Source organism: Argentina silus (genome assembly GCF_951799395.1).
Source record: "Argentina silus genome assembly, chromosome: 13".
NCBI classification, from domain to species: domain Eukaryota; kingdom Metazoa; phylum Chordata; class Actinopteri; order Argentiniformes; family Argentinidae; genus Argentina; species Argentina silus.
Genome location: NC_139667.1, coordinates 15,911,894 through 15,973,689, shown reverse-complemented (window position 1 = coordinate 15,973,689; position 61,796 = coordinate 15,911,894). Strand labels below are relative to the sequence as shown.

At 45.3% G+C, this 61,796-nt stretch overlaps 1 protein-coding gene across 1 annotated transcript; it reads left to right on the top strand.

Annotated features, from left to right (window-relative positions):
• The first annotated feature begins 1,191 nt into the window (after nucleotides 1–1,191).
• stxbp6 (syntaxin binding protein 6 (amisyn)) lies at nucleotides 1,192–56,199 on the top strand. Its single transcript, XM_083683194.1, has 6 exons — nucleotides 1,192–1,403; nucleotides 8,354–8,566; nucleotides 40,874–41,004; nucleotides 41,272–41,440; nucleotides 50,986–51,143; nucleotides 53,705–56,199. The coding sequence occupies exons 2-6, from the start codon at nucleotides 8,413–8,415 to the stop codon at nucleotides 53,726–53,728; spliced, it is 636 nt and encodes a 211-aa protein (XP_083539320.1). The 5' UTR covers nucleotides 1,192–1,403; nucleotides 8,354–8,412; the 3' UTR covers nucleotides 53,729–56,199.
• Nucleotides 56,200–61,796: the final 5,597 nt, after the last annotated feature.

Here is a 61,796-nt window from a genome sequence, read left to right as displayed (position 1 = left end):
TTGCTATCAACAGAGTCACACATACATGTGGAGATCAAAAGCGGTCGATAGTGGTCTAACCCCTATGGTCATCCCCATGGCTACTGATCAGCGGTCACAGACGAGGATGAAAAAGAGACGAGGAGGGGGAGAGGCTGTTGTCTGCAGCAACTCAACTTCAGCTGCTGCTCTGTCTACAGCGAGTACAAGAAACTGTCGGGAGTCAGGACGGGTATTAGTGCTCTCTAAGGAACCAGGATGACTCACATTCAGCCAAGCAGAACACCGACAGACAGACAGACACGCGCACGCCCGCACGCCCGCACGCACAGAATTTCTATGAAACAGCATGCTGTTGGCATGGCTATGGAAATGAATGGACCCACTGGCAACAGCTGTTATTTAGGAGAACGGGCTTAGGAGTCAGATGGACATGAGGGGGGACAGATTTTGCTAGGGGGCCCATGGGAAGATTTAAATAAATAAATAAATCATTAAAACAGCTTTTAAATGCTCATTGCTAGTGACTTATGAGAAAAGGATACAGACAAAACTTACAATTGAAGAAAAGTACAAGGCTAAGGGGGGCCTTGCAGAGGGGCACTTACTCTGGTACAGTCCAATCAGTCTTCGGGCCATTCAGACTGTACTGAATACCATTGTTTGTCTTACAACAGGTGTCGCCATTCTAGCGTGACCCGGGTCACCTGAACTACCTGTCTTGCGAGACGTGAGACAGATCAGTCGCCCAACTCCTCTGCCCTTGTTTAGGACAGAGGGCAAAGCCAGCAGTGTGTGTGCTCACTGAATTAACACCAATATTGCCAAGTAAATGATTTCGCTGTTTTGAGGTTAGTGAAAAGTGGCTACAGAAAGTAAACTGATCAACACAGTAATCTTTAAATAAACAAGATGACCTAAGTGATATTTAATTATAATCGACGATGGTGGACGATTATGATTTACAGTAGAGACTATTGAACAGATTTAGACAATTTAGAAAATGCAAACAAGCCAAAAGCTTAATTTGTATAAAACTTAATTATACAAATTATTTTGAGTATGAGGTTTTTTTTTGTTGAGAGCATGCCTGTGGAGAGTCCAATAAAATCCAGATTTCTTTGCGTTCATTCCACGTCACTGGACTTGGAATACAGTACTTGCTGGAACCTGCTCCAGCTTTCCCATCGAGACAGCAGTTGTGAGCACCTCCGCAAGACACACACAGCAAGCGCTCTGTCCCGCTTTGAAACTCTCTAACTACTCTGCGACATTACTGCGATGTCAAAAGCGAAATGCTACCAATTAATTTGAATAGATAACAGTAACGACAGGACAGTTGAAAGTGGATGGACTGACGGCGACAACATTTACCGAGTCTTGGCACTTGAGTCACACGTGGAACAGACGCCAGTCGAGACGTGGTGAGTTAGCTAATTCGTTATTATTCTCGACTTTGGAGTGTAGTTTACTTACTGCTAGTAGCAAAGCCTACTGTTGCGACAAGTTACGTTTTTATTTTACTTTCTTGTCCAACTATTGACAGATGCTGTGCTTCAACGTGTTTCAGCTACTTGGCTACGCGTGTCGCCCTGTCGCAGCACAACACTAGAAGATGTTTGCTGCCTAGAAATAAAGCCAATTTAATCATCAACTGCTTTTTTAAACTAAATATATGCAGAACATATATGCAGAATAAATCTACTTGCTAAGTATCTGGTGTTGACATTATGTATGCTTGAATTTCAAAGCCACAAAATGTCATTTTCTTTGTCAACATCTGTCCAAGTTCGACACCAAAACACGCACTGCAAAGACGTGGCTCACTGCGCACACGCCTCCGAATTTCAGTGTCTCCTGTTCCCAGACTCTCAAATGAGAAGGGCTGTGGTGTTTTCAACACAAGCTAAAAGATATCATTGTTCAAACTTCAAAAAGCTTCTGATTTGAATCAGTGCAACAGAGAGGCTTTGTCACAGAATTACATTGCAAATATTTCAGCTATGTGTTATTAATACAGGTAGGCTATGCTCCTCCACCTGTAGGTTTGCCATGGACTGACTCAGAGATTGATGATTTTATCTACTGTAGGCCTATGTCTTATATGTCATACCTACTGTATTTGCATGCAAATAATTCCAAGGTATGCTTGCATGACAGTGGTATACAGTCTCCTACATATCTACAGTAGTAATTAAACTGTTATATTAATTTACATAATTACCTAATGATTGGCCTACACTTTTATGTATTTGGGATTAACATTAAGCACAAATATGCTAGTTAGTTACACATTGTTTTCATTTAACAATTTGTATTATTTGATGTCATAGTTAGTACTAAAAATAGAAAACAGGTCTTGAATAACTGGATATGGAAATTGATATTATACATCAGAGTCTGGCCATTGAGAAACCCATTAATATAAGTGGTATATAGCCTATTATGTGTAACTGTGGGTCAGTATCACACTCAACAAAAAGGGAAAGTCATCTGAGTTTCATTGATCCCATGTTTGTATTTGGCTTTGCTCTTGACAAAAAAAGCAGGATGTCCTGGATGTCCATACTGTATGAAACCCTTGTGTTGAAAGCAGAATTGAGAGGCGGTTTTCTTTTCCTTGGGAGGGGGGAGAAACATAACATGTACAGAGGGAGCTGATACGATTGTGTAGGTGTAACAATGAAACTCTCATACAGCTGAATTGACAATGAGCCAATGTGGTGTCCTTGCCTTGTCGTCTGAGCCTTAACCTTTGAGCTGAGCTTGAGCTTGTGTTGGAAGTCAAAGGTGGGGAAATAAAACTACATTTGGGTAATGTATTGTGTTAGAGATTCATCTGAAATGAGCAATAACCTCCTACCTCTTTACTGTAGGATCTTTCTGACATGTTGGGACCAGGTGGTTGGTGCTTCATTCAGTTCAGCTATTAGCTGAATTCTCCATAATCCTACTGTGCGTCTCATCGCTGTTCACCTACTTAATTAACTCTATTCAACAACAGGTTTTTCTTCCTTATTTCATCACTCTCTTTTGTCCCAGCACCAGTAGATAGCCTTAGGTGTGAAGGCTGTTCATATGTTTTTTTAATTGCTAATGCAGCAATATGACTCCCTCCTAAGAAGTGGTTCATATAGATTTGTTTGTTCCCGTCCTTCCACAAAAGATGTCCTCCACACACTGTCCAATTATGCATAGCGTGACCTTAAACAAGTGTTGAGTGTTGATTTTCACTGTCATGTTAACTTGCTAGAAGAGAGACAGAGTTAGACTACTCCTTGTTCTAATTGAGAGGAGGATTGCAGACATACTGTAGCAAGCCCTGTTTCCTGTCCTCAGTGGCTCGTATAATGGAAAGAGGAACAAAAACAATGGCAAGTTTCTGATGAAACATCACAAATCTTGAACATAGATTCCTATCTCACTGGCTGTAGGAAGCGTATTACATCAATAAGGAAGTGTATAGTGTAGTTTGGCCAAACAGCTCTCACACACACTTTACTAAGAATCGGACTAAGCAGAAACAACACAGCGATGACCTTAAAATGACCCATTGTTTGAATAACAGGTTTATTTTTTCCATACCACAGCTTGTTATTATATACGGTTCACAGGATCTAAGTGTTGCTATGTAAACTACTCCTGTAAACACAGGACCTCATAATGCTCCTAGCGACTGTAGGCTATACGCTAACAAGCAAAGTGAACGGCAACTAAACAGTCTCTTCTACAGAAGACTGTTGGTCTTTTTTTTTCTGTGTGTCCACCCAGGCCTTGCCCACACTGCTGTTCCCTCCCTGATGTTTTATTGTCACACGGCGCCAGGCTGTAAAGAGTGAGCTCATTATGGCCTTGTTGATTCACGGTTGGCCCATTCATGCCTGACTGGTCTGGGACCAGCAGCCCCTCACCTGGCTGCAGCTAAGTCACACAGTAAAATGGATGGATCCTCCTCCTGTTCTCCTTCCATTGCAGGGAGAGGAGTGAGACCAGCTCTGTGTACTGTGTCAGATATAAGACAGGATGAGGTGTTGAATGAGTGATTGATTGATGTTGATTGTCCTATATTCTCCTCCACAAGCATCTATCTATTGAGTGCCTTTTTTCCACAGTGTGTCTTCTTCACAGGCCGTGGTTGTCTGTTAACGATGTTGAAATACAGTATCGGCCTCATCAGTACATGGGTGTCCTGACTCCTGTTTAAGCGGATAGGAGGTGTTTTCCTCTGTGATCCTGGCGTCTTGTGTCTTGACGAAGCTCCCCAGAGGTAGCGCTGGATGCTGATGCGTCATTTGCTGGCACTGACAGCAGCAGACCAGCAGGGTGGACAATGTGGTCACTTTATCATTTTATGAGGGGTAACAAGCAACATCTGTGTTTGTGTTGGTCTGTAGATCACTACTCTATAAGTCTTGATGTTGTGTTCAGTTTCTCTTGACTTTAAGATGCCGAAGCTTAAGAGTACTCTGAGGAGGTTCGGTCATCGAGGCTGTGTGGAGTTGTGATGCAAGCTCACATAAAATGAGATGTTCATTGATGTGAAATGCAGCGTTTTGTTTGCAACATCGACCGTAGCGGAGAAACATGATGTACTGTACCTTGGAAAGAGAACAGAAACCATTGAATATCTGGAACATTCGTCTCCTGGAGGGAGGGAGGGAGGGGAGGGAGGTCAAGGTTAGTCAAATGTGGGTAGAGGAGTGATCTGGGAGGTTAAGTTGCTGCCAGAAGAGGACCTATATTATTGCTACACTGTGTGAGGACTGCCAGTGTTATCTCCCCTGCTTATACTGAAAGTCTCAAACACTTGTACAGACAGTCGCTCTTCAAACAGTGCTTTGAATAGGCTCCATGCACCTGTGCAATTGATGATTCTCATTCTAGCATGAACCTGTTTCTGAGCCGACTGCCTCTCTACTGATCATTTCTGCTTTCGGCTCCACTTTTAGAAGTGTACACACACACACACACACTCTCACAGAGCTGAGGAGTAGCGAGCTGTAATTCCCGCTGAGTGCAGAATGCTCTCTAAGGAATGTGAATGAAAGATAAGCCCCGGGAATGTGATTTTCCCCAGCTTATCGATGTCTTGCTCGCTCCATCTCACACACACACACACACACACACACACACACACACTGCCATTTCACACAACTCTAGACAAGGAGGACGAGGACGAGGACGAGGACACGGCACAGCGAGAGATAAACCCAACACCTCACTGTCCTGCCAGGCAGAGCGTTCCTACTGTGGATTCACTCACTCCCAGCTGCACATTTACATCTAGATTAGAACTCCTGTCTTTGTGGAGGATTCTCAAACCTCCCTCTGTCAATGAAGCTACTGTGCTCTCCCAGTGGGGAACAAGCCACATGTCAGACAGGCTGCAAATCCTCCACCGGCTGGTCATTGTGAAGGCCTCTCAGTCCACTATGGACCTCTACGGAGGAGCATGCAGGAGGGTGGGGGTGGTGGTGTGTGCTGAAAGTGCTGGCCATGCTGCTAATGTGAAGCCCCCTTTTTAAAGAGGCCCCGGGAGAGCTGTGAGCTCCGGCTGAACAGATTTCACATTAACACACTGGGCGAGAGGAGAGAGAGGAATGGACGGCTGCTCCTTTCCCCGCTTGGCGAGCTACAGCAGATGAAGTGTTTCTGAAAGGAGGGCTGCTGGGGAAGGGGGTGACGGGCAGGACTATGATGCCGTTTTCACCGAAGGTGTCGTTTTCACCACTGGCTGGGACGTGAGCCGTGTGACGCTGACTGTTCAAACTCTAACCACCAGCCAGAGTCATTATATTACAGTTCCATCCATCAGTCCCCCTTTCTCTCCTTTCATCTCTCTACCTCATCCCTCCTTCCCCTCACGCTTCAGCCGGCCACATGAGGAGGCGATATGGACTCCCCTTGGCCTGGCGACAGCTTGCAAAGAGACGGGGGAGTCTGCTCTCTCTGCTGGAGGACGGTAGTGGAGAGGATAATAACCACCAGGGAGAGCCTTTACTGCTGGGAAGCCCTGATGCTCAGCTCTCCCCAGCTCCCTCTCCTTCTAGCCCTCCTAGAGAGGAGACCTTTCACAGATCCTATCTAGTGTCCCCACAGTTCAATGAAGTACGGAAAGTTTTCTAAGTACTAATGCTGTACTTAGAAAATCATGTGTAAAGCCTTCCTGTATACCAATGTGAGCGCACCCCTTTGTGCCGATACAAGACGTGGCCCATTCTATACAGTAAGACGACTCTGTACCAGTGGAATACATGCTCTCTGAGTGACTTATTTGAAATGGCTGTGGAACATGCCCTGACTTAGTAGAGATTGCCGTAGAAGAGCACGCCTTCTGAGCGACTTAGCTAAGATGGCTGTTGAACAAAGCCTTTCCTGCCTTTAACAGGAAGCCGAGCTGCGAGAGCAGCTGTCCGCTCGCTCCTCACAGGGCGTGGATGTCTCCGGCGTAGTTTCAGAGCCTGGATGTTTTGAAACATTCCACGCAAGGCATTCCACGACATATTTTACAAGCTAATTACTCTCGAAGAAATCTTGGCGTCCTGTTCTGTTTACGCTTGGATGCTCTGGACACTTTCTTTCATTGGGTGCTGTTGATCGCTGCAGTGCAATTAGCTCTAGTTGACGAGGTGCTGTATAATGTATGACCAAAACATTGTTTTTCTCCTGAAACAGCCTGTGTCTCAAATGAAACCCTATTTCTCATATAGTGCTCTACTTTTTGACCAGAGCCACATAGAACAGGGAAGCTGTGGGGGATCTGCCAAACCTATAGGGCAGGGGTGTCAAACTCATTTTCACCCCGGGCCACATCAGCATCATGGTTGCCCTCAAAGGGCCGGTTGTAACTGTAAGACTGTATACATGTTACTTCTCCTTAACATATTGTAACAAATAACTGTCTGCATTTGATTATTATCTATTCAAGTGTACAAATATTGTACATGCATTTACATAAATGTAAAAATATATGTACGCACATTGCACTGTTATTATAACATAAATCCCTTTAATTTATCAGGTTAAGAAACCCACATTACTCCATCAATCAAAGATCAAACTTTTCAAGTGAATAACAACGACAAATATGATTAAACAAGTTATTACAAATCAACTTTTTTTTAAACTTTTTTTGAGAAGGGCAGAACTATGGTAGAACAAATAATTGTGAGCTGCTAAAACATGTGGGACATGTGTGGCATTTAACAAAAACAAATAGCTGCAGACAGCCTTACAGAGGGCATACATCCAACTAATGAGTGTACTCCTTCAGCTTTATCAAATTTGCTTCATCAGATTTGAAAGACAATGGGCTTCATGTGTACTTTTTGGTTAGGCTTCTTGGGTAGGCTTCTGCTGGTGATGTATCTGTGTTGAATGCCGAAACGTATCTGCTTCTCCTCAACTGACTCAACTCAAGCACTCCTTTGAAGCTCGACACACTGTAAAAAAAATACAAAAAACACACACCTTTTTTAGGCCTGCTTGTTAGAAATCTGAATAATGAGGGTGTTTTTCAGTGTGTGTGGGTTGCTATGCTTCATCACAAAGTAATTCATCTCATGTCTGACGCTGACAGTTAGATTGGTCCATCAGCCTGGTGGTCTGTGTGGCTCAGACAATGATTAAACTCCATAGTCCTCTGGAGAGCATTTGGACCCAATTAACCGCCATTGTTACGACCACATCCAGCTTTTAAACACTCAGTGTCAGGGAAAGCAGTGCTATCAGCCAGCACATTGTGTACAAGACTTAAGTGTTATGGTTCTATTCACTGTGAAACTTTGTAAGTTGTTACGGGGGGAGAGAAGTTCAGTTGTGAAAGATGTTTGCAATAATGGAAATATAATGACTGTTCAATGTGAATGAGATTCTTTTTTTTTCTCTCCAGAGTTTTCAGAACAAAGTCATTTCAATTTGGCGGCAGATCGTGAAGGGAAGGGAACATTGGCTTGGTGCTAAGAGAGATGTAGTGCAGATATTTGCTCCACCCCGCAGAGACGAGCATGCGACGTCTCTCCGCCATATTGGAGCCAGTCGCTCACTCTTTCATTACACTTTTTTTATGGTGCCATTTGCTGTGAGCAGTGGAAAGTTTCTGAAATGAGATTCGAGTGGTGTGTGTGGTGTGTGTGTGTGTGTGTGTGCGTGCGTGCGTGTGTGACGCAGGGGACCACCAAGGCTCTGAGCAGAAGGAAGCAGGAGGGGAAAAAAAAAAAAAAAAAAGAGGCAACTTTACTATCAGTTCCTCTGGGACTGATCTCTCACTGCTTGTTCAGTGTGATTCCTAGGCACCTCTCTTACCACCCTGTGTGATCTGTTTCTTATTCCCTTTAAACAACGAGGTGTTGTCTTGTCTTTCGTCTCCCTCCAGAGCAGAGCTGATAACCTCCCCTCCACCCCAGCCTCCTCTCTCCACTATTCGCCCTCGCCATGAGTGTCAAGTCGGCCATCAACAAGGAGGTGTTCACGCCGCACGATGAAAAGATGCTGGTGGCCGTGTCGGTGAAGAGGAGGACCAGGAAGAAGATTCCGTTCCTGGCCACCGGAGGACAGGGAGACTACACGACTTTCATCTGCCTTTCAGGTAACGGAACCCCCCCCCACCCCCACCCCCCTCTCGTTTTTCTCTCCTCTCTTCTATCTATCTGTCTCTTTTCATTTTTATTCTCCTCTTCTCTCTTCTCCCCCCCCCCCCCCCTCCTTAGTGTTTCCTCTGATAGCCATCACTCGGCTGTTTGCCCCCCCCCGGCTCCCCACGGACAGTCTGTGACGTCGGTAGCTTGTGGCACAAACTGTCCCCACGAGTGACAGCTGTGTGTTATTTCCACAGGGCACTGGTGTGTTTGTTTGTTTGTTTGTTTGTTTGTAGGCTCGTATGTGGGTGTGTGTGCATGCGTGTGTGTGTCTGTGTGGATGTGTGTGCTCGTGTGTGTGCTTTTTCATCGGTGGCCCTGTAGGAGAGGAGGCTGCTGTGCTTCATGTGATCTAGCGCCTGCCTTTGGTGATTATCCTCACTGTCAGTATTATCAGCCTGGAATGGAGAAACATGCTGTAGAGAGCCCGGTCACATCTCAACACGCGTCTCCTTCAATCAGCCTCTTGATGCTCACACCGAAGAACGGGTTTACTGTGTGTGCGCCAACGTAGCGACACGCTAAACCGATTTACAGCTTGGTTTAGCGTCAAACCTTTTTAAATAGATTACGTTTAGTTTGGAGTTTGAACGGTTGTTTGAGTGAAATTTTGTTTTTATTTTTTTCTCAGAGTAGAACTGAAGTATTGCTGGCTTATTTAATCAGTCATGCGTGTTCATTTGAGAGACTGAGACTAATGTGTAAAAAGTGGCAGTTGGTCTCTGAGGTTCTGAGACTACATTTCTTAAACCCTTCATGCTGTAATATTAAACAGTCCTTTGGCTACTGCAAATCATGACCCCCTCAAGGTTCTATCTCATTTAATATGGACAGTGGGGAAATGTATGTTTCAGTTCAATGCAACTCGATACCTTGAAGGCCAGCACCACCTTCCTGATTGCAGTCTCTCAGTAACTAATTGCCATGGACACAATTATGGTGCCGTGTTTTACTGTAGTTTTCACCCTGGTGTGTTAGCTGACGTATATAGCATCATAAAACCAACCTCTGAAGAGCTTGTCACAGCGTGGTTATGGATTGAGTCATTAAGACATTATAAAAAAGAAAAGAAAAAGGCTTTTTGATTAGGTCGTCTTCCACTGCTGCACACAGGAATTCATCTAAAAATTGTATTAGTAGTTATGAGTCCCACATTCCCACTATCCATCACCTCTCTAACCTATCAGTGTTGAGCTGCCCTTAAGTCTGGAAGAGATTTGTATATCTTTGTAGTACTAGACGTGCCAACAGCTCATTCTACAGTACCTGACATAATTGAAATCCATAAATCATCAGATTGCATTTTGCTTCAGCGTAAGACTCTCATCAACCCGGGAGTTGTTGTGGGCTCTATCTCCATGGCAACCAGGGGGATGGCTGCCGGGGACAAAAGGGGTTTTGTTTGTGTTTTGTGTATACGGCTTATCGCAGGAGGATCTGGTTAAGTGTATCAGTTTGTGGAAGTCTCAGGCATCGATCTATCCAATGGTCTCTGAGAGTATTGACGGTGTGTGTGGCGTGTGGCGTGTGGCGTGTAGCGTGTGTGGCGGCGGTGAGAGTGTGTGGCGTGTGTGTGGGCGCGGAGGATCGATCGTTCTCACTGTCATTCACTGTCCCAACCTGTGTGTAAGGAGCCTAAAGCCAATCAATGCCACTGTGCTGACGAGCTGTAGCCAAGATTGGTTATTTGAGACCATCTACTAACGTATGCCAGAGAGAGGAACACAAGCTGAGTTTCAGGTAAAAAGAAAAAAAGGATTTGTCTTCCTTTTTGTCCCACTGAATGTCCACCTAAATGTGAATGGATGTTACTGTTGTGTCATGTGCAATGACATTCTGAATGCATGTAGGTCTACTCCGGTACTCCATCTCATCAGTGTTGTGTTTTGTGGACCGTCACAGATCCTGTCCTTCTATATGGCTCATTAGCCTGTAAGAGTCATGGCAATGCAGATTCACTACTACAAGCTACTGTATAACCCTGTTCTGCCTAGTAACAGACCCCTCATTGAGTAGCCTTTGACTGGGGTTGTTTTGTGTTGCGTGGGGGGAGTTGTTGTTGTTGTAGTGAAGGCATGTAGCTTAGCAAGTCATGTGAGCTTGTGGGGCCCATAGTGCAAGCCAAGTATTGCAAGCCCATTGTCCCACTTGCCTCGGAGTGGCAGGCGTGTGTGTGTGTGTGTGTGTGTGTGTTTGTGTGTGTCTGTGTGGGAGAAGAGCCCAAGATCTCCAATGATGACCAGCTCTGCTGTACTTGTCTGCCCTACAGCTCTGCCCTACTTGTCTCAGAGTAGTGTGTGTGTGTGTGTGTGGGAGTGTATGTGTGTGTGTGTGTGTGGGGGAGTAACCCAAGGACACGTTAACAATCCCATGACTGCTGCTGCAGAAGCTAGGCCCGGAGCCATACAGAGACAGAGTTATGTAATAACGGCATGGTGAGAAGCCCACGCTACTGTGGTGGCATCTCAGTGTAGTACAGCAGCTGACCCAGGCTCGGCCCGGAGCACTCCGCTTCACTCACTGGGCACTGAACTGTGTGTCTGTCAACCACAGGCAAGATGGCCATGGTTCAGCCCAGGCAGTTCATTACTGCTCTACTGCCCTTCACCCACACAGATGTCTGTGTGATTTATTGTCCCGTCTTGGGTTTTTGTTCTATGTCGTATGGTTGATTTAGTCGTGTCTACCTTGTGTCTGAGTGCTTTCTATGTGTTACTGGCCATGTGCCGCTGTGTCCATTGTGTGTTCTTGTTTGCTATGATTGTTTTTCTCGTCTGCATAGAGTTGTATAGTTTGTTAAACTTTGCTATCAAGGGTGTTTGTTTGGCCTTCATTTGAAAGGTAATAGCCTGAGTCTCGGGCAGCATTCCATTACCGTGGAATGGTCCTGAAACCAACTGTTGTTTGTTTTAGACTTAGGCCATTTAGAAACTAGAAAGCGTACAATTTTACCACATTTTTTTTCTGTTTGTTGAGTGAGAGTAGAATTGGTTGTTGTGTTGTACTGTGGGCTCTGTGTGTGCAGTTCATTTATCACTGAAACAAACCGTTGTGGACAGTTGCTGCTGTGAGTGCACTTCTGCTTGTTTAGCTGTAGCTCTCCCTGTCCCTCCGTCTGGTCAGGGGCACAGGAGTGCTCGCTCACAAGACAAACTGTTTGGCCAGGAGGAGAATAACTCGGAAATGAGTCAGAGATCATCAAGAGGAATATTTTTCCTTAATGCCCTGAGGTGGAGTTATTTTACCGTAGAGGACGAGGCATTCTTCACCCCCCTCCCCCCCTGAAATCAATGTGCTGTGTCTGAAGATTTACCTGGTGTATAACACGTAATGGGGTATTATATTCAACAGGGCATAATGCAAATTGGCCTACAGTTTACTACCAAGTCTTGGTAAAAGACATCCACCTTAAAGACAGGACAGAAAACATATTTGCCTGGTGTAACAGTTCTGCTGCTTAGTGTTCCCTCTCAAACAGAGCTGTGCTCTCTGTAAGATGATGATATTGCCTTTTGAAATTACTTTCTTTTGAGTGTTCAAAACACTTCCATGAAACCTTTCATACCAGACCTCTACACCCTTGGGCTGGGAGCTCAGGTGCCTTTGATCTCTCACACACACACACACACACACACACACACCTACGTGTAGGGCTGTGCAGCAGGGGTCTGTACAACTGAGAAGCAGAGTGCTGGAGTAGTGCCAGGAACCCAGCCATTGCCAAGTCAGTCAGTGTGTTTTCTCTTTGATCCCCGGGCTCCATGCAGAGGCTCTACTGTATACGACTGGGTCTGAGAGCTTTTACACTGGGTCAGAACAGCTGCTACCGAGGCTCCGACACACTCCGATGCTTCTACTGTTGCTACTGCCCAATATTGCTGCTATCCACTTTGCCACCTTTATGTCAGGTAGGAGAAAAGACCATGAGAACAGCAGCATAATGGTGCAGTGCAGTGTTTTTTATTTTTTTTATCATTCTCAAATTAGCATAAGGTAAATACTTTTTTGACGTTACATTTGTCATCCCGTGCACTTCACTTCATTTTAGAGGTTGGAGCAGGAAATGAGTAGCAGACTGTCTGGCCTCGGCCGAGCCATCTTGGGCAATACCAGCCTCTGAAATTCCACTACCTCAGTCCAATCAATGAAACGCAACACTCTACCCCCAAAGCTTCGCAAACGTGTGTGTGTGTGTGTGTGTGTGTCTGTGTGTGTGGTTTGAAAGCTCATGTTTGTGAGTGGGCATGTTTTGATGTTTGCCTATGCATGTGTGTTGGTGTTTGTGTGGGTTTCTCTGTGTTGCCATACAGTGGCCCATCTGTCCTCATTCCACCAGTCCAAGCCCCCTCTGGATACAAAGGAATCTGGCCCTGAAACATCCACAACTTAGTCCTACCAAGCACAGCAGCCCGGAGAAACGTTGATGCATTGATCTGAATAACTTTAATTGGGGGCCAATCAGCTGTGACTTATGGCTGTGAGGCGGCCTCCAGGAAGGCCAGGCTGCGGTCCGTTACAGGAGCAGTCAAGACAGATCTGGCTCCATAGCTCTCTTCCCCACTCAACAACAACCGCACACTCGGATGACAAAACAAAGCCGGATATTAATGCCGCTGCCGACTGAATTTCCGTTCTATGGTAATCACAGTGTATTGCATTGAGTTCACATGACAAATTCATTTATCCATTCAGCTGCCATTCATCATCAGCAGCTTCATAGATTATCGATCAGCGCGCCTGCACACACACACACACACACACACACACACACACACACACACACACACACACTCATAGGTTAAGCTGCTTAACCATATAGGAAAGTCAAATGGGCTCAGACCAGAATTTTCCATCTTCAAACACTTCTTTGCATGATTCAGTATTCCTATGCAGCAGCGGTGGGCTCCGTCTCACCCTACAGCATCCAGATGGAAAGTCAATGGGATGCATATTTATGTAGATGCAACGCGTTGACACAAGATGAATGACGGTGCGTTTAAAAGGCGGAGATCTTAGCTGAAGGTAATACCAAATGTTTCTCTGTATGAATGTCAAGGACAGTTGAACATGAAGGATGACAAGACCTTGAATTGATGATTTTCTAGTGTTTCTTTTATAGTAAATTCCCAGACAATGTGCAGTGCTCTGTAAGCCTATAGTTCATCTAATTTAAGTTCATTAGTAATTGAGATGTTATACTTGGCTTGACATTCTTTGTAATGATTAAACAATTAAATAGTTCTGTTTAGTATCGAAGTAAATGGAGCACTTGAAAACCTCTCACTGTGTCTATGAACCCTGAACAAACCAGGTTTAGTGGAGGTGAAATGTGGTCTAGTCTGTGTCCATGAACCCTGAACAAACCAGTTTTAGTGGAGGGTAAACCGTGGTCTAATCTGTGTCCATGAACCCTGAACAAACCAGTTTTAGTGGAGGTGAAACGTGGTCTAGTCTGTGTTTTTGAAGAATGTGTCTCCTCCTCCTGTATGCTTCTCTCTCTCAGCAGCAGCCAGCGGCACACTGCAGATTGATGCTGTACTCTGTCTCACTATTTACAGACTGGAGAAAAATACAACCCACTCCCTTAGCCACATCAGCAGGAGGCCAGCAGGATGGCCTCCAAAGCTCTCTCTCTGTGTGTGTGTGTTTCTGTGTGTGTCTGTGTCTGTGCCTGCATACATCTGTCCACCAGTTTTAGTCTATACGTTTTTGTCTACCATTGGGGCCTGTGTGTCAGTGTGTGCGTGTCTATCCATACCAGTAACTGAAGGTCTGTGTATTAGTATGCACCGGCCACTCTCCCCCAGCCGAATCAGCCTGGCTATAGATTATGTAGCTCCTCTGAGGTCCTGAGGTCCTTATGATCCCCCCTTCAAACACGCACACACACACACACACACACACACACACACACACAAACCCCCTCCAGCTCCCATACCTATCACTGTCCTCCCAGCCCTCCTCTCTATCATACCCCCTCTAAATCTCCTCTGAGAGGGAGCCAGGAAGAGTGGCCTCTCAGTCCTGAAAAAGCCTAAACCAGGAGAGGAGAGGAGAGGAGAGGAGAGGAGAGGAGAGGAGAGGAGAGGAGAGAAGAGAAGAGAAGGGTCTGAGTGAGTGGGCGATAGACAGGTAATCCTTTGGAAGCTCAGGGAGGAAGGGAGGAAAGTCCCTCAATAGGCCCTTTAACAACTCTCTACACATGCACACTCACATCCCGGATTTCTCTTCTGTTTTAGCAGGTGTTGGATAGTCACATCTGGCCTATACACACACACACGCACACACACACACACACTCTCTCTCTCTCTCTCTCTCTCTCTCTCTCTCTCTCTCTCTCTCTCTCTCTCTCTCTCTGTGGGTGGAGATGAAAGATGTCAAACCTCCTCCCTAACATCAGACTCTCTTACCAAACTCAACCCCCATAACTCTCTCCTAGCCACAGCACTAGGGAACGTCGCCTCTGTCGCCTATTGGCTGGCCAACATACTGAGGTAACATGTCATTGGCTGCGCATCAGTTTCATGTACTCTGTTCTGAGAAGTGTGTGACATCAGGTGTTGAACCATGCGTAAACTCCTCACCATTTCTTGTAACTCATGCACGGTCACAGCATATTGGGATTCTTACTGTAATCTAGGATCAGGTACTGAGTGTCTGTTACGCAGGGATGAGCAAATCACTATCAATCATTTACTGATCATATTTACATGCCACTAGGTCATGTGACCGCTATTATGTATTATGACGGCTATTGAGTCCTCTTTGTCATGTCCATAACTGTCTAACGTTTATTAGGGAATAAATGGACGGTTCTTTATCCCCGTGTCCTCCAGTTCTTTTTCTCCTCTTCAGTCCCCCTTTATGACACAATTAAGATCGCTTTCGATTCAAATCGGAGATGAGGAGAGGAGGGAGGAGAGGAGGGAGGGAGGGCAGGAAAAGAGAGTTTGTGTTTAATAGCCATTGTATGGATCAAACCGATGATCAACTGGAAATGACAGGACATACCAGTTTTTAGAGTTTTTAGAATTCCTCTCCTTGTTGTCATGTCAGTGTTGGTTTGTTGTTTTCTTCTTTCTAGTTATTATTGTTCGCTACATCTGGGAAGTTTTTCGCGGTTGTGTACCACAGAGTTTTTGTTGTGAATGTGACGCAGGCACGCACGCATGCATGCACGCGACAAGTAAACAAACCCCTCACCCTAAGTGTAGCTCTGAAGTGTACACTTAGCTTTGTAGTATACACTGCAATAAGGCCCTTGTCTGACTTTGAAGGACACTCATAACGCCCTGTGGCCCTCGAGGTCTGCTAACAGAGGTCGGCATGACAACAAGCCGAGGCATACCTCCTCTCTTACCTCCGACGAGAGAGCAAGGGGGAGGGAGAGAGGTAGGGAGAGAGGGTGAGAGAGAGTGTCCTCTGTCAGAATAGTTTGGACAGAGAAGGATGGTTTGGCAGCAGCTTCTCTGCTGAGAGACAGTTGTGATTGATTGAAGTCGCAGATGTTAATGGGGTGCACATGTGTGGAGCTGATGGTGGCAGGGGACCATGGAGCTGCTAGGAAGGGGGCTGGGGGGGGGGGGGGGGGAATACGACACCACAAGACTGAGCTGAGGAAATTAGATAAATAGGCCGACGGTTGGAAAATGTCCTCCACTCATCTGTACAGTAGATAGGGCAAGGGTCGTCTCGCACAAAGTTGTTTGGCCATGTCAGTGGACTGTACCAACTCTCTCTATAGTGACTCTGACGGTAGAATCCTGCGTATACAATGGACAAAGTCATCTTCAGGATGTTTTCATCTATTTCCTGGTGGTAACAGAGCGAGCTGAACCTCCCAACCCCCCCCCCCCCCCACCTCGATGTTGTGTGCAACGAGGTAAGAAATAGACAAGAGGACAAAAGAAAGCGAGGACGGAAGAAAAGAGAGCCTTATGAAAAGACTCGAGCACCTCTCCTGTAAAAGTCAGCCGTGCGTGTAATTGGCCGCCGCGTTTGGTCGCTTGTCAGACGGGAGAGCCTTGATGACTTAACACTTCATAACTGGCCTTATTTACACTTTCATATTGACTTCCAACCACTTTTTTTTTTATTCAGGATATTCATCAATTTTAATACTGTCTGAGACATGTTTGGTAGAAGAACGGTTTGAGAATTACTGTTTGGGGCTAGGCCAAGGACAGAGTTCTGTACTGCCAACATATAATCCCAAGACAGACAAACAACTTGGCAAAGTTGTGTTTCTCAATTATCTATATCAATAGGTAGAGGGTTTGTTTGCCTCTAGCACTTAGAAAGCCTGTGTTCATAGGGCTTACAGCAATCATCTCTCCCTGGTTTCTTACCCCACGGTACAATAAACCTGATTACAAAATGATGGACCATCCAGACAGAGCTAGCTTATAGCCTACACTGCAATATTGTGAAATAACACAACCATAAAATGCATGTCCTTTGTCCAGTCCACTCAAAACAAGCCCGCAAGACCAACTTGTTCTTTAGCTCTGCTGCACCTGATCTGGTCTTCCAACACCACCATGGGAGACAGGACCAGACCACAGACAGACAAGCATGTTGAATACGAGGGCTTGAACGATACCAGGAATTGGGAACCATCCATTTCGCTGCTGGCTGTAGTGACAGTCTCATGGAGTTAACCCCATCCCCAGTGTGATCTACACCCCCCAGAACATTCAATCAACCTGCCACTGTGTCTGCCAGTGTGTCTGTCCATGAACACCTCCTGGAAGGCCATTAAACCCTGCCGCTGCTACTGGGAAGTATTGATGGGAAAGACCGGAGGGCCGTTTACGGTAAATCCAGGCTCATGCAGGATTGGAAAGGAGGAAGACTGGGGAGGGAGGAAAGTAGAGATCTCCAGGGGCTCAGCATCCGATAAAAGGGGGGTGTTGAGATGTGGAAAACACACACACACACACACACACACACACACACACACACGTGTCTCTCCATCTCCCAGAGCAGGCGGTAATATGTGGCGAGGCCTGATTTACAGCCCCTCTGTGGGTCAGAGAGGTGTCTGTCTGAGTCACCCGATACTGCATACATATAACATCTACCGGGGTGGAGGAGAGGAGCTCATCAATTCACCAGCACAGCCTGTCTCTCTCTCTCTCTCTTCGCCATCTTTGGATTGTTATGGTTCTCTCTCTCACACACACCACCAAGGCAGGCATGAGGCTGATAACTGAGTTTACGTGGTTCAAAAGGCCTCAAGAAAAATACCACTCTGTTCTACTTAGGGGAATGTCCCTTCTCCATTCCCCATTTGGCAGTTCTGTTGTTGAGATGGTTGACTAGGCCAGAGGGCTGTTTTCTGAAGCATTTCAGATGAAGTTGTTCTCAGGGTCAGCATCTTCACTCGAGAGATATTGGTTTCCCCATGAGTGGAGTGATAACCTTGGAAGCTGAAGACTTGAGTGAAGTCTGTCCATTGTGTAATAAGATTAACATCCACTAGTTTTTTGAATTTTGTCTTGATGTCATCCTGGCTTTCACAATGATGGTTTTGACCCTTTTCCCAGGCAGACAAAATCAGCTCAGCTATAGTCACTCAGGAGTAAATGTTTGCTTTGTAAGAATATCCAATTTTCGCGGTGAATTATATAAATGAAATGGAAGAACATCTCTGTCTTAACACAAGGTTGCTTACAGGGTAGTTGTCAAGCCAAACCCATTCCTCAGGAGGACAAATGGAGCTTGTTGGCTGGCTGTAAGTTACTGTGGCACTGTCTGAGGAATATCGATCAGCTCTTTTGCAGAACAGTCCACGCAAGTCTCCAGAGCAAATATTTATTTTACTCTCCCACCAGCCCTGAGGTTAGGGAGTAACAAATGCAACGCTCTCTATTTGACACAGCAAACATTTAGCATTCCAAGTATTCTCACGCACACACACACACACACACACTCACACACACACATACATACACACCAACGCTCATAAATAAGGAGCCCAAGTGGAACTGCTGATCCATACATTTACCCTGCTGCAATTCATGGCCCATGTCTCGCCCCGGGGCCGAGATGTATCTGCATCTGATTAGCTTCGCTCCCGTGTCATGAATCAGATTACAAACTGATACATAGGCACTTTCAAGGACACTTCCTATTGGCGGGCATTGTGTCTCATCACTCAGCTCTATTAACATACACCTAGATCATCCCTCTCGCCTGTTCCCAGTTTATCTTTACCGTTTGATCACACACAGACACACACACACACACACACACACACACACACACACACAGAGACACCCCCCGAGCAACTTCTGATTAATTCCATTCCATTCACAATGTTCACAGACAGAGCCCCACCTCCATGTTATTACCCTAACCTGTCAGAGGAGGAGTTTCTCTACCCCCCGATCCCTCAATGTCTCACCCTATGCTCAGGCTGCCTGCCTATACGTTCATGTTATGGCATGGAGGGGGTGTTCTATATGAGTCTACCCCTCCCAGCATATTCATTGAGGATTATTTCTGAAAGGGGATGATTTAAGTGAAGGCGGCATGTTTTATTGCATTCATTTGTTATCGGTGGCAAACGCCGGAATCCATGAATACTCCCCACAGTCACACGGAGGGAGGGGTGGTACAATGTTCCACCGGCAAAAAAACAGGATCCAGCCTTAGGCAGCGCAGGCACGCACGCACGCACGCGTACAACAGTTTCTCATACAACTTACTTTTTACAAAGCGCACGACTTGGAAGAGGAATGCTAACATGAAATTTGAACGGTGGGCTTTGGTTCCTTAATTAGTCAGTGTTTACGCATTGAGAGCGGCGGTGGTAGAAGTCGGAGGACGGGCTCATTGTAATGCACACACGTTTTTGATACCATTCCTCATTCCATTCCATGCATTACAATGAGCCCGTCCTCCGCAGCTGTTGAGTTCAGTGATTTCATTTACTCTGTCAGTGTGGAGAAATGTTAATGTTGATGATTCATTTATTCAGTAGAGCATGAGGCCCGACTCTGTATGACTGTCCCTCTCTCGGACCATTTACCCATCGTATAATATAGGAAATGAACCTGGAACTTTCGTCTGAAAAACATTGGTATTTATTTAACTTGGAACGAGTCACCAGCTGATTTTTTTTCTTCCCCCCCATGTTGGGTGGGTTCAGAAGAACTTGAACTCAGGATCCATGACAGTTGAGCAACATACAGTAAGCCAGACAGTTCCCTTTTATAAGGCATTCTTCCATGCTGCTGAAAGGTCACCGCATTATCCGAGCACATCTTCAGCCCTGTCATCATGTTGACCATAACATGTCACTTGGTCTGCACGATATGCACGACTTGATGACCCAACAACAACTTACTGGCATTTTGTTAGTGTCTGCATATCTTGTTTCCATGTCAGCACTTGATACATTGCTTCTTCACATAATATATGCCATTTAGCTGACGCTTGTATCCAAAGCGACTTACATTGCAATGAGTGCATACATTTTTCAGTATATATGATCCTAGCGGGAATCAAAACCCACAACCTAAATGTTGTTAGCACCCTGCTCTACCAACTGAATCACAGAGGTCCACCTCACATACACAGTACCAGTCAAAAGTTTGGACGCACCTTCTCATTCAATGGTTTTTCTTTATTTTTTTTATTATTTTCTACATTGTAGATTAATATTGAAGACATCAAAACTATGAAGGAACACATATGGACAATAAACAAAAAAAAGTGTTAAACAAACCAGAATATGTTTTATATTTTAGATTCTTCAAAGTAGCCACCTTTTGCTTTGTTGACAGCTTTGCACAGTCTTGGCATTCTCTCAATCAGCTTCATGAGGTAGTCACCTGGAATGGTTTGCCAACAGTCTTGAAGGAGTTCCCAGAGGGAACATCAAAGCAAAAGGTGGCTACTTTGAAGAATCTAAAATATAACACATTCTGGTTTGTTTAACACTTTTTTGAATTACTACATAATTTCATATGTCTTCCTTCATAGTTTTGATGTCTTCAATATTAATCTACAAGAAAATTAGAAGGTGTGTCCAAACTTTTGACTGGAACTGTGTATATATTTATATATATTGTATACATTAGGCTAGTCTAACATTGATGTCCAGTATATCATCAGCAATTTCTGTGTACATTTTCTTTTTCTCCTGCCCAGAAATGTCCACACTTCCTGTTAGCCGTTGTTCTTCCTCTACTGTACATATGGGCTACGGTCGTCCTGCAGCTGTGTGAGAAACCAGGGAGATTTAGAATGACGAGGAGAGAGAGAGGGACTTAGAGGGAGTGCTCTAACAAGCGCCGGCGGTGAACACGATTGATATCATCAGATGTAATGAATTCAGAGCTTATCTGATTCCACAGTGATGTGCCACCTGAGGAATGACGATTCCTATATCATTTTAAAAGCCCGTATTGATTTTGAAGTGCATGGATCTGCTGAGCCAGCGCTTCTGGAGTTAACTCCATCAGTCTTACGAGAGGGATTTTATCTAGCCGAGGAGTTCAGCTTTTATGAGCACATTTGAGTCCAGCCATGCTTGGTACAGTAAGTTAGTGTTGAATTGGAACCGGACTTCACTGCAGGCTGTTTTTTAAGTGCTTGTGCTAATGGAAACGTTTTTGACACCACGGTTGTTTGAATGGCAATAGTACTGCAAAACATGTCTGCGTGGGAATGCTTAGTGTCTATGTCTATTTTGGCCCATTTAAACAACATGGGAAGTTAAGGGTGGAAGGGTTCATTAAACTGATCCTTTACAACCACTTCCACTACCCATCACAAGTTTGGTGCATCCTCTCAAGTTTGGGACGGAAATCAGTGAAGGATTTCTCTTCCCATAGAAACCTGCACTCTAGGCTAAATCTACAGGAGTCTGCAATTATTTATTTTGGTGCTAAACCTGCAGAGTGCTTACGATTGGAGCCTGGCAGGGGTCCAAACAAGTCTCTCGATCCCTGACTGAGTCTCTCACTTTCTAATCCCCCCTCCCTGAGGGAGAGAGGGGGGGAGAGGGGGAGAGAGATGGAGGCTGTAGTACTAGAAGACATGCCCCATGTGTTTGGCCCGAGAGCGAGGAGGATGTGTGGACACTTGTCCTTGATTGGACCTGGCCAGTGTGCTGGTGTCAAGTCTGGCAGCTGGGTTAGAATCACTCTCAGCTGGGTCAGAATCACTCTCAGCTGGGTCAGAATCACTCTCCGCTGCGAGGGTGATACTGGACGCTGAAGGACTGGACCTGTCTTGTGCTGGTCGCATGTGTGGAAACTCCCAGGGGCTGCTCAATTCAACATAGCCTTGTCTTGGAGTGTGTGTGTGTGTGTGTTTCTGTTTCTTCTGGCTCTGTCTGTCCTGAAACAGTGGATCAGCACTGATAGAAACAGACAGCTGTGGATGTCCAGGGCCTGAGTAATTGGACCTTGTGGGGAATCTCAAACCCGTCCAGGAACAGAATACTATTGCATCACATTACTCATTGTTATTGGTTATCAGATAAAAGGGCCGACACTGGCTCGTATCGAGGCTGGAATGAATGGCTTTTTGGGTGAATGTTTTCCTAAGATCTTTGAGAGAGATTTTGTCAATAAGAGATGGCGAGCAGCTTGAAGGTGTAGTCTGGTTCAGATGAAGGGTCTTATTCAGAGAGGGAGAGAGAGAGAGGGAGAGAAATGGGGGAGTATATAGATGCTGCCAGACAGCAATAATGTAACAGGTGGAAGAAGCTTCGTCTGGCCGAAAGTCTGGAATGGAATTTTTCACTCAAATAAAATATTTGACAGAAACATGTTGGCTGCTCTACAGACTTCAGCCAGAACTCACTTCAGATTTCAAAGGGTTGGTCGATGGACCGAGTCTCAAACTAAAAAATGTTAAGGCAATGTTGCTTTTTTTATTGCTATCTTAGGGTCGGGCACTGTAAATTAACGCAACGTAACATTTTGTGGAGCAACGCATCTTGGCTTATTGTCAGTTCAATATGTCAGTGTTTATTACATCTGTCCCCACTCAGAGAATACAAATACATAAATACATTATTTTAGTTTTTTCAGTGCTCTGTTTTCCTGTCCATTTACCTTTTAAAGGCCTTAGTTACAGTGTGATCAGCTTCTCACATGAGACTGATTCCAGCAGCTGCTCTCTGTCTGAATGAGGCGCCTCGCCCAACTCTTCAGTAAGCGAGCATGAGCAACGTGTAATTAGAAACACAAGATTGTCCTAATCATGATCAACATCAAATGTTGGATGGATTAGATGCTTATCCTAAACATTTGTTAGTCTGAGAGCTACAGAACTGTTATGGCTATATGTCATTCTGAGTGTGCGTGTGCGTGTGTGTGTGTGTGTGTGTGTGTGTGTGTGTGTGTGTGTGCGCGTGCGCGTGAGTTATGTTTTGTAAAGGCCTCCTGTTTTTGAACTCTCGCCATCATATGGTGTGTGGTGAGTGTGGAGATGTTTTCAGAGGCCATCTGCGTATTGTCATGCTGTGTTCACATGAAGGTGGCCTCTCTACTATGTAGAGAATGTGGTTAGTAGCTGAGCATAAATCAGTGGAAGATCATCTCCAGTGTATTCAGTCTCACCATCCATCAACTCCCACTGGTACGCAGGTCAGTCTGCAGACCAATGTTTACTGCAGAAAGATCAATTGAATTCCGTCCTAGTAAAGTTATAACTTCCAGACTCCACTTTCAAACCCTTGAGGGGACAAGCTACCGTAGACGTTTTTTTCTCGTCAAACAATTGATAGAAAACTTGATGTCTGCCCCTAACAAATACCATTGGCAATTTTGCTCACCGTGGCTGTACCGATAGATGAGATTGGCTGTTCTAAAGTCGTACATTAGTGCCATGGTAACAATGTCCTGGCTCTGGACGTGGGACTGGACTATTGAATGCTGCTGTGAAGAACATGAGTTGTAATATTGTGCTATTGTTACTGGCTCCTCAGAACTCTGATTTGAGGGCTGTCACAACCAGCAGGACATTGTGTTTATTTGTGTCAGAATTACTGTAATCATCACACCATCATGACAGCCGATGACTCATTTTAATCAGCATAGCTTGTACACTTCTGGCAATTTTGCAATACTCGACAGCACAGCAGAAAGTATTCAAAGTGCTATTTTATGGTAGATATGGCAATCCCTTTACATTGTGTTGCTCTGTTGTTAACATGTAACACAATATAACAACTAACTAACATCTCCATAGAATGTCAACGCATTGTCAAGGAATGATCCTCGCAACTAATTTCCTTGGATTTGCCGAGCTGAAGTGGAATCCACCACCCAGCCCTGCCCTAGTCCCAGCTGCCCCTTGTTCTGGAGCCTTCTGGAATGTTTTAGAGCGTTCTCTGACCTCATTTGTCCTGCTCCGTGACCCTTGACAACCGTGATGAAAGCTAAGAAATAGAAGATTTTCTATTACTGTTCCATGCATACAACCCTCTCCTCTTTTAAGTGAGGCACATGTTGAGTCAGAAGAAATCACTCTTGGTCCTCTTCCTCCTTTTCATCTTCATCTTCCACCTCCCCCCTCCTCAGTGCCAGGCTGCTCTGCAGTGATGAATGGCCAAGGCTGGATGTGATGAAAGCTGAAGAAGATGAATGCTCGTTCCATTATCAGAATCAGAATCCTTTTATTTGGCCAAGTATATTTGCACATACAGCAAATTGACTTGGTGAGGTTGAGAGAGGCAGGGGGGCTTGTGTCTCTGAGGTTAGTGTCTCTGTCCAGGCTAGGAAGGAGAGGTGTGATAGCTGTGGGGGAGGGTTGGTTTTGTGGGTCAGAGTCAGGGCTGCTCCATTGTCTGTCGAATCTACAGTAGAAGTCGTTCAGGAAATGCACCCCTGGACTCCACTTAAGTAGGGTAGGGCTGTGTGTGTGGGTGTGTGATAAGTGGGTGTGAGGGTTATCAAGCAGACAGAGGTGGAGTAGAGTAGCAAAGCATAAGAAACTCCCTCTCTGGCTCCTTGCCTCCGTCTCACCAGTGGGAATCTCTACTATATGACTTTGAGGGAGAGAATTCTATACATTAAAGGATAGGACGCACTTTGAAACAACTCACATGTTTGACCAAAAATACTTAAATGAAAATAGGAATATGATTTACAATGGGGGGAAAAAACCCTCCTGTTTTTCATCAAGGGCATACATCCATATATAACCACTTCAGACCTCTTAATATTACTTGCCTTGTCATTTTGTAATTGCATTTCTCTGGCTACGGGATGAACTCCCTGGGTATAAGACCCGAGCTGTCAACTGCCGTTCCTGCGCCACCCTGTGCTTTAGAAACCAGGGCAGCATTAAGCCTCCACTTAAGACTTTTAAGTGCTCTACTTGTCAGGGAGTCAAGTTCCCGCACAACTTTTGACTCTGCGGACCAGTGCATGTCAATCGAAGTCAGTTAGGTCTAGACATTGTGGAGCAGAATATGAACACGGTCTGTGTAGAGACAGTGCATCATCTGACCTTGGGGTCACACCATTTGAATAATGTACTCGAGCAAATCCATTATCATTAACATAAGCACAGTGTGCAATACCAATCTTTTAACTAACTAGCCGGGCAAAAACCCAGGAGCAGACCCAGACCTGATGTTTGCAATTATAGTCAATGCCTTAATCCTAGATTCATGTTCTCCATGCATATGATTTGAATTGCATTACATGGAAAAGTGTCAAGTCTGCAAACAATGGCCTTTAGTACCATTCTCTGACTGTTCAACATACTATACTGCTGGGTAGATGTAAACAACTTAAGATGTGTTATGCAGATTTACACTTAGTTAGTACCGGATTGGACCCCCTTTTGCCTTCAGAACTGCCTTAATTCTTTGTGGCATAGATTCATCCACCATGTGCCCCTTTTTTTACTCATATCTCTTCTACAGGAGTGTTCTCCTGCTTGAATTGAGGATAATTATGGTGATAAACGACCTTACCAGCCTACATGTAATAACCATCGCCATGCCGTAGTCTAAGCAGCGCTTCAGTGTTACAGCAAGTGTTACGCATGTCTTCCCCATGGTCATGGATCCCATGACCAGCTCTTGCAGATGGATAAACGTTCCTTCATTAGCCGCCCCCGTAATCTCCACGCGTCTGACAGAGGGATCGATGCAGAGCGTGGGATGCCAAACAACCACAACGACCAACGCTCCTCTCTCCTCTCCTCTCTGCTCCTGTCATTACCAATCAAGACCGCTCACCGGCCAATTAGGCTAGCCTGTGTTTCTGTATTTACCTTGGCCCTACCCAGGGACCTGTTTTAGATGCAGATGACACAGTCAAAAGCAGGGGGGGAGTGTTAAACCAGGAGGGAGCCGGAGGGAGGTTGCCCTAATGGTCTCAGTGTAGTTCGCCTTGCTTGGCCTCTGTGTTGTCTAATTGATTAGCCACACGTTAATCTCTAACAAAAGGGACTGAATAAAGTGCTCATTAGCGGTAATGTGATCCAGTGTGTGATTGTTTTCTTTTCTATCTGAGGTCGCTTTAGTTAGGGGTTCCTTACAGAGTGAAGGGTTTTCCCCAAGCCCAGTCTGTGAGGGTCTGTTGGATGGTGTTGACAGATTACTGTTGAGGCAGTTCATGTACATGAACTGTCAGTGGGAAGCATCTATGTGTAATAACCCAGCAACAGCTCTACAAGCTTATGCTTCACTTCTTCCAAGGGCAGGCAGTGGTAGATAAGAGTATTGTCACTGACACTGTCATGGACTGTGGGTAGTCCTGAGAGATGTCCTCTGTGCTTGACTGTGGTCACCTGCTACCTCATATGAACTGCACTCAGATCCATATTCCATGTAATTTCCTAATTACCATTCAACAACATGTTAATGTTATGTTACAGTGTTACTACACAGGTGTAAGGGCGACCTAATATCAAGTTTGTTGTCACCCTTGTTGTGTGAATCCTCTTTAATCAATGCAACATCTTCCTAATCTGTCCAGTCAGCCAGCTCAACTGGATGACAATTTGTCCTCCAGGGGCGATGGGGGCACTGACTAATGCTCTTTTAAACCTGACAGGCGGTTTCTCCTGTCCTGCCTTTGCTGCATCATTTACAGAACACAACAATAATCTTTATTGATTTGTCTATTTATCTATATACGCTCATATGGGCAGGGACATCTCACAGGGCAGCACGGAAAGCCTGTATGCTAAACTGGCCACACAGAGAAATGTTAGTTAGCATTATAAGCATTTTTCCTACGCTGTGTAATTTTAAACCCATATAGGCTACAGTATGTGTCACTTGTTGCACTTAATATGCCAAGCAATGAATCGCCATCATCTTACTTTGTTAGAACACAATTCACCCAATTATCTCTTGCCTTGATTTGCAATCTCTTGTCAGTGAATGATTGATTTTAGAATTTCTACCAGTTATAGCACTGCTCTCCCAGTTCATCCTGCTGTGTCATGCCCATTGCCCAGCCATGGTCTTCCCCTGCTTAGCTAATAGCAACAGTACAGATCATCCCCAGCCCACCCAGCCACTGACTGACACACATGCTAATTGTGTTAATGAAGGTCACCCCAGGGAACAGCTGGACTCCCTCTCTGTCCCCACAACACACCCTGCAGGAGAGATGTGTGTCTCACTAAGAACACAAAAAACACCATATGCTCCCCACCCACCACCTAACACCTCTCCCAGAACTGCCGCTGTCAAGCACCAATCATACGGCTTCTGAGGTTTTAAGAGAAAGTGAGAGGAGTGAAGACTCAGCCCTGTGGTACTCCACAGCTCTGACAGGACACTGCAAGGCGAGATTAGAAGGGTTTTGTTTCTTCTGTTTTGTCATCATCGTAAATGTGCCGCAAGTACTTATAGCCCTTGAACACGGCATTATTCACCTCTCTAAATAGATAGCCTTGTCCTTTTTTCTGTTCCCTGAGTCATCTACAGTCAAACAAGGAGCCTATTCTTGTGCTCTGCTATGAGAACAATCCCAGTCTCAGAGCGTCCATGCAGAGGTGTATCTGGGGCTGTTATGAAACTGCAGGACACACCAGCTCTGTTTTGAGTGGAGGTACAGTGGTGGTGGTGGGGTGTACTGGAATGTGTCGTCCCCCCCCACCATCACCACCACCACTACCATCAGCCCCACCCACACTGTGTGTTGCATTAAAGCAGCCCTGCACCAATCTCCTGCCCTGGGAACCCACTGCATGGTGTGTGCAGGATTTAATTTATACCAATCAGCCCCATTAACATGATACTATTGAATAGTCTATATCAAACAATTTGAACTATTCTAGATAATACACCATGTATCATGCTGTACTGCTATATGTGTGTATGCTTCTAACAGTATTTCTATAACTAGAATAAGTAGCATAATCATCAGTGTATGCCATTTTCACACACTTTTTAATTCAATGTTCAACTTGAGTCAAATTCAATGAATCCTCAGCACCAAAGCTGAACAGCAGACATGTTGAGCACTGGCTGGGTGTTCATGGCAGACACACGTCCTGGTGATGAGTGGGAGGGAGGGGAGGTAAAGGTCAGACAGGATGAGGGTTGGCATCTGGGCATCTCTCTCTCCAGGCAGCTCCGTCTCTGACTAGGCCCGGTGACAGCAGTCTGCAGGACGTCGGCGTTGACACGCAGGGGGTTCCTCTCCCACTCCCTGGGTGTGTTCCGCTGTGGTATTTCCCACTAAGGGCACGGCCTCGAACCCCTTGCGGGCTCTCTGACAGCATAGCCACCCACACGTGTACTGCATGTGTGGCAGCACACATCACTGGCACTTTTCCTCTGATTCATATGTTGAAGTTGAACATGTCAACTGGAAGATGAGATTAGTGCCTTTTAGATAATTTTCTCTGTGAATGAATGTCTCTCTTTTCAACGCGCTGGTAGAAAATGTCACATCTGTTTGTCTTAGAGTACATGCGATTTACTGTAGCCTGGCTACTCAAGATGGACTCCAGGAGGAATTTATATTCTCATCTGTGAGGTTTCGTTCCAATCCCAGGAAGGAAGTATTACCTCATATCATTCCCATGCCCCCCCCCTCTGTTCCTATCCTACAGTACATGGAACATCACTCGCTGGAAAGCCATTCGGAAACTCATCTAGAGGGGAAATAAATTTAACTTTTCCCTCTCTTTCCCTCCCTTTCAATGATCCATCCTATCATGGAAGCCATCTGACCTCTGTTCCAAGGACAGAGGGAGAGAGAGACCCATCAGGGGCATATTAGCTGTCTCTGCTCTGTGCTCTGGGGCTAACTGCTGGCTCTCTCCCCCAAATCATTACACTGTCACTCCATCTGAACCAAAGGAGCTGGGCTGAGCCGGACTGAGCTGAGCTGAGCTGAGCTAAAGTACAGGGGATGTCTGATTTAAAAAAATAGGGCTTGAGTCAGCTGAGTAGATTGCTGGATTGTATGTGTTTCTGTGTCTGCATGTCCGCATGTGTGATTGTCATACTGTTGGTGAGCGTGTGACATTCAGGCTGAATGTGTACTGTATAAGGTGCTTGTTGAATGTTTGTTGGTTTGCTTTTCTCTGACCTTGGTGATGATGAGAACTTCTTGAATGCTTGTAGTTCTTTCTCCCCGCCAGTGTGTTTGTGTGTGATGTGTTGATGGTGGGAGAGAGATGGCTTACACAGACATGGCTGGCCCGAGGGGGGACTATAGAGAAGGATAAATACCCCATGAGTGACTAAAGTCTAATTGGATACTTGAAAGGAGTATTGATTTCGTTTTGAGTTCGTCAGCTTTTGCATGAGTGACCTTTGCCGATATTTCAATGCTCCAGGGCGATTCCTGTCAGAAGCCCTCCGATTCGCCACAGTCCCCCCATCTCTCCTCTATCCTTCCATCCATCCTAGCTACTTATCTGTAATAATCACTCTTTTCACTATCAGTTTAAAAAAACCTTCCCACGCTCAAATAAACATTAAATACTATTTGATTATTAACGTCAAATAACAGTGAAAACATGCAGCTAACAGAACGTAGCTAACAGAAGCTAATCTAGTTGGACACCTCCCTCAGAATTTACAAGGTTTTTAAGTTTTAGTGGTAGCTAGCCACCGGTGCCCCGCTTACGTTCATTCATCAGACAGGTTTGCTGTGGCAGTGGTCATAAAGTGGGAGGAGACAGGTCTGGGTCGTGATGGAGAGCTGCGTGTCACAACCGCTCCCTGGTTTTATATATCACTTCACAAACATGTGTTCCATATAAAATGTTACTTGTTTATGAGTCCATGTCACCCTCTCTCACCGTGTCACAATCCCGGATCCCGTCGGTAATGAGAAACATGAATTATTTACCCGTTCCTCATGAGAAGGACTTGGAGCCCAGCCCCCACCCCCAGCCAGATGTTCCTATGGAGGAGTGGAAGGGATGGATGGCTTAAGAGGGAAAGTTAATAGAAGATGCCCTTTTGGCTTTTTATAGGGTGGCAATGTTGCTTAGAAGACAGCAAACCAAGACACATTACTTTGTTGGCATTAGAGCAAATATTAGGCCTATTGGTTGGTCCACCTATGGAACCTCCAATATGGTTTTCTGTGTTTGAAAACTAAAGGTTCTAGGATGGATTGCACTGTTGTATCATCATCTTATAATATTGCATCATCTATTTTAGTGCTCGTCATTCAATGTATTAACTAGATGCCGTTTTGAATTAGTCTCTAGGAAGCACAGAGGAAGCTGACTTTGATAATGGAGATGATAGAGGAATCCATGAAGGATTCTGAAATGACTGCCCTAGGGCTGCTGTTATAGTCAGCTTTATCGCTGGTGTAGGGGAACCAATCAGAAATGTTGTGATTTCAAAATGCTCTTAACAACTCCTGGGCTCCATTTTGATCCCTTAAGTACATTGGAAGCGGCCTGTTCTGCACAATGGCATATTCAGAGGCATACTTGTCATTTTTGCTTAAGCCTTTTAGACTTAATTGTTAACATGACCTTGATCGTTTTGTGGTTTAGACTGCAGACAGAAGGAGATTCTCACTGTGGTGTCTTGACTGGGTGTGACAGGTGAGGAAGGAAGACTGATGGCTGCTCTTTACCATGCCTCTTTGAAGAGAGACTGCACTCATCATTTAGTCTGTAGGAAGGGAAGAATAGTCGTTTGAGGTGTCGTTAGTTTTTTGCATGGATGACGGGTGACATTTTGATACTAACTTCGACGTCAACCTGATCAGACAGGAGTAATATGATGATGTATTGGATGCAAGATGGCACCTGATTAATAGATTTTCAAAATATAACCCCATCAGGGAAGGCTGTCTGATATTCCACCTGTGAGGCCTTTCTTAAAAGGGCAATCTGGGATTGATGCATTCAATTTGGATATATAACTTATAAATGCTTCATGAGCTTAGTTAAACTGTCTTACCCCATCAGAACCCATAATATAAGCTTGTTTTTACCCCATTGTTTGTAATTGTAAACAAACACGGTATAGCTTTAAAACATGGTTCAAGCTATAATGTTGAGCTCATGGATGGTCAGTCCTTGCACCCATAGCTCCGTCTATAAAGTTGAGAGTGGTTACATTTTTCCATCCCTCAGCTGTGTAGCAAAACCAAAGTAGTGAAGGTGACTGCTTTGTTGTGGTTTGAATCGCCTTTAACGGTAGTTTCCGGTGTCAAACTGTGCTTGTAGGTGTAGAACAAGTTAAAGGTTGACCCGACTGTATCAAGTTCTCCAACATCAATCAAGACTTCATATATGTTTTGTTTTTCTATATGTCTGAGAGTTGTATTTTCCCATCAGAGATGTGTACCTGTGTCTCTGTAATCCTGAGAAAGTCTGTCAGACAAGGCTCTTATCCTGTCTGTACCTGGAAGTGGTGCCGTGACCTGGATAACAATGCCTGCTTAGTGAGCATCAGGGAGGATTAGAATCTGGGAGGCCTCCCCATTCACACTCTACAGGAGATGTGACTGTACTGTAGAACAGCCAAACAGGAGACATTTACCGTCTCAGACAAAAGTCAAGTAATCCTGGTACCCACAATGGAGAAAAAAGCAATCCGCATAGCGGATGCCTATTTTTGCTTATCTTTTTTAAGGGGAGACAGTGTCTCCAGACTTGATAACAGTTGAAACCTTCATAGCATACTAATGAAAGGAGATTGTTCTGCCTTTGTTGTTTGAAAATATGCTTTTCTCAGTTATTTTACTAAGATGTATTTTTTTTTTATTTACCTACAGTATCACAAAGCAATCTTGGCAATTGGATCCAGGTTGTATTCCCTCAGAGACAAACAGTGTTTCTGAGCATCAATGGCCTTGAAAGCTCTGTATTCCAGGAAGTTTGGACTGAGTCGTTTGATCTTATCTCATCTCTTCCAATATTGGATGCAGTCTGTGCTTCGCATACTGCTTTTAAACCTGTTTAAACTTGATCTACAACAGAGCAGATGGTCAAGGACGAATGATATCAGTTGATGAAAATCAAATTGTCTTGGAATGGGATACTATAGCTTTGACTGTCAGTTGATGATTCTTGAACCTCGAAGTCTTGAGCTTTGAATGATCTAATAGCAAGTAGTATGTGTTTTTGCTTTGGGGGGAAGGGCCTGAGTTCTGATGTCCATACACATCAGGTTAGGTCATCTTGAAGAGGTAAGTGGCGAGGAATGTCTTGTTTTTGAGTCTTTGAAATAACTAGCTTGCAGTGTTGCGTGATGTTATACAGAATGGTTTAATATAAAGTATGATACCTCAACACTCGAGTTTTGTTGCTCAGGCTAAATCTTTTTATCACCTTCCACAGTGGGGAATAAAGTTATTGGCTGGAAAACAAGTCAGAACACACATCTTTGTGTGTACACACACACACACACACACACACACATACATACATACATACACAGTTTTTCCCTGGCATTATTAAAAGAAACCCATGGAGCCACAGTGGACCACAACAAGCAGTAGTCTGAGGGAGATGAGTAGCAGAGCAGCTCCATCACTGAGGAGAGGGAGAAGACAACAAGACAGAAGCCCCAGGTCTGTGCCCCAGTTTAATCAAATATTTCTCTGCCTGCCCCAGCCATGGCTCTGGAGGAATGGTGGGTGTGTAGGTGTGTCGGCGTGTGTGTCGGCGTGTGTGTCGGCGTGTGTGTCGGCGTGTGCGTCGGAGTGTGTGTGGCGCTAAGCCCTGAGTGATGGAAGACCTCAGGAACCCCACTGTGGAATCATGGCCTCACTCTTCTCCATTACCCAATGGAATCAGTCCCAGACCTTGTCTGCCAACATCTGGGACATATACTTGTGTGTTGAGTTAGTATGTGTATGTGTGCATGTCTGTGAGTGTTCATGTGTTTGTGTGCAAACATACAATGTTGCAGTTCATTTTCCATGACTTAGCTTCATCTTTTGTTTTGTACACTATTTAATTCCCTTCTTGTGTTTGAGAGAGATTCTGTCTCCAGAACAGTCCTGTTGAACCCCCCCCCCCCCCCCCCCCTCTCCTCTCTATGGCCGACTGCAGTCTGAAATTGAGCAGTCTCACCCTACTCTATGCATACAGATGGAGAATTCACTATTTGATATACCCCTGACCTGAACTTATTTAAAAGGCTAGACTAGTCCAGGCCACTGTCTCTCTCTGTCTCTCTGTCTCACTGCCCTATCTCACTCTGACAGATTCTCTACCACACATGGGAACTTAGATTGACAGGGGGAGTCAGAGTATACTTTGCCTTTTGAATAGAGGCAGTCTAATAGGTCTTTCTTACACTTCTATCAATCTTGAGAAGAAGTTGTCTGAAGTCTAGAACCATACAACCACAAGGTCACAAGAAGCTATTCTAGCGTGTTACCGCTATTAGCTTAAAGTCATTATTGTCACCCTCCTGCCTCTCTAAGTATAGTAAAGTCTAACTGCCTACCATTCTAATTCCAGGCTTACCTGACTCTACAAACTTTGAGACGGTCAGGGAGCTTTCTCCTGTGCTCTCCAGTGATTCCTGTCAGACAAGGAACATTAAGCCTGAATGCCTCCGCAATCTGTCTTGTCGAAGGAAATTGCTTTCTTCTTGTTGTTTTGCAGAAATAATATACATGACAATTTAATAGGGCGATTCTCTCTCTTCTCTCTCTTCTCTTCTCTCTCTCTTTCTTTAGTGTGATTGCAATAACTTCTGCCAAATGTCTCTCATTAGAGCCATTCTGTCTTCTAGAGTGTTCTTCTGGCTGTTCTCATGTCAGCTCGTCACTCAAAGCCCCAGCTCCTGAGATATGTGTTTAGCGAGCACACAGACTCCCAGCCACTTCATATCTCATTAACCACTGATCAGCAGCCTCTCCCTCCCAGTGTTACAACCTGACAACAGGAATCACAATCACTATTCTTACCCTATCGTCTATGGCTATAGTCACTGTGCATAGAAGGTATGTCTGTATGTGTGTGTGTGTGTGTGTGTGTGCGTGTGCACAAACTATGCCTACAGACCATCTTGTTATATTAAGACATCCCACAGCCTCTGCTGAGAGACTCCCCCATTGCCTTTACATGGGTGACACACATGATTTTGCAAGCCTTCTAAATCTCTTTAATGTGCCATCTATGGCTCTCAGTTATAATTGGATGTATTACAGAAGTGACTGGAGGCAAAAGGAGCTGTGTTTAAAAGAAAAAGCTAATTTAGGTTTTAAAACGCTCATTACCACAGCAAGACGGATAAAAGGGCAGCAATGACCTTCAAAATTTCCACAGGGTGTTCTAGTGGACGGAGGATTAGAGGAAACCTCCAGCAGCAAAGTGATCACACACTTTTATTCATTGAGTTATAACTGTGTATAACTTATTTATAAGCAGCCTTTTGTACAGTATTGATCTACTCCCACTACAACAATGACTACTTTTTAACTTCTCATACGATTGTGGTGAACATGTTCCGACAATCAATTCAAATCTGGTGTTGTTGTTGTTGTCAGTGTAATGATCATTAGGGTTACCCCATGCGTATGCTAGGCGTTAACTCACAGACATTAGCATTGATGTTATGCTCGAAGGTAATGAGGTGTTAAATTCAAAATACAGCAGAAACGCAGCTAAAAACCAGGCTAAAAAATACCTGAAAGCCAACTCGAGGGAAACATCATCTCTCTCTCTCTCTCTCTCTCTCTCTCTATCTCTATCTCTGTCTCTGTCTCTCTCTCTGTCTCTCTTTCTCTCTCCATTTTTAACTTTTTTTTTTTTTAACTGACATGAAGAACTTTTCATCAGTGTCCTGTTTCAAAGGGTTTCATACCTGTCCACCCAGACGGTTGGTCTAATCAAATATTGAAACTGAGAATTCCTTTTATCTCTACACCTTGTTCCTGATCTTCATGTAGCCCTGATTTGAATAACAAAGGGAACGTCAGTTGGGAGATGAAAAGGCAATTTTGGTCAGCTCCCGTCAGTTCATCTCCGCATTTTTCCGGATCCGACTGTTGTTCTCCTTCGCAAAGGCTCTTTTGATTTCAAATACCCAGTGGACACATGATTATAGAGAGATTAAACAGATATATAACCATAAAAAAACTCATTTGAATTGGAAGTTATCCTTTTCATTTGGAAGTGAAGGGTGCGAAGTTACTCCTGTAAGACTTGAATGTGCTCCAACTCTGTGGGTACATGCTGTACAGAAGCTTTTCACACTAAAGACTATATCATTGTCTTCAGCATCATAAAGCTGTCACTGTTGCAGAGAAAGCACATTATTATTTTCTGAGGACAAATGAAACAGTGTTTCTCCACCGTCACATGCGGATGGATGGTGTCTGCATTGTGCAGTCTGAGTGAGGGATTTATATGCTCTACCACTGCATTGAAGCAAGCAGGCCTTCCACTCTATAGCCGATGTACCATGCTGTGCCTCCTGTACTCAACCACTTGGTGCCTTACCACGGCACAGCCACCATGCTGTACTCCCTGGGCCTCCACGCTGCAGGCCTTGTGTGTCAGCCCATGAATTAACTGTGGACGAGATTGTTTGGGGCTTTTGTGGATGGCCTCGCCAACACTGGAGTTTGTTACAGTGACAGGCTTTCTCACAGGGTAACAGTGTGTTCCCGCTCCACCAGACTAGGGATGTTTCAAAATAGACCAGTAATAATAGGCCTGGCTCCGGACTGAGAACACTGTTAAAGATGTGCTCCCACAGGACTAATAACCAGCTTTGTACAGAGAAACCTGACTCCAGCCCCTTTAAGACAGAGTGTTAAGCTATCCCTATTGTCTGGACTTCGTGTCATTGGCTGTGTGTGGGGGGGGGGGGAAGCTTTTTAAGTCTAAAGACATGACTTAGCTGTGACTTCTTATTATGTTGTCACTCACAGACATACTGTAAGAGCACTCTATGGTCTCTGTAGGCGTTACCTGGAGGTTACTGGAAGAACAACATGTACAGAAATAGCTTGATCTTTGACATGTTACTCTCTGGTTTTTAGTTACCTCTCTATACTCACCTCCTTGTTTAGGTCTGACACCAAGGTTCCAGGTGGCCTTGGCAGAATGTGAAAAGTCATCCACTTAGCCCTCACAAACCCCCCCCCCCAAAGAGTTTACTCTCTTCTCTCTAAACCGTTCATTTGACCCTGTTATCCCGACACATGCCAACGAGCTTCAGTGTTAAGTGATACAGATGGGATAGGGACCAGAAGAACGCTTCCAAGCTCCGTACATAATTTGGCATGCAGGTCCTAAACCAACTGTATCCTCCCGAGGATCCCTAGGGGTATCAGTGGTTCTAGTGGAGGATGACCTCGGCTTACTGGAGTGGAGCCCTCTTCTGCTTAATATGTGCATACATATGGACAGCCCGTCCTTTGAGTATAGCACTCCTCAACTACTGCTGCTCACCGAGACAGGCCTTCAGCCAAGCGTGAAGACTACAGACACTGTGTGCAGTTCTTCTCCTCTCTGCTCTCTCAGTAAGTTGACCATTAACAGAGTTTCACAGTGTGGGCGATAACGAACGCAGGGGCATATACTGTACTGCAGAGGGTGAGTTGTTCGTTGTGAGCCGACCTGCAGGCCTTTTCATGTGTAAACAAGTTTAGTCCTCTGTCCCTAAATGAACCAGCCCCGGCCAGCCCCCGCTAAGCAGGTGCCTTCTGTGCCGTGCAGAGTTGATTACCATGGTTACTCTCTCTCTTGGTGCTACACTGGAGAACAGATTGACTGCTGGGATTGAAGAGTCTGGTTTTCTCCAGAGAGCCTCAACCCACCTGGCCTAGAGAACGCTTTGAAATGCATCGTACAGACGGGGAGACTGAGAGGGAGAAAGAGCTAAACGGGCCAGGGCAAATCAAAGAGCACTTTCTTCTTTCCCCGAGCCTGACGAACGCTTTATTTTGCCCCTTCACATTTCAGCTTTATAGAGAACCAATTCTCAGGCTCCGAAAATGTGTTCCGAGTTCACATCTAAGGCCTATAATGTGAGATTGAGCTCTGAAGTTACCTCTGATACTGGCAAGTGGGGTAATCATGTTCTTCCACAGCAATTCTTGACTATTTGTTTGTGTGTGGACTGGCAAATCTTTGGAGGGCCTCACCAAGGTGTGTGTGTGTGTGTGTGTGTGTGTGTGTGTGTGTGTGTTTTCCCCCTTAGGACTGATACTGTATAAGCCATCGGTCACTCCAGTAGGCAGTTGTGTCATGTGTAATGAAAAATCCTCTGCCCCCTAATGGACTCAGCAATGCTGTGGTGAGAGTTGTTGAAGGGATGGAGGTCTTTGATCATGGTGGTTGTTGACATGAGGACCGAGCAGAATTATGCAATAGTCATTGTATGCCCAGTCTTGGCCTCATTACCTATTTGGGTGGTCTGTCCAACTCCACGTTCAATAAGCCTTCATTGTGTCACAAGCTGGCTCAAATGTTTGTGCAGTTATTTTTTTATCTTAGTTTGGTTTGGAGTTGATTCCCTTAGATTGTATTTCATGGCATTCATAGTGCTCTATTCATTTTAATGCTATTCATATTGTACTTTTCAGATATACCTCAATACCTGTCTCTTTTTACACTCTCTATTCCCTTGATCGGATATTCAAAGCCGCAAACATGCACACTTCTCACACGATTATGTCTACCTCTTGACAACGATTGTTTTCGCTAGCCTTATTAACCTTGCCTGCGTTGCTATGTTAACAACCACAACTATGATAATGTTTCCATTCGGTTTAGCCTAGTCTGGGAAAGTTCCCTGGGCTGTGTGCGTCTGGTATATGAGTTTTCCCCTGACCGCAGGGGCCCACACAGCCAAGCACAACAAGGCCCTGATACTCAGGAGGAAATGAAAACCGTGTCACCATCGGAGTGTGAGAGAACGGGAACCTCAACGCGGCCTTCCGTTTACATCGACCCCACATGGAAATGTCTTTGTCCGCGTCTCGATCGTAAAAACAAAAAAACCTGGCTTTCTTCCCTTTTGGATTTGGATAATTTCCTCTGTCACTTTCTAGTACCTTATTTTCATCCTAATGTTTTCAGAAGTGTACTGATAAAAGTTAGGAAATGTGAAAAGGAGGTTACTTCAAATTGTCAAGACTCACCCTTCGAGTTTGGGTCAGTGTTGAGTCAACAGGACTCTTACTTGAGTGACATTTTTCTGAAAATAATCCAAGATCCATGTTGATGTTCATCTAGATTTACTGTGTTTATCATTGATGAATATCACAAATATTATTAAAATCCTTGCTTATCTCAAATGTATATTATCTCTTGGAAAGCTAAGAGGTTTTTTTTAAATTATTATTATTTATTTATTACAAATTTTCATTAATAAACCTGATGCTAGATGATAGTCTCCATCTGGGAGGTACTGCACATATAATAACCTTTCTCCCTACTTTTGCTTTGTTGACTCAGACAATAGAGCCAAGGTCTCTGATGACATTCAGTAATTGCTTGATACTCGAGACCCAAACTCAGATGAGGAAAGAGTCAACAGCAGCATATTAAACTAATTGGAGAGGCTCAGAGGTGTCTGTCTGGCAGTTTAATTGAGACCTCAATGTGGTGTGTTGAAAGTACAGCAGAATAGCCTTTAAAGTTCACCACCTGACGGATGCTAATGGTGAGGTGTCGAGACGAAGCCATTCATGTTTCTTCTAAGAGAAATAGGGAAACAAAGCAAGCATATTAATAAATATGTGCTAGGCTAATGTTTTTACTTCACTTCTGCAACGGATCATTTAAGACGCCCGCCTCACAGTTTCCTATGTGTTTCCCCCCGCTGTTTCCTATGTGTTACATAACTGTTATTCCCATCCTGGCATTGATCCGATTGTTTTCAAAGCGAGCTTGCCACAAAGCCTGTGATTTGCCGGAGAACTGCGGGATATGCAAATGAGGGATCTATCAGTCAGGGCTGTTCATTATCATCACACTGTTTTCCCACCATGACTTTGTTCTCTTCATACGTTGTTATTTAGAGGCGATGACATCACATGTCATCAAACCTCGATACGCTCCCACTCCTAAGGACTGACTCAAGTGATTCTCTCCGCTATAGGCATCCAGGAATTGATTCAATAGAGCTCTTACTTTCAGCTCCATGTATTTCTGCCTTTTCATTATTTCTACAGCTATTGTCTTCTGATCTGCAGGCAGTTCACACTTTTCATTTAGCTCAGGGCACCAGTGCCAGAGGTGGTGGGGGGTCATGGTGCTGGAGGCTGAGGGGTGGGCTGGGGGATGATGGCAAATGGCAATATGGCAGTAGTATAGTTATCGCCTCAACAGAGACTAATCTGGTCTCACTGCTCTCTCCCATTCTATGATTGAATCTTTTCTTTAAGTCACCCCCCCCCCCCCCAGTCCCTGACTGCCACACCCAAAGACCAAAGACCTGTACTCTACCTCCACTATTCGCTACAGCTGTATAAATGGATATACACAACATATCCAAACATCCCTTCTCACCAGGAAGCCCGCTATCACAATAAATTGCATGATGCAACATTGAGCCCTACCTATATTATCTAAAAGATAACAGGAGATGGGTTCGGTCCACCGGATTCCACGGGAAAATACCTAAAAAACAACGGAGGTAAAAAGCGATAACAACCACACAGATGGTACTGTTATTGGAAATGGAAAGCAGAACAGGAACAGAAGAGAGTTGACCTAAGCGGGTCTATCCTATCCAAGATGACACACCGGCAGATGGAGAGAGCGGAAACAGGGGGGGGCCGCACACAAGGGCCTGGAAAAACAACGCAGGAGCATGTTGAACCTTCCGAAAGACAGAGAAGAGCGTTCTGTCTCCGTCCAGCCTGCACACATGCACTGCAGCGACTCGGGACAGACACATGACGGAACTCTGAGCAGGATGATCCCTCCGGGTAGAGTCAACTATGGAATGCTGGGAGGTGAGGGAGATGGGGCCAGCCCAGGACATAGTGATGATGTCATGGGGCAGGAAGTGGATGCTGCAATGGATAGCTGGCCTCGGGCCATAGCACTGTGGCTAGAACACAGGTTCCTGTTTCCCTACTACTACACATGATCTGATTTATAGGCTTCCCTCCACCACATCACCTCTCTGAGACGGAATTATCCAACCCAAGGCTGTAGCACTTTTTGATATCCACTTAAGTTTAGTCGATGGCAGACTGGAGGCAATACATCATTTTTATAAAGAAAAATGATGTTGCTTTTCTGTTGTTTTGAGTTTGCGTCTGGCCAAGTGTGAAAAGACCCAGCAATCCATAACCTCAGACTATCAGAGGAGACCAATGAAGTCTTGAACTTTTTCTTGTCTTGATGCCATACTACACCCCATCAGGCAATAAGACATTGTAAAGTAGAAACACAAGAGGAAAACCTTCATTTGGAATGCTGTACATGTCAGATTAGTGTACATATTTAGAATGGATAACATGATCATGTCAAACCCCTGGTCAGTGAGTTGGCCTTTTCATGATTAGGCTGTACTCTCTCTTTCTCTCAGGAAACCGTATCGTAAGCTTCTGTTGTTTTTGGCTCCAGCAATGAGATGTCTGTTGTTAATAGACTGGTGTGTTGCTGCTGCACATAGCAGCTACAGTATGGGGGAGGCATGTCACTTTCGCTGCTTGTGTTATTGATTGTCTGATGTTCAAAACCTGTACCCACATTCATGCGGTTCAAAACTACCATCATTTCAGGAACATTTGGCGTCCAGCTTCACTCCATTAAACAGCTGACTCCCACATAAACATCATGTTTGTTTTAAACAAACTAAGCGTTAAAGACAGCGGTTTTATAACTTTCTATCCTGGTCTCTCCCACAGTGACAAATAAGAAGCCGCCCCACGTGTCCATCACCAAGGTGAAACGGTTCCAGGGCTCCTCAGCCTTCGCCAAGAGGTCACAGTGGACTATCAGCCAGCTAAGACAGGTCAACGGCATCGACTCCAGCAAAGTGAGTATGTGTGGCAGTAGTAGTCTCAGCAGGACAGGTGTGTGTGTGTGTGTGTGTCTGTGTCTGTGTGTGTGTGTGTGTGTGTGTGTGTGTGTGTGTGTGTGGCTGAAATGCTATTGGAGCAGCATGGGCATCTTCCAATTTTGACACCATGTCATGTAAATTGGTCTCTCTCTCTCTCTCTCTCTCTCTCTCTCCCTTCATCTCTCTCTCTCTCTCTCTCTCTCTCCCTTCATCTCTCTCTCTCTCTTCATCTCTCTATATAAGGACTGTCCAGAGTTTGACTTGATGTTTGACAATGCCTTTGACCAGTGGGTGGCTGGTTCGGCTGGCGAGAAGTGCACCTTTATCCAGGTCCTCCACCACACCTGCCAGCGCTACAGCTCAGAGACTTTGTCAACTGAGTTTGTCAACTGTCAGTCCAAACTGCTGGGAGGTAAGGAGCTCTAACCCCAAACAGTTAACCCTCTCTCCCTCTTTACCCCCAAATATTTGGTTGTGTGGAGTGGAACTCACAGCTCTCAGACTGTTCGCCATAATGTTTTGATCATTCATTGAGCCTACTGGCACCTGATTTGTTTTTAATTACTGGCATCTTTGTGAATTAATTATTGAATGGCTTTTAGCAAGACTAACAGTCTGAAAGCACCTACTCCAAAGTTCATGGACTGTTTTTTTCCAACTTTTAGAAAATTACCCTGACTTTAAAGCTTTCCACTCATTGCGCACTGATTGAAGATGATCACTAGAGAATGTCACGTTATCACATATCAGATGTGTTATAGGTTATTACTATTCCCATTGGTTTTGAATGATTCTATTGCTCAAGGTAATATCAACACGCCCTAATGATCTAATCAACAGTACTGTTGTTGACACTGGGAGGTTGGAACAACCAGTCCATTGAGAACTAACCTTTTGTCCCAAGGAATATTAAATCACACCTCCTTTAATAATGAAACACAAAAACACAGGCTTGTTAAAAAAGAATGATTCACCAATGAATTGGACATCAACAAGCTATATCAACAACATCAACAAACTATATACTTTATAGTCACCCTCTGGGCTTAGTAGTGCGAGCATCTCACAGGAGGCAGAGGGTGCTGGGAGAGATCGAAGCTTCCTTTTTGGTGGGCTTCAAACCCAGGGAGGGGGGGGTGTTGAAGAACCCTGCGCTGTTTAATCGGCTATCGATCTGTTTACCCTCCAGCCTCATCTTTGAGCAATACTCAGGCCTGTTCATTATTCATGGTGTTATTTCTGGCACCATGCTCTGATCCTACTCCCCCATGGTCTCTAACCCTGTGTGTGGTGGTCTTGGGAGGGGGGCCAGAGGCCACTGTGTAGGTTGGGGGATGTATACATTCTGTAGGCCTACCTGTGTTTGTCAAACGGCAGAACTGAGCCTGGAAGTACTGTTTCAGAGCTGTTCAGTAGGATTTGCAGTCAGGTTGTCAGGTTGTGGCTACAGAAGACACACCATGTAATGAAAGATGCTATTGACTTGGCAAACTATAGAAGTTATCTGGCTGTGTGTGTGAAATGTGTGGTGTGTGTGTGTGTGTCGGGGGGGGGGGGGGGGGGGGTGACTGACGGTGGAGATTACAGCTCAGCCAAAGACATTGTGACAGGAGGAGAGGAGATACCGCCAGCCTGCTGCCAACAACTGTCCCCTCCAGTTTAAGTCTCACACCAGTGCAAAACAAATATCATGACGCTGCTCAGGTGTGGGACCATAACTGTGTGGGAATCTGATCTTCTGAAATGGACTGCAACCAACTCTCTCTGAAGGGCAGAAAAGGACCACAATCAAGATCCATTCTATGCTTATAATGTTCATAACTAGTATATTATAGGCAAGCAAGGTCTTAGCAACACTGTACAGTCGTTTGACATGATCCCAAGATGAATTAATTCAATAGGCACAACAATCTGACTTTGTTGGGTTTGACATGATGAGTATAATGGTGGTCCTTTACTGTATGCATGCAGGTTGTAGGCTTGTATAGATTAGATTTAATTTAGGTGATACGTGTGACCTAAGAACGTTTAATAGCCCGCCTATTACTACACAGCAAGGGTAGAGGCTCTCAACACACTCTTGGATACGACAATATCTTGTTTATTAGATTTGCCTTAACGCAGCATGAACAATGCCATTCTTCTCTTCCCCCCTGGATCACCTTGACAAGCAATTATCTATTCTCCAGAAGTTTACCAGTCAATACCTTCTCACTTCTCCGTTGACCGTGTAATCATTAAGAAACGGCTTGTTGTCTTCGCGTGAACGCTGGCAGCAGCAGCAACAGCACAGTGGAATGAGGGAACATGATATTAATTGGACAGACTGGGTCTCAGGGACGCTTGTTGTTGCGCTGTGAGAGATACCGGTCTGACAGTACAAGGGCAGGAGGATTATCTGTAAATTGTTATGAGGACTGGTGTTGTTCTTACATTTATCTCAAGGACAGATTAGATGTCGCAATATGGCAGACGGAGGTGTACTTCATCTGAAGATTGTTTCAGAATGATAATGAGGCTGAATGCTATTTATTTTTCGGGGGTCACACTTTTTACTTTGTTGCCTCTATACCTGTGTTGTAACTGTCATTAAACCTATTTTGAGCCCGAGGGTGTTCACAGTCTGCGCGGACCAGCTGTGTGGAGTACTCCAGTACCTCTATAACCTGAGCCTCAGTCTGGAAAAGGTCCCATCAATGTGGAAAACATCTTGCCTGGTACCGGTACCAAAGAAAAGGAACCCCAGTGTACTGAATGACTGTAGACCGGTAGCCTTGACATCCCACCTCATGAAGACCATGGAAAGACTGGTGCTAGCACACATGAGGCCCCTGGTGAAGACATCCTTGGACCCCCTGCAGTTTGCCTACCAGGCAGATATTGGTGTGGATGATTACGAACTACCTGACCAACAGGCCACAGTTTGTACGACTGCAGGGATGTGTATCGGACTGGGTGGTGAGCAGCGCTGGCACCCCCCAGGGGACAGTTCTGGCTCCCTTCCTCTTCACACTCTATACCTCAGACTTCAGGCACAACACAGATACTTGCCATCTGCAGAAGTTCTCAGACGATTCTGCTATTGTGGGATGTATCAGTGGAGGCCAGGAGACTGAGTACAGAGGACTAGTGGACAGTTTTGTTGAGTGGTGTGAGCAGAACCACCTGCTACTCAACATCAGCAAGACAGGATATGGTGGTGGACTTTAGGAGGACTAGCGTCCCCCTGTCTCCTGTTTCCATCCAAGGAGAGGATGTGGAGGTGGTCTAGAGCTACAAGTACCTGGGGGTGCACCTGGACAATAAACTGGACTGGACTGGTAACACAGATGTCCTGTACAAGAGGGGCCAGAGCTGGCTTTATTTCCTGCTAAGGCTCAGGTCCTTTGGCGTGTGCAGGACTCTGCTGAACATGTTCTACCAGTCAGTGGTGGCCAGCGCAGTGCTATATGTGGTGGTATGCTTGGGGGGGGGGGGGGGGCAGCATCAAGGAAGGTGACACCAAGAGGCTGAACAAGCTTATAAGGAAACATTTGAACATACTGTTACACAAATGATAAAGTACTGTAACTTTACCTTTTAAATTACCACGCAGATACCGTAACTGGCAACTTCATGTATTGTGTTACTTTTCTTCTCTGTCAAGGACTTCCATCTTGGTCTTGTAGCGTTGTTGCTGTAGCTTCATCACTGTGTTGTACTTTCGGTGAAACACTAAAAGTCTCCCTCAACATCTGAGCCAATGCAGGAAACTCCTTGTAGAGGCGTAAGTGTGAAGCACACGTGCAGGCGCTAGTTTTTAGATACTTGATGGGCCGTGTAATTGGGTCTAAAGTAAAAGCAGCATTGCCGGGCTAATGTGGTAATTGCCTTGTTATCAGAGCAGAGTTGGTCCACAGCACGTACAGGCCCGCAGATTCCCACAGACTCCGGCAGGTCTCTCGGCGCGGATTGTGCTTTGGACTGTAAGAAGTCTTATTAGGACGTTGGCTACGCTTTCATCACTTTTTTGCATGCTTAATGTTTAGCTGTCTCCTTTTTACTTTGAAGAGAGCTTGTTAATGCGAGCTTTCAGGAGAACACTTAGGAGACATCTGTTTTTCTCTCGCCTTATAGGTCTACTTGCAGTATACAGTCAAGGGAAACTCAAAGCAAACTTTGTGTAGTCCACCTCCCATTAAGCTCAAAACAAAACAAAACTCAGTTTCAACTTCAAAACTGTCCACTAACTAAAAACTTATAATTACATTCAAGGACAATGACCCTTCATTTAAGTTTTTATAATTGCCCCCTAGTATAACTAGATAACACTTTGAATTAAGCCATTTCAGTAACACAGGTTTTTAAAAATAATTAACACTTAATATTGTCCAAAATGCAGTTGTAATACTAAGATAATAAAGTCATTGTCTGCATAAATGCTATTTCTTGACATTCTAAATTGAGACGTTCTTCTTGATGTTTTTTTGTCGCAGAAGATCAAGCCGTAAATTCAGTCATTTTCCGTTGCAAGATCTTTTTGAACAGAATGAGGAAAGAGATGGTGTCACACCACGGTCAAGTCAGTCACCTACTGAGCCAAGGTAAGACGGAGACAAACCAAACCCTAAACCTTAACCAAGATGATGAATATCCCTTCACTAACAAGTGGTAAGTTCCCTGAATCATCAGTAATGATAACGCTAACGCTGTCTTTAGAAGTGCATCCATGTGCACTCCCTGGAGGAGATGAGCTATTCATGCTCCATACTGTCTTTGTGAGAGAGGGTTTTTTTCTGAAAACCAGCCACAGTTTGTGATCTATGTTGATTGGCTATCACCCCTCAAGCTGTCAGGTGAACCAGGGTAACTCACTCTTTGTGAGGGGTTCAAGGTACAGTATATCTCACGCACAAGGACAGTACAATGATAAAATAACCATTTTATAGTCCACTAACGATCAATATTATAGATATTTCAAAATCAATATGAATTATATTGCAAACGATTCTTCTAACTGCTGTCGGCACGGCTAGTATATGAACAGGCTTATGGTGGGTTCAGTATGATTTGCAACCTTGACCATGAGGAGAGAGCAGTACAAATCATGAATACCTACAGTAGTGACAGCTTGGTTGTCAGTGGCACTGTGCTACAGTACATAGTGTGGACAGAGTGTTCTTTGTTTGTTTCCATGAGCTTCCTCTGTTGCTAACTGCACACTTATTAGCTAGTGCAGCGGTGACTAAACTAAAGGGTAACTCTGCTTCTAGCGAGGTCAGATTCCCTCTTCATGGGGAAATGTCAGAAGGATCTCTCCCCGTCTCCTCCTCCTCCTCCTCCTCCTCCTCCTTAGTGAACTTTAGCGTTGAAGAGATTCCGGTTAGATCGCACCTCCCCTCCACGTGCAAACGAAGAGAAATGGCTAAAGGAGGTGTATTGAGGAGTGACTTAAAACACAATTAAACAGCAACAATGGAGGGGGGGAAGGGGGGAGGTGGAGAACATCCTATGGATTTGGCTTCTAATCTGCGGAAGAGAGTAGGGCGCTTTTGCGTCTGCTAGCAGGGGGGATGTGCTGTTGGCACAGTGGGGGGGGGGGGTTGGGGGGGGGTTGTTGGCATTTCAGTTCACCCTGCATTGGTGGCATCAATCTTGTTGTCCCCTCCCCCCCTCCCCCGCCCTCGCTCTCTCTCTCTTCATCTCCCCCCTCCAACTTCTCTCTCTCTCTCCCTCTCCCCACCACCCTCTCTCCCTCCCTACTACTCCCTCTCTCTCTGTCCCTCTTGCTGTGCCCATTATATGCAGCTCTGTCTCTGTTGAGCTGCAGGGTGTGATAGTCACACTGAGGAGAGGAGAGGAGGGGAGGAGAGGAGGAGAGGAGGGGGGAGGAGGGAGGAGGGAGGAGGGGAGAGGAGAGGAGAGGAGAGGAGAGGAGAGGAGCGGAGCGGAGGGGAGGGGAGGGGAGAGGAGAGGAGGGGAGGGAGTTCCACTCCGATCTGTTTTGATGTGTTATCATCACTTGAACATAATGAAGTGAAATGGGCTCTCAGTTAATCTTAGTCCAAGATTATAACTTCACGTTTCATACCAGCCTGATATTTTGCACGCAGCAATGACAGGGGCAAAGACCAAATGTTCTGGACACATTTCTACAGGTTTGTAGTCAAATCCATCTCTTGTGTTGTGTTAAATGGACAAACTCACCTCCACTGAAAAGAGCATGTATGTAAACACCCAAAAAGAGTAAGGCACCATCCTGGCATAGAATAGATATGACAATTCACTTAGTTTAAGTTTACATACGAAAAATGTGTGTTTGTGCTTGTCTGTACGTGTGTGTGTGTGTGTGTGTGTGTGTGTGTGTGTGTGTGTGTGTGTGCGTGTATGCGTGTGCATGCGAAGTGGTGTTAAACTGGGTCACTCACTTTCATAACCAATCAACAGAGCCTTGACGGTAAATGACGATAGACCTCTTCATCATGTGTTGTTGACAGGGTCCTGTTGATTAATATCGTCCCGTTCTCAACGGTGCTCGTTGGCCTGCCATTACTTGATTAGAGGTCAGAAGCCTGAGGTGGGGCCGTGTTTTGGTTCGCTTTTCCTCCTTTTCCTTTTTCTGCCAGAAAAAAAGGTCTTTCGTTGCAACCCCTTTGCCTTACAGACCCGCCCTGATCATTTTGATATCATGGGGGTGTCGAAACAAATTCTTCCTGCATTTTTGAAGTAGGAGTGTCCTCAATGTAGCCTACACTCAGGGAGGTCAGATTCCTTCACAGGGAAAATCACTGAACCTTTACAAAAGCCCCATTTCAAAGACTTTGACCAGTGAAACAGAAATACATCATAACAAATGTCAAAGTCACATGTGCCAACATTGGTGTCAACAATGTTTCCTACTTGACTGTTCACCCCACTAGAGTGACATTTGTACTGAATGGAGGTTAGCTTTGGTTGATGGAAAAACGTGGCATAGCAGTGCTTGTTGTTGAAATAAAACCTTGAGGAACATCCTCCATGGATAGTCACAGCAGAGGAAGAAGACAGACTTGAATCGCTGTGCACTCACACACACACACACACACACACACACGTACATATATACTCATACACAGACACGCATACGCACACACACACACACACGCACGCACGCTTGCACACACAGCCCCTGACTCAGCCCCATGCTGCACCTTCATCAACTCTACAGAGTACAGACACCAGTCATAGTCACCATGGTTCCCTCCTCCTTGCCTGCTCTGTAATTACATTCACCATGGGGGCAGTTCTACCCACGCTACCGCCGAGCCGGAATAGCCCAACCCAGGGAATGGAGTGAGACGCAGGGGAGAGGGAGGGGTGTGTGTGTGTGGGGGATGGAGGATGAGGAGAAAGTGAAGAGTGTGTGTGTGAGTGTGTGTGTGTGAGTGATGGATGGAGGATATGGAGGATGCAGAAAAAGTGAAGGTTGTGTGTGTGTGTAGGAGGTTGAGAAGAGTATCAGTCTCTCTAGGCTCCCTCTCAAGAGGGGGTGATTAGAGGATCTGTGTGAAGGTGAAGAGGTTTTGTGCTGTGTGTGTGTGTGTGTGTGTCTGTGTGTGTGTGCGTGTGCTTCTGCTCTCAGGAGTGTTGTTGGGGGTGGCTTTGAGGTAACTGTAGCATAGCTTATTATTTAATTGCATGTTATTTAGGTTATGAATAATTGTATTCCGTGTAAGCTGAAGTTAGCGTTAGTCTTTCCACATTAGAGGCTGATGGCTTTGACTGATGTTGTTGGTCCCCTGCGACTGCAGAGTAGACAAGGAAAGAAGAAACTTTCTCTTCCCTGGACGCTTATGAAACACAGAGCCTGAAGGGAAGGGCATTCTGCTACAGTATCTGTCCGTGATCGATTTAGTCAGTCTAGGAACCCGAGAGAAAGCTTTTTCTTTTTTTTTTCTTTTTTTCCCCAGCAGACGGCATTGACTTTATCAAGTTAGTTCACTTCCTTTGAAGCATCACCAGCTGGTGTCCCCGTCTGCTTTTGGGACCTGTCACGCACCCTGCTGTGACGGAGTGCCGCAAAATTACCCATCAGCCAGCCTACCTGCCTCCACGCCGCGGGACGCACAGCAGACGGCGTGACTCTCCTGTGGCAGTAGATGGAACAGGGCCGCCCATAACTTATTATATGAAAACAGCCTTCCTCTACTGCAGCACCGGTTGTATTTCATTTCATATGTCATATTCATTGGGCTCAAAGGACATATGGAGGTGTCGGTCTTATGACTTCTACTTTTCCAGTCCCAGTTAGATCAGGAAAAGAGGAGGCAGTATAATATTGCGGTTGTATTGTCAATCTATAAAAAACACTTTATTGAATGAGGGTTGTGACTGGTACTGCTGTATGATACTGTACTTGCTTTTGGTTGGATTAGTCATCGGATGTTGGGTAGCAAACTCCCAGTTCAAAGTGGATGTCCCCTCGGCCCAGGGTGCTGTGGTCTTCTGACTCTGAAGGCATCAGTTACATTGACGTCTATTGTGCTTCCCTCTACAGCCTAGTCAGAGGGGCACATTGTTAGCCCAGACCTCTGTTTTGTGTGTGTGTGTGTGTGTCTGTGTGTCTGTGTGTCTGTGTTTTGTCCATTGTGCTCACGGAACACTGTGGTACCAGTCCTCCGGTGAAGAATGGTTCCTTCAGAACTTTGGAGCGCACATCCAAAAGTCCCCCCCATTGTCCCCCTGGACAGCCAAAGCTGCAAGCAGTGTCAACAACACAAGAAATACAACACAGACGTATCTGCCCAAAAGTGGCTCACCGCCCTCGGATTTATCTACACGAAGCCACGGATTCTACCGTCGCACTGGCACGACGCTCTGAAGAGAAGGCATCGGGGGGACTGCCGTCCCCAGCAAAAGCCTTGTTGTTAGCGTAGCGAGCGACAGCAGCGATCCCCCCAAAGTGCTGTAGATTAATAGCTTGTCAGTTGCAACATCCTCACGGTTGGGGCTATCAGAGGAAGACTGTGTTCTCTCCTTTCCTTGATATATTTGCATACACACCCACACACACACACTTGCCTGCCCAACCACACAAGGACACAAACACACACACACACACACACACACACACACACACCCCAGGGGTTCCCGGAAGCCAGCGAGCTGGTGCTGGAGTTATAAAAAGTGAAAAGAAGCTGCAGCTGATTCGAACGTGTTGAAACAGCTGAGCGGTTTGTGTTAGTTCACAGTGGGAGACGTGGAGAGGTAGACTGATGAGGTCGCAGCTCAGCCAACCATGTGTGTGACAGAGGTTAATTTCATTGGCTCATTTCTCACAGGAAACCAATCTTTGAAAGGAACTCATTAGCGGGCGCCCCGGGATGTCCCTCTGATAGGACCGCTGTTTGTTTCTACCTCCCTGCGCCCTCACTAATCACGCTGTGACGCGGGTCGCTGACCTCAGCACCGCCACTAGATAATGAAACAGGTGATTGATGAAGACGCAGCGCTACGCAGACGCCTGCTTTGTCAGTGATGAGAACAAGTTTGGTCTCAAACTTTCTCCTCGACACCTGCAGCAGCTGTACAGGGATGTTAACTCTGATCACTTCCACTCTACAGCGAACTCATGATCTCTCTCTCTCTCTCCTCCCTGCTCCCTTTCTCTTTCCCTCTTTTCTGCCTCTCTCTCTCTCGTATCTCACTCGTTCTCCCTGTGTATCTCTCTCTCTCTCTCTCTCTCTCTCTCCCTCCCCCTCTCTCTCTCTCTCTCTCTCCCTCCCCCTCTCTCGTCTCTCTCTCGTTCTCCCTCCCTCTCTCTCATATCTCTCTCTCCCTGTCTATCTCTCTCTTTCTCCCTCCCGCTCTCTCTCGTATCTCTCTCTCGCTCCCCCTGTCTATCTCTCTCCTTCCTCTCCCCGCTCCCGTTCTCTCTCCCTCTCTCCCTCCCCCTGCCCCCTCCTGCTCCCCCTCCTCCTCTTCTCTCTCTCCTCACAGGTAACAGCATTCTCCACTCAGCAGCAGACAGTGTGACCAGCGCAGTACAGAAGGCCAGCCAGGCGCTGAACGAACGCGGCGAGCGGTTAGGTCGGGCGGAGGAGAAGACGGGCGAGATGATGAACAGCGCCGAGGTGTTCTCCGTCACGGCACACAAGGTGAGACCGCCGCTGCGGCGCCAACGCGCCACGAAAAAAAACATATCGACCGTCCTCCTGTCACACGGCGGCCCCGTAATGTTACAGTACAACGTTCCCCTATCGTCACAATCCTGACTTTCACTCATCCTTCATTCAAGACTGATTTTTTTCTTTTCTCACCGTACGTGGAGAAGGTCAACTCGTGTGAATTCTAATATAGTAATATAGTATCTAATATAGTAATATAGTCCAAAAAAGAAAGAAATAATGAAGTCCAAAATAAAGTCAGTGATCAAGTCAGCCTAAAGATCAAGCGGTGTGCTGTATTTAAAACCTGAGGTGATTTCCAGCAGCAGCAGTTGTTCCTACCACTCCCCTACTCAGCCTCTCGGCTGTCTTCTTCCCCCAGTTTAATGGTCTTGTTAGAGGAGTGTATCTCCCACTCCTTCTCTATTATTCCCTCCATCCTACTTCCTCTCCGCATGGGTTTCTCATCTCCTATCCTTCCCTATCCCTCTCATGCCAGGAGGACTCATCACACGCCGCTTAACGACCCCATTAGCATAATTTGATTTTACTGCAAAACAGGGAGGAAATATGTTGAATCTCCCTCTGCTTCTTCCAGTGCACTCCCATGACGGTTTGATCATTTTGAGCTTTCTAATAACGTTTGCTGTGTTCCGCTTTGCTCCTGGTATACCCGCCGCTATACACGCCGCTTCGCCGTCCCGCTGTTCTAGAGGACACGCACATTGGGCAGACATGAGCCAACCACAGGGGGGGGATACCTCATTTGTTTGTTTCTAAAGCCCTCCACAATTGAACCCACCCAACAAAGAAATGAGTATGGGTTTTGAATAATGCATTGTCGTAACGATGGGCTAATTAAAAGCCGTTTGAAGGGACGGACTTGGCCTCTTGCTATCCACAGACGAAGTCCCCCCCCTGCGGCGTTCAATTAAAGGACAAGGCTGAGGAAAAAGCTTCCCTGCTTTTCTCTAACCCAGCGGAGAATGGCTATAAACCTCCCCCATTACAGACTCACACACACTGTCAGCTTCTCCCTCATTCCATTCAAGCCATTAGATGCTTAATTTTGTGGGCTGCTTAACTAATTGGTTGGCTTGCATTTTTTGTGTTAAGACTCACTAAAGCCCTTCCCAGAGGCAGTTTGTTAAAAAGCTGGAGCCCTCCAGTGCACATGGATAACCAGCTAATGTGATGTAAAAGAGATACTGTAGTTACAGCTCCTTCTGCAGTGGGGAGTCATGACTTTCCTGCCTGGCAATGACAACGACCAAGGCCTGACATTAAGCATGCAATAGATCTTTTTAAAGATGTAGGTATTCCTTCATTATGCCCGTGTTCCATATGTATGAGTAGAGTGAGGAGCACACTGTCCGGTGTCTTAATGCCAAAATCACTGCCAAGAGGCATAAGTAAGTAGTGAGACCCTGCATTAGTTTTCTCCAGCAGGCCGTCTTGAATCTGACTCTATCTGTCTCTCTGCAGTCAGTCTCACCTGCTGTGCCTATCTGTGTGACATCAATTCATTAGACACGCTATTGAGCTACCTGTACCATCCATCCATCCAGCCGTCTGCCCAGTCTGCCCAGTCTGCCCAGTCTGCCCAGTCTGCTCTGTCTGCTCTGTCTGCTCTGTCTGCCCTGTCTGCCCTGTCTGCCCTGTCTGCTCTGTCTGCATGGCCGTCTGTGCTGCTCTGCTGCCCCCTCTTGTTCACTCTGTAGATTTCAGTTCTCTGGCCTCTATGCTCCACTATCGCAGTGTGTGTGTGTGTGTTGCTTGTGCACGTGCGCACGTGAGCAGAGAGTGTGTGTACTTGTGATCGTATGTGCGTGCGTGTGTCTGCGTGCATGTATGTATGCGTGGGCATCTCCACTCTGGTCCACTCAAGTTGTGAATGAGATGAGGTGGCTTTGGCCTTTTCCCTAACGAGCTCCCAACCAGGCCCGTTAGACCCCTCATTAATGAGATGAATGAAGTCACAGTGTCCCCCGTCACTGCCTGAATAAAAAAAACCTGGATCCTGGCCGCTTAGCAGCGCCCGAGGAGCAGGAGCAGCCTAATAGCTCTTATTCCTCCCAGGCAGAGGTAATAAGCCCAATGTGTGTCCTGCATCTCCCTGTTCTATTACTCACTACCACCGCCTGCCTGTTTAGCTAGAGAAGCAGCATCAATTAGGTTCCTTCTGACTTTGTTGTTTTTGGTTGGCTCTCGATATGCTGATCGTGGGTGGGGGGGGGGGGGGTTCACCTCGGTTGCAGTTTTCACAATGACGAATGTAAATGTTGATGATGCTGTTTTTAGATGGAATATATCCAGTCTGTCTGGCAACCTGGCAACCTTCTGTAAACTCATTTAGTCAGAGTGCTGTGCAGTTGGTACCGTTACAATGTTGAGGAGATGTTTTAGTTTGGGTTTAATTGATTGGGAGACGTTTGGCGTTTCTCACGGTTTTTTTCATACAGTATTATACCTGTAGTAGAGTTACAGTACTACACTTTTATGTACTGTTATCTTCCCTCCCTCCCTCTCTCTCTCTCTCTCTCTTTCTGCAGCTCGCCATGAAGCACAGAAATTAAACCGTTGCCAAACCTTCAGGGGGGAGGGGGGTGTCCGCAGAGCGCGCCAGATGCAAAACACGGGACGGATTTTCAGCTTTTATTATTTCACGTTTTAATCATTACTATTGTTAACAACAGTAACATTTTAATTTGTGTTATTTTTTGGGGTGTAACTCATTCTTATCGTTGAAGATCTGACGGCGAGCGGGGGGGGGGGGGGGGGGGGTGGGGGAGAGAGAGAGAAAGAACCTTCTGGGACAGTTCTGACAAAATGTTCACGCCTTCTTTACTTCCTCTGACCTCCCAAGAGAAACTCCTGCCGTGACCAAACACAGCATTGACTGACAAACATGGTCATTAGCACCCCCCCCAACACACACACACACACACACACACACACACACACACACACACACACACAGTCACAGTCACACACACCCCGACACACCTCACCGCCAATCTTGGAGTGCTAAGACCAGAAATGCAATGCTTCGGTTCCACTGGAATTCAAAACAAGTGACTTGATATTCAGTGCTGGAAGAGTGGGACTTGACATGCGTCCGAAGAGCTGAGTGATATCGTTGACATTGACGTCAAGACAAACATGGACACAAGGTCATTTGGCAGTACAGTATACTGTTTGGGCAGTCTTAATTGTTGTGACCATTCATTTCAGATACGACCAGTTTAGTGTTGCAGACATTATTTCATGAAATCTAGCAAGCGTGAGACTGTGATTATAGGGACAATGTCCCTTATCAGGGCTACCACACACAACCATCCACACTACTGCCGGTATTAGTTTGCTGTTTAGGCCAACCCAGATGGTATATAATATGCTTTTTCAGAGTTGTTGGTATTGCAAAGATGTGCGTTTTAGCTAGGCTATACTGTTTGTAACATTTTGAAAGTGCACTTGAAGCAGTTGGTTGTCAGGATAAAATTTGAAGGTCCATGTGGAGGTTTTGGACAACAGTAGTACAAGTACCATTGTCAACAAGCTTCAGCTATTGTAAAAAGCATAATTGTACCACAAATATCAATGTCAGTACAGTTGAATCATCCCTAAAACTAAAGTTTTAAATCCACCCCTGGCTGTATTTCAACTCCAGTCTTCAAGTCCTCACCTTGTACTTTTTGTATAATTTGGGTTTATCTCTTGTTTTTTTCGGATGTGTAAAGCGCCAGATAGACATGTTTTCAATAGCAGCATTGTGTCGTAGTTTTATTGTTGCCGGTATTATCCACTGACTGCAAACCGTGGCTTCCTCACAAGCAAACACACCACCCAACAGGTGGACCGAGTTTTGTTTTATTAAGCTTTTGGGTTTTGGGTTTTCTATTTCAGCTGTTGTGCTGTTACAATGCACCGACAGCTTTACCTTTGCCTAGCACTGTTACTGTATGTTCGTATGAAAGTTCCAGTTGCCTCAACTTCTAGTCCGCTTCAGTCCTAACACTTTGGATGTTCATTGTTTTAATAAAAAAAAAATTGAAACTGACTTTCTTATTATGGCTAATGTTTTTGTAGCAAGTTTAACATCAAGTTATTTCTTTTTATCTTAATATGCCATCATGAATTAGAGGTGAACTGGTGATTTGTTGATTTGTAGTGCATTATCACGTTTCGTTTTTAACCCCACTTTGGTGTGTGTTTTCACACTATCCACTTCAACAACAAATAGAGTAAGTACAAGGAGAACTTGTAGGTGGTGACTGAGATTTCATAGCCACAAATACAGTAAATTGTTGTCGCTTTCAACTTACAGTACGTACAGTATGTACACATTTTTATCATTGTTCATATTAAACATGGAAAGGTGAGGTCCCTTCATCTAAGTGCAATGGTTTTAAATCAGTGCCTTTTAAGCTTAATGTTCACTAACATTTTGTTTTGATTAAGAAGAGTAATGTTTTTAAGATGGCATTCATGGTAACCCAGGGTAACACTGCCTTGATAGATAGATTGATGAGCAAAACATGAAGGTAAAGTATGTTTAGAACCAGGTTTGATTTCTGGGTTATTATTGATGCACAGTGTGGTGGTAAGTTTATTGAGATCATATGTGTGATTTCTAATGCAGAAAGTCAAAGTATGTTAAAATAGGATGGTTTACAGGAATGTATTGATCGTTAAGAGGGATGCTCTCAATAATGCTGGTCAGATCTCACTTATCTCATTTTGACTAATACCTATTTTACAATGAAAATTTGAATCTATGTGAATCTGCTTTATATTGTGTGAGGTTTGAATGTAACACAATGCTTTCTTTGAAAACTGCTGTCACATTTAGGTTTTTTTTATCATGTTGTCCATACATAAGTAAACATTTGGACAGTCACTACATGCAAAATATGTATGTTAAGATATGCCCTGTCCTTCCCTGTCCTTACAGAATATACACTGTATTATACAGTATAAACTGTACCATTTAACGCTAATAAATACACACTTCACCCTCAATGTTTTAGCACCTGTAAAATGTTGCTTATGTTTGAAGAATAACTATTTTGTGTATAAATCATTAAATGTGTATATCCTGCCGAAATCCAATGTTTTTCATGTCCCATATCATACCTCACATCCTTGGGAGGCTGGTGGAGGTAGAAATTGGAGGGCGGGCTCATTGTAATGCATGGAACAGAATGAGGAATGGTATCAAACACGTTACCATTCCTGATTCCGTTCCATGCTTTACAATGAGCCCGTCCTCCGATTTCTACCTCCACCAGCCTCCCCTGCTCACATCTCTACTTCAGTGGCACAGCATGGGGTATCTCATCGTCAAGAGCAGGGTGTGTCCGACCCTCTCGCAACAGAAACTGCAGTTCTCACTTTCACCATCTGATGTCAGTATAAGATCTATCTGCAAACCTCTATGATGTTTCATAAGGTCATAGAAATGTCCTACACCCACATAGCAAACTAAGTAATGACCTACAGCTACAAGGGCACAGTTTGAACCAACCCAAATCCTCCATCACTCCAACAGTGCATACACAATACATGGCCCAACTCAGTTCCCAGCATTGTGCTGGCAGGATTTGATTGAATTCCACCCAAGCTGCCTGTTGATTGCTTTCTGTTTTCTATGAATTGAGAAAGGACTCAGACACTGTCTGCTATTTTTAATATTAAAACTGTCTGTGTAAGAGATTAGAAAACCAAAAATAAATCCCTCTGTTGTGTAGTTGGGTTGGGATGGCGTAATGTACTGCTGTGTGTCCAACCAGACGGGCTTTAATGCCCTCGTAATTGAACAACATCCTGTCTGGGGTCAACTGAAGAGTGAGGTGGATTCAAGTTCACAGACAGAGGTGAGTAGAAGAGTGAGGTGGATTCAAGTTCACAGTCAGAGGTTAGCAATCTGTCAGTTGAGATATTCAAATACCCGGTTTGGTTTTACTTGATGTTTTAAAGATTCATAGGTATTCATAGGCTTTCAGCCACATCACTTTGAGAGATTGCCTATGATAACAGTATGCATTTAACATGCTAAACCCCTGTAGCAGTTAGTGTTGTCATTGACGTTTAGGAGCACTTAAACCTGCAGCTTTGAAAGTATATACATGTTCAACTGTCAGCACTATGAATTATATAGAGAGAGTGTTTTTGCGGTCTACTCAGTTGGGTTTGTGCGTAAGCACACCGTATGAACCATGGAGTAACTTGGCAACTGGTAAAAAAAAATGGTTCCACTCTCTGGAAATGTGTCTTTAAGGACGCTTCATGAAACAGTTCCAGGATGCGGTGAAAGGACGCCTAGATATTCACCTCAGTTGTATCACAACAAGTGCATCTACATCTTGTTAAAGCTGCCTAATACAGAAAGGTTTCAGTCAAATCGGAACACTTCTGAATACTTCGTAAAGCATATAGCATAACTATGATGGAAGAGGCTAGGGTGTTGTTGTTTTTTAAGTTATTAATTACTGTTAAAAGTAATTAATAACTTATTAATGTTAATCCATTGACCAAATCAGAGAGAGAGGAGCTTCCACAGGATTGGATCCACTCAGCGGTAGCTCAGCAGGGGGTAGCAGACGCAGGGAGCACACATAATCCTCAATCCCAGATGAAGATTTAAAATACGGGTGGCAGAAGCAAGCGAACGGAATTAGATCTTGTCATAGCATGTATATTATGCTCCTGTTCTCCCCCGGCCCCTAATAGATATTTAATCGGATAATTAATGACGCCACTCGTCATTACTCGTGACAGGCAGGGAGAAGGGAGGGAGTTCTGGTAATGATGTAGAAATACATGATCTATCTTTACTGCCAGAGAGGGGGAAACTAAGTACCTCGTAAAAAAGGCTCCAGCTCGGGACGCCGCAGCCATTACTCACTCTCTCAACAGCCACTGAATCATCTTCTCCTTCTTCCAAAAACCGTACAGTAGTCCTCCTCCTCCTCCTCCAGCCCCCCTCCCTCCCTCCCTCCTCTCTCCCTGCCACCCACCAACCAGGCCTCTGGCAAGCCTGAAGAGTTTGCTTGCTGCCTCCACTCTTCTCCCAATACATAAATAACACACCTTCCCTGGCTGTTGGTTGCTTGATAGAATGCTAGAACATTCTAAAACTCCTAGAATGTGAACATTGTAGTGTTGAACTTCAACAGACTTCCATCTCTTTTGCGCTGTTTTTTTAAACCAGCAGACAAACACAGTGGTCCTGATGGACAGGAGTTTTCACACGTCCTGTGTATGCACCAAGGGCTGGTGGTACTTCCTCAGTATTCCACTGGAGGGAGCTATAGTCTTTAATAAAAGCTCTGTTCTCTCTGCCTGGGCTTTATTGCTCTGCACTTTGTTATGTTTATTGATCGACCGAAGTAATTATTAGTGTGTCATTTGATCGTAGTGGATACATTGACCATAGTGGAGAGGTTTGAATCTCTGGATGATTAAAAGTTGTTCAATACCTTGATGATCGTGAGTCAAGACAGGTGAGCTCTGAGAATCCTCAGGCTGCAGGGGTACCTCACTAACAGTAGGTGTGTGTGTGTGTGTGTGTGTGAGTGTGTGAGATGTAGTCGTGCATGTGTGAGTGTGTTTGTGCATACATGCGTTTGTAAACCTACACCTATCATTTTCATATGATGATCATCAAGGTTAAAAAACGCTATATAGGAATCATGTCAACCTAGATACAAGCGACAGCAGACTAGAGGGGCCATGTCCTTGTGTCACCTTGACAGGTACATTGAGATTCCAGTCAGCCAGTGAACAGTGTCATTAGTTCGCAGAGTGCGGCGGTGTTGGTGGCGGGGGTGTTGGTGGCGGGGGTGTTGAGGTGGCGGGGGTGTTGGAGCATTGGAGCCCCGCCCCCCAGGGCCACTTTTTAATCTGCCAAACTCCTTGTTTTTCCCCCAACGGGATTAAAAGCAACACCTACAGGTGATAGGTGAAGAGAATTGGGGTTGTTTCTCTCTCTCTCTACCCTCTCTCCCCACTCTCTCTACCCTCTCTCTCTCTCTCTACCCTCTCTCTCTCTCTCTACCCTCTCCCTCTCTCTCCCCACTCTCTCTCCCTCTCTCTCTCTCTCTCTCCTCATTACCACTACTATCAGTGATGGTATTTCTGATTTGTTCCATTCCTGGGACAGGAATGTCCCAAAAATCATAGTTTAATAACTGCAACAGGAGGATATTACAGTAGGTAACAGTGGGTAGCCCCCCTTCGGCGTATTGAAAAGTGGGTACTAATATGATTTGTCTCGGTTCCGAGTTTTGGTACATTTCAGATGATGAAATTTCAAGTGAATCGGAGGTGTCCTTGTGCTCCCCCGCCTCAACCATCAGACCTCTGCAGCTCATCCAGAATGCTGCTGCCCGTCTGGTTTTCAATCTCCCCGAAAATCTCCCATGTCACTCCCCTCCTCCCCCTCCTCCTCCTCCTCCTCCGCACCTTTCACTGGCTCCCAGCAGCAGCTCGCATCAGATTCAAGACCCTGGTGCTCGCCTACAGGGCGGTAAAGGGAACAGCCCCTCCCTATCTGCAAGCGATGGTCAGTCCGCAAACCGCAGTACTCTGTTCTTCCACCTCGACAGCACAGTCTCTACTTGTCTTCTAATAATAATAAAAAAAAAACAACAACAACACTTGTAGAAGCTTGTTTTCTTCCAAAAGCACCGTGACTGCCGAAGGCACTTGTTCTTGTCGAAGGCTTTACTAACGATGGCTGTCACGTACAGTTGATTCACTTACTTTAGACAAATGTACCGATTGTAAGTCACTTTGGATAAAAGCAGCTGCGAAATGACTACAATGTGATGCAAATGCTCAAAGTGGTCTCGCTTTTCAGAGTTGTCAACTTGATACCGTACCTAATGTATAAATACTAACATGGATGGACTAGTATGGATTGAATTTCACATTCTCCTGGCGTTTATCTGGCATTGAGATTTATGGATACCACATGTCTTTCAATAGTCGCGACGCATATCGAAGAACTCAAGCACATTTCAAAGAACTAGGCTAAAAGTTAATTTCATCCAAAGGTGAATGCAACAACTTCACTGATATACTGTAGATTGCTGCAGGCATTTGTGTGTGTGTGTGTGTGTGTGTGTGTGTGTGTGTGTCAGTATATATGAGAGTATTGGGGGAGGTATAGAAGTCACCTCGGCACCCTGCCCACAGTGACTTGGCAGATGTGAGTCAAGGCGAGGTGCGTAACAGCTGCTCGCTCTAAATCGGGCCGCCCATCCTCCTCTCTGCCTTTGGGTTCCTGTGGAGTGCAATGTCAGCCACGCTGGAGTAATCATTCATTATCCTTATCCTCATATCCACCACGCATCCCTCTCTCTGCCCCCCCCCCCCCCCCCATCTCTCTCTCTGCCCCCCCCCCCCCCCATCTCTCTCTCTCTCTCTTTACATGACATCTCTGTATCTCTCCTTCCAGTTGCTCCTGCTTGAAAAGACAATACAGTACAGTGTGTTCATGTTCACGTGTGTGTGTGCATGTGTTTGCGTGCGTGCGTGCGTGCATGCCTTTGTGTGTGTGTGTTAGAGAAAAACAAATATGAGCGACTGTGTGTGTATATGGGAGGGGCGAGGGGAACACATTTGTTCATACAGCATGTGTTTAAGTTAGTGTGTGTGTGTGCGTGTGTGCATGTGTGTGTGTTTATACAACTAGACAGGGAATAAGGAGCGAAAGACCCAAAATAGTCTGTTTCTAAGAATAAACCCAGTGTGTTATTTGGGCGCCTGGGGGTAGTTAACGTGTAGAGGGGTAAGTCATTGGAATGACTGTAAATACGAGCTTAAGCTCCTGGTGGAGATGAGAATGGTTTAAGGAGGCAGAGAGGGAGAGAGAGAGAGAGAGGGGGATAGAGAGAGAGAGAGAGGGATAGAGAGAGAGAGGGATAGAGAGGGAACCTTGGGAGGAAAAAGAGCTGCTCTGACCCACTTCTTCCTTATACAGACCCTTGGGCCGTGTGTGTGTGTGTGTGTGTGTGTGTGCATGTGCGCGTGTGTGTGCGCATGCATGCGTGTGTGTGTGTATGTGTTATCACAGGTCTCTTTTTCCTCTTGTGTTATGACTTACCTCGACTAAAACCACTTCTGAGATATCTAGATCCCAGGTCCTTCTTTTTCCTTGGCACCGTGGTTATAATTTGATACTGTATCATACTTCCAGGATATTGTTTTGTGGGATACAGCTGGTGCCCTGTATTGGCTTGGCGGGGAAACAGATTGGCTGGAAATGAGCCGCGACACACAATCTCTCCTCCATCTCTCTCTCCTCACCCCAGAGCTCCCTACCCCCCAGCCCCTGCACTCACAGAAAGGCTGATTATCATGTGAACCAGTTAGGTCCTCCATTGCAACATGTCACATGCCGTAGGGTGTTATCCCACCACGGTGTGTGTGTGTGTGTGTGTGTGTGTACTGCTTGTGTTGATTGAGCTGTGGCCTTGGCTCTCTATAGCACCTCTATGGGAGTTGACACACAGTAAGAAGCAGCCCTGACCTGGCCCAGTGGGGTTTTACTGTAGTAAATAACCCTTAACGTGCTCCCCTACAGCCCCATAAGAAAGTGTACTGTATGTCCATGAAAAATCACTCTGTCATATGAAA

Bases quoted from the DNA above. Each gene is read 5' to 3' on its own strand.
- stxbp6 (XM_083683194.1), top strand. From the start codon at position 8,413: ATGAGTGTCAAGTCGGCCATCAACAAGGAGGTGTTCACGCCGCACGAT. The intron at 41,005-41,271 runs GTGAGTATGTGT...TCTCTATATAAG, and splicing joins ACGGCATCGACTCCAGCAAA to GACTGTCCAGAGTTTGACTT. The intron at 51,144-53,704 runs GTGAGACCGCCG...CTCTTTCTGCAG, and splicing joins TCTCCGTCACGGCACACAAG to CTCGCCATGAAGCACAGAAA.